The sequence below is a fragment of the Cetorhinus maximus genome, chromosome 17 (assembly GCF_964194155.1).
Source record: "Cetorhinus maximus chromosome 17, sCetMax3.hap1.1, whole genome shotgun sequence".
Classification (NCBI taxonomy): domain Eukaryota; kingdom Metazoa; phylum Chordata; class Chondrichthyes; order Lamniformes; family Cetorhinidae; genus Cetorhinus; species Cetorhinus maximus.
The window spans coordinates 31,715,193-31,787,281 of NC_135895.1; positions in this window are offsets into that span (position 1 = coordinate 31,715,193).

Here is a 72,089-nt window from a genome sequence, read left to right on the forward strand (position 1 = left end):
TCCCATTTTAGCCTATACTTCTGCAACTTTCATGGCATCATCTTTAATCCTGATTCTCTATATTTCCACCCCAGTCTCCCTATCTTCATCTATTGTTTCTCACCACTTCCACTTCCACTTCCCTCTGACACTTTCTAGTCAAACTTTGGATTCAAAGGATCTATATACCATGTACTTATGCTCTGATATCCCTGTCTACAGTTGCTCCCTGGAATTACCTAACCCTTAATAGCTTAGGTGAAAACATCACTCACAAGTTCACACAACATGAGAACACAAGAATTAGGAGCAGGAGTAGGCCATTCAGCTCTTCAAACCTGATCCACCATTCGATAAGATCATGTTTGATCTGATTATGGCCTCAACTACACTTTCCTGCCTATCGTCCATAACCCCTGACTTCCTTGTCAATCAAAAATCTATCTAGCTCCGCCTTGGATGTATTCAATTTTCAGCAGACGAGAATTCCACAGACTAAAGACCCTCCAAGAAAAAAAAAATCACCTTCTTTCAGTTTTAAATAGGAGGCTCCTAATTTTTAAACTGTGTCCCCTGGTTCTAGACCCCCCCCACAAGGGGAAACACCCTCTCAGCATCCACCATGTCAAGTCCCCTCAGGATGTTTTATGTTTCAATAAGACCACCTCTCATTTTTCGAAATTCCGATGGGTATGGATCCAATCTGCTCATCCTTTCCTCATGAGATGACCCTTCCATCTCAAGAATCATTTGATAATCTTCTCTGAACTGCTTCTAATGCAATTATTTGCTTTCTTAAATAAGGAGACCAAAACCGCACACAGTATTCCAGACGTGATCTTACCAATGCCCTGTACAATTGCAGCATAACTTCCCCACTTTTATATTCCATTCCCTTTGCAATAAACACTAACATTCCATTTTCCTTCCTAATCACTTGCTGCACTTGCATACCAACTTTTGGTGATTCACGTACCAAGACACCCAACTCCCTCTGTACCCCACAATCCTGCATTCTCCATTCAAATAATTTGTTGCTTTTCTATTCTCCTTGCCAAAGTGGACAAGTTCACATTTTCGCACATTATACTCCATCTGCCAAATTTTTGCCCACTCACTTAACCTACCTAGATCGTTCTGTGGACTTTCTGTCCTCTTGACAACTTCATTTCCTACCGATCTTTGTGCCATTAGCAAATTGAGCTATCATACCTTCAGCTCCTTCATTAAGTCGTTGACCTAAATTGTAAATAGTTGAGGCGCCAGCATTCATCCCTTGTCCTTAATTTTGCCAAATTCATCTGCTGTTCTGTTGCTCCTCAAACTTGATTTTAAAATTTTCACCTTTTTGTCAAATAATATCATGTCTCCCCCCCATCCTAATGAAATTGAGCTGCTAGCATCCCCTATGTCAGAGACTCCCTGTTCTATTACTAACACTGCAGTCAGTGTTCCTCTGAACTTGTTTCTCTTCCGTCTGCTGTGAAAAAGAGAAGGGAGTTCCTTGCGTGTCCCAGGCATGCAGCAATGCTCCTGCAGCCGAGAGTACCGGGAAAACCAGATTCATGGGCATTTGTCTCTTTTTCTGGCGCAATCCAGAATGAATGCTATGATCACCTACATAACAATTACCGTACTCTGCTTCAGGGTCTGTGCTAACACAGTTCCCTCCTACTGCCGGCCTTAATAACCCCTATGTCACCAACATTCAAAATGTTAAATAAATTTATTCCCAAAATTGACAACAAAGAATATTAAAGGTAATGACGCTTCTTTTTGCCTCTTTAAATTTGTAAGAGGCCCTGATGTTAAGGTTTCTTGTTTAATTACAGACTTGATGTAAAACAGACTGCGCAATTAACCCTAACATTAAGCAAGTCTGGTTTTGGAACTTACAACTTGTGCTTGGGGGATATATTGTAAATACTTGAATATTGACATCAAAGGGGAATGCTCTTAGCTTTGGGCAAGGTGTATAAAACTGTTATTGAAAACAACATTTCCCTGTTGTTAGGATTATATATCCTGTTATGCACAGATTTAATATTTGGCAGCTTGTGCTCCACACCCTTCACATTCTTCTTGTTTGACAAGGAAATCAAATCCCTGCACACTTTGTGAAATGTTGGAAGTATCCCTTTTGACCTCCTTAGTTGGAGCTGGATTATAAACCTATGAACAGACAGTGCATGCTTTTTGCCCGTGGGGACCTAGGAGGCACTGTGGTAAAACACAACCTTTAGAACAACGTGATGGCATATTGAAATGAAGTCCAATGTACTGTACCAAACGATAGTAAGGTGGGCTTGAGCCAATGTCTTCATGTACTGCAGGCCTCAGGAATCTAATTTAGGAAGCTAAATTAGGAAAATTAGCTTTGTTCTTTGGACACTGAAGTAATTTATGGAAACTTTCAAAATAACGAAGGGAATTGATAATATTTGCTATTGGCAATTTTTTCACCTTGATAATAAGTTTGAAAACCAGTGGGTGTAATTGTGAAACCACAAAATTACGAATAAGTTGGGAATAGGGAATAATTGATGCACAAATGTCAATGTTAGCCCTGCCTGTCTGATGGGAACGGTATAAGGTCAGTTAAAATGGAGACCAGGTTACAGGCACAGAGGTCATGCCCCTCCCTCAACATCTTGAATTTGAGAGGTAGGATATCGCTCACTGCAAGGTGGGGGCGGGGGGAGGGGGTGGTGGGGCGGGCGGCGGAGATGTCATGAATATTGAAATGGCGGGGGCTGATGATATAATTTGGATCTTGACACTAATTCAGTTTGGAGCTGTGTAAATGTTCAGGCCACCAGCGAAAACTGGCATCAAGCAGCACAGAACAGAGAGGTCCAGGTAGGTATCACTTTTTTACATTTCTGAGAGGTTCCTTGTGGCACAGAAGGAATAGGTGTGCCCAACCTGGCCCGGCAAGAAAACTTTGGGACTCCCCTTTCCTAGGCTTCCCGCACCAAACCCCCACCCCCACACCTCACACCCTACACCAGGGACCTGATTCCTGCCCCAGGTTAAAATCTTGCCTATAACGTAACAATATCTAGTAAGTGACTGTGGAAGGCCATTTGTGCAAATAGTATAATCAGTTCAAGTGACAAGCAGCTGGGGGAGATATTCAATTTGGAGCCACAGAAACAGATGAAATTGAAAATCGGGAGAGCACCTCAACCGCCCAATTGACTCCCAAGGCTGACCTAAAGTATTCAGGTGAGCCTGTAAGCTGTTGAGTATTCTGCCCTCTAAAACAGAAATAAGGCTACATTTCCTGACAAAAAGGGGTCCTTCAACAACAAATACCACTTATGTTTGTAAAACGACTTTAACATAACATGACAAGAAAATGTCTCAAGGACATCGCTGCAGGGTTTCCTCAGGGTAGTGCCCTAGGCTCAACCATGTTCGGTTGCTTCATCAACGACCTTCCCTCCATTATAAGATCAGAAGTGGGGATGTTCGCTGATGATTTCATAGTGTTCAGCACCATTCATAATTCCTCAGATACTGAAGCAGCCCATGTACATATGCAGCAAGACCTTGACAATATCCAGGCTTGGGCTGATAAGTGGCAAATAACATTCATGCCACACAAATGCCAGGCAATGAGCATCTCCAACAAGAGACAATCTACCCATCTCCCCATAACATTCAATGGTATTGCTGAAACCTCCACTATCAACATCCTGGGGGTTACCATTGACCAGAAACTGAACTGGACTAGCCATATAAATACTATGGCTACAAGAGCAGGTCAGAGGCTAGGAATAGCGTGGAGAGTAACTCACCTTCTGACTCCCCAAAGTCTGTCCACTATCTACAAGGTACAAGTCAGGGGTGTGATGGCATACTCCCCACTTGCCTGGGTGAGTACAGCTCCAACAACGCTCAAGATGCTTGACATCATCCAGGATAAAGCAGCCCACTTGAGCAGCACCCCATCCATCACCTCCAACATTCACTCCCTCCATGTCGACGCACAGTGGCAGCAGCATGTACCATCTACAAGATGTAATGCAGCACTCACTACGACTCCTTCAGCCGCATCTTTCAAACCTGTGACCTCTACTATCTAGAAGGTCAAAGGCAGCAGATGCCTGGAAACACCATCAAGTCCCAATCAAAGCCACACACCATCCTGACTTGGAACTATATTCATTCCTTCACTGTTGCTCAGCCAAAATCCTGGAACTCCCTTCCTAACAGCACTGTGGGTATTCCTACACCAGTTGAACTGCAGCGGTTCAATAAGGTGGCTCACCATCACCTTTCCAAGGGCAATTAGGGATGGGCAACAAATGCTAGTCTAACTAGTAATGCCCACATCCCAGGAAAGAATTTAAGAAAATAGTGCTTCACAGGGGTACTCTAAACAAAATTAGACACCACACACATAAGGCGATATTGGGGCACATGCCCAAAAGCTAGATAAAAGAGGTACATTTTAAGGAGTGTATTAAAGGAAGAAAGAGAGGTAGAGAGTTTAGGGAGGGACTTCCAGAGTTTAGGGCCATAGCAGCTGAAGGCACGGCCACCAATGGTGGAGAAATAAAAACCGGGAACGCCAAAGAGGTCAGAATTAGATGAGCCCAGATATCCAGATATCTCAGAGGGTTTGTGGGGCAGGAGGAGGGTGACAGAGATAAGGAGGGAGGGGCAAGGCCATGTAAAGGTTTGAAAACAAGGATGAGAATTTTAAAATGGAGGTGTTGCTTGACCAGGAGCCTATGTAGGACAGCAAGCACAGGGCTGATGGAGGAATGGGACTTGGTGCAAGGTAAGACACGGGCAACAGAGTTTTGGATGACCTCAAGTTTACGAAATATGAGAGACCAGCCAGGAGTGCATCAGAATAGTTAAGTCTAGAGGTAACAAACGCATGAATGCTGGTTTCAGCAGCAGGTGGGCGGAGACCAGGACAAAGTCGGGTGATGTTACTGAGGTAGAAATGGATGGATCAAATAGATGGAACCCGTACTGTGCAGTCTCTGCCTCGTTGTACAGGTCTTAAGTGGCCTAGCCTGCATTTCATGTCCACAGCTCATCACTGCTATACAAATGTGACCTGAAATGTGGCCTAATTTGCAACAGGCCCCAAGCTGGCACACATTTGCCCCTGATACAGTCACCCCACTGACCTGTCAGCCATTTCAGACACAAGTCCAATTTCTATCCCACTGCATTTCTGCAGAAAAGGTGGCTTGAGAGATGTGGTGATAGGTAAGATGGAATTCAACCATAAAATGGTAGACTTGTTGGGTCAAATGGGCTTTCCTTTTAAAATTTCTTCTGTTCCAATGAAAGTCATGTAGTTCCCACGTATAAATGCATATTCTGCAGCGCTGACAAATAATTAACAGCTGTTCGCGTTTCCAAATTAGCAATTTTTGTCTCTTGGAGCCCAGGAGAAGTGGTGGCTGTTTGAGACCAAGCATTTCAGCTCCAGGACATCACTGCAGGAGTTCCTCAGGTAGATCCATCTTCAGCTACTTTACCATTGATCTTCCTGCCATCATAAGGACAGAAGTGGGGACGTTCGCTGATGATTGCAAAGAGTTCAATTCCATGATCAACTCCTCAGATAATGAAGCAGTCCATGCTCAGATGGAGTAAGACCTGGACAACATTCATGTTTGAGCTGATAAGTGACAAGCAACATTTGCGCTACACAAGTGCCAGGCAATGATCATCTCCAACAGGATAATATAACAATGTCCCCTTGACATTCAGTGGCATTACCATCACTGAATTCCCCAGCATTAACATCATGAGGGTCACCATTGTCTAGAAACTTTCCTGGATCAGCCACATAAATACTGTGGCTACAAAAGCAGGTCAGAGGCTGGGAATTCTGTCGTGAGTAACTCATATCCTGACTCCCCAAACCCTGTTCACCACCTACAAGGCACAAATCAGGAATGTGATGGAATACTCCCCATTTGCCTGATTGAGAACAGCTCCAACAACATTATTCTACAGATTGCCTTTTCTTAGTCCAGTCCCACTTAGCTTTCTAACCTAAAATATTCAAATTGTGGGGGGCCAACTCAACAGGAACCTTTCCAATAAATTCCTTTTTTCAAAAAGGGAGGGAGACAAAAAGCAGGAAGCTACAGGCCAGTTTGCTTAACATCTGCCATAGGGAATATGTTAGAAGCTATTATTAAAGATGTGATAGCAGGGCACTTGGAAAAAAATCAGGGTAATCATGCAGAATCAACATAGTTTTGTGAAAGGGAAATCATGTTTGTCCAATTTATTGGAGTTCTTATCATTTGCTGTGGATAAATGGGAACTGGTGGATATACTGAATTTAGATTTCCAGAAGGCATTTGATAATAACAACATCAAAGGCTATTGTGAAAAATAAAAGTTCATGGCGTAGGCGCTAAAATATTGGCATGGATATAAGATTGGCTAGCTAACAAGATACAGAGGGTAGGCATAAATGGGTCTTTTTCTGGTTGGCAAGGTATAATGAATGGTGTACCACAGGGATCAGTGCTGGGACCTCAACCTTTTACAATTTATAAAATTACTTGAATGAAGGGACTGAAGGAATGGTTGCTAAATTTGCTGATGACACAAAGATAGGTAGGATAGTAAGATGAGAAGAGGATGCAAGGAGGCTACAAAGGGATCTAGATAGGTTAAGTGAGTGGGCAAAGAAATGGCAAATGGAGTATAATGTGGGTAAGTGTGAAATTATCCATTTTGGCAGGAAAAATAAAAAAACATACTATCTAAACCTTGAGAGATTGCAGAGCTCTGAGTTGCAAAGGGATCTAGGGGGTCCTAGTGCATGAATCGCAAAAGCCTAGTATGCAGGTGCAGCAAGTAATTAGGAAAGGTGATAGAATGTTATCATTTATTGCAAGGGGAGTTGAATACAAAAGTAAGGAGGTTTTACATCATTTCTACACGGCATTGGTGAGACCACATTCTCGCCCCTTATGTTCTCAGCGAACACATCATCCAATCGTGGCCAAATGACTAGATGGGATGTGACCTCAGTATCTGTCACTTTTCCCTTGATCACCATCAGCACTGCCTCCTCAAGAGGAGCTATCTCATGCAGTAATGCTTCCCTCCTCCAGTCATGTTCTGTTGTCTGCTATCTAATTCTGGAAGAGAGAGAGTGGTAATTGTGAATGAGTGTATTGGCAGGTGAGTGTGATGCCACATGCGATTGAAGATCTATGAGATATGTCTGAGGTGTGAGTACTGCCTGTGACGGATGCAATAATGTGGATTGGGTGAATGTCAGCATTAGTTAGATGGTAGATGAAGTGTGTTGATGTTATCATGCTGCTGGTGGTGGTGGTGCAGTTATTGAGAAGCGTGTTTGTGAGATGGAATTTTAGCTTGACCGCATGTGTCAAATCATTACATTTCTTGCAGCACTGGAGCCATGTCCTGGGGGCAGAGTTCCTGGATGTCACTTCCTTGTCAACCTCCTCCCACATCTGCTGCATTATTTGCCTTTGAGGCCTCCTTCCCACTGTGGATGCAGGATATCCCTCTTCTTCTGTTCCTCCTCCACCAGGACCTCCTGTGCCATGTCCGAGAACCAACTCTCCCCCATGATATGTGCCATTGTCTTTCAGACAGCGCATGGCACATCACCAGTGGAAGTATATGCACAGAGGCTGCATATAGCGCTCCACAAAAGTTGTTCCTGATTAGCACTGAGTGCTAAACATGCAGGTGTCCATTTTAGCGCCTCCAGACACATTTAAATCATGGCAATCGCCAGTTATCCCCAAAACTCTGCACAAAAGCCAGACTTTTAAACAAACGTATCTTATTAGCACAACACTTAGTGCACATTTTCACCCTTTCCCCGAAATAATTCCCCATGGCTTTAATGCCTTTTCTATTTAGGGCGCCCAAATGTGCACACAGTACTTTAAAAGTGGTTGAACCAGCACAAAAATGAAACCCCCTTTACCTCCTTTGTGCATTCTAAAATGATTCACATATTCAGTAATAGTAACTGTGAGCCAGTTATCACTGTAAATTCAATGTGAATGTGGCAACTGACCTTTCTACTGTTGTAAACTCAGTAAAATATCTCTTGCAACACTTTGGATGTCAATGTTACAATTTTAATCATTTCCTCAATGCCTCTGCATAAAAACTCTGGCCAGGATTTTCCCGTTGGCAATTTGGGCGTGGGGCCCACTCGCCGTCGGGAAAATGACGCAGAATGATGTCGGGAGGAACCCCCGATTATCATCCCGGTCCCTTTAAATTTTCAGGGAGGCGGGCGGACAGCGAAATCAGCTGTCCGCCCGCCGACCTGTCAATGGCCAATTAAGGCCATTGACAGGCTAATTAAGATTGTTAAAGACCTGCCCATCCAAGCTTAAGGCTGGCGGGCAGGCCAGGAGCCCCAGCGGGCTCCTGATTATACATGAAACTTCATCCACTGGCAGGATGAGGTTTCATGTTTGTTTTTAAAAAGTTTCATAAAGTTTATGTGTTTCTTATTAATATGTCCCATTTTGTGTGACATTGTCACATGAGGGGGACATGTTAATAATTTTAATATTTTTCTATTTTTGGAGTTTTTTTATCTGTCAGTAATCTCCCTGAGACAGCACTTGTTATCAGGGAGCTGTGCGCTCATTCGTGCGCATGCACAAAAGAGCGCACTTTCACAGATGTGAAATCCCTCCCCCCCCCACACAGGAAGCGCATAGTGCTTTCTGTTGGGCAGGCCACTGAGAAGGCCTTAATTGGCCCGCCCACTCAAAATGGCGGTGGGCCCCGTTTCGGCGGCGGAGTTCGGCTGCCCGCCTGCCGCCGAGCAGGTGGGGCCCGCCCACCCACCAAGGGCAAAATTCTGCCCTCTGTTTCTAGCATGGCTAAATATCATTCTCAATTCCAATGCCAATTGAAGAATATTCTTGGGCATGGCACAGGAGGTCTTGCGCAGATAACTGAAATAAAATCTGGCTCAAAAGTAGTGATTGATCATTTGAATTCACAGTTGAATGGTAAGAATGGGCAGTGGGGTAAAGTGCATTCTTTTAAACCATGCCGGTTTTTATTTTAACACTTGGCTGGAGCTTGCAATACTGTTAGGGTAAAAAGTTTCGATCTATGGACCTTTTCGTTTCTTATCGTCCAGTTACACATTCCCCACTGAGTGTAACTTCAGTGTCAACTGAGCAATATCGCTGCAGCATCCTGAATGCCTGTGGTAGATTTTCATTGCTTGTCCATTTTATCATGAAGTGTTATGACTCCACTTGTATTGCAGCTGCTAGGAAAGGGTTAAGTGGATAGAATATATTTTGAAATATATTTTAATGCTCCTGGAGTCAGAGAGTCTATAGGGGTGGAGTTTGCAATTAGCGAGTAATTCCCATATACTAAAATCTGCTTTATCTGCTTGTAATTCTTATATGCTTCATTCGGCGGGTGTGAGCTATAAGCCACAGAAGTGCAATGTTTGAGCATCATCACACCTCACTCAATGTGCGATACATCAGATTTTAGTGTTATCCTTTTCCTTTGGTTCGAAATGTTATAACATTGGTTCTTGAGGCTCTGTGATCAATTGCTTCGTTTCCTCAAAGGTTCGGTGTCCTAACTGAAAAATATACTTGAGAACTGTAGCTTGCATTTTAATTTCGTTTGAGCCTTCAATATTTCAAATACCACCTTAACTCCCACAAATCTTTCTTAGGATTTCCGTACTTGTGACATTCTTTAAAAAAATAAACCCAGGTCAGCATCCAAATGTACAGATAATGCCAAGTGCTTCCATTTTGTAAAAGAAAAATCAGCCTTGAGAGTTTTAATGCAGATATGTGTGGCATGACAAGAGCGCAATCAGAACTCAGCTTCGTCCACAGACTTTAAAATTGCTTACCGACATGTTTGAGCCGTTTTCTTTTGTCTGCCTGTCTTCACTTTATGTTAGGTACATAATACCAGTTCAATTAGACATTGGGTGTAATGACTTGCCCTTGTGTTGCATTTTAGCGTACTGTGTTATGACAATGTTGTAGGCTAGAATATCTTTGTGGAGGAATGATGGGTTTTCATGTGTGAGGTAATTCATGTTGAAATGAATCAAAGTATGTATCCATTAACAGTAAATATGTGTTTTGACGTTGGTGATTATGCAAGACAACTGTAGTAATTGTAGTCAAACATTAAAGGCCCAAACATGTCAGTAAGCATATTTCAAAGTCTGTGGACAAAGCTGAGTTCTGATTGCGCTCTTGTCATGCCACACATATCTGCACTAAAACTCTCAAGGCTGATTTTTCTTTTACAAAATGGAAGCACTTGGCATTATCTGTACATTTGGATGCTGACCTGGGACTTTTTTTTAAAGGTCATAAGTTCACCTCGGAACTGTCAACAAGCAGGCCCCTTCTGAGAAATCACCTGACCTACATGGTACTTGAGGAACATCTGGTTGTTTGTTCGAACTGCAATTGCTTTAATTGATGGGGAAAAAAACTAAAGTAAAGATGTGGAAAAAAAAACTGACGTAAAGCAAAGGCTTCAGCAAAGTAACTTGCTGGAAATCACATGACAGAGGGAGGTTAAAAAAAAGCTTAAGTTGTGAACTTGCTGGTTTTGAAGATAGTCTTGTTGGGGAACAAGCTGAGGAAAGAAAGCTTCCCTAACTGGTTCTCTCTCTCTCTCTCTCTACCTTGCCTAAAGTTGTGTGTGACTAACAACCTGTAGCCAGAGAACCCTCAACTGAGTGTAACTAGTACATTTGGACGTGCAAAGCTGAGACCAGCTGGTGAGATGCCCATCAGGACCAGTCTTCACATGAGGGAACTTCAGGGCGACAGCATCGAGACCCTGCAAACTTTATCCTTTATTTTATAATGCCCATTCTCTAAAGCCCATCTCTGTAGAGGGAAACTTATCTGTTTGTCCTTTGTTTATCTGTGTGTGTGTGTGCTGGGGGAATTCTTTAGGAAGAGATAAATAGTTATACTTCCCGATTACAATTGTATGTTAACCAGTACTTGCAACTTGTTAAAAATAAATTTTGTTTCATAATAAACAATCGTTCTGAGTTTATTGAAAGAAGCCTGGTTGAAGACTCTTTTACTCTGGGCACCAGTAGGGGAAATATACAATTGGCTATTTTGGTGAGAAAACCAAACTTTTAAATTAATGGTACGGCCTGTGGAGTGGTGGGGCTGGATCATATGCACACTCCTCCTATCCCGGTCGTAGCAACAACTGTTGACACTTTAGAGCAATCAACATCTTAGTATTCACATTGAGATGTAGCATACATTGTCTGACGGTAGTAAACTGTCCATTTGACATCTCCCCAAAAGGTTGTGACGCAGGTGAATTTCTCTTGAAATATGACTCTATAGAGCTACTGAGCACCTTAACAGGCATATCACAGAATAGCTGTGGGCATTGAACAAGGTAGAGAAAGTAAAGTCAAAACAGAACTTTCAGATATACCACAGCAGCATGACAAAAGAGTAAATGTTCAGGGTAGGATATATTCAGGAAGGATTTTTTTACACAGATAGCTAGAATGGATTGACAGTGGTTATGGCCAGAAAACCTGACCTTATTTAAAAAAAAATCAACTCAGTGCTGCAATGGGAAGATAGCAGAGCTGTAATCCTGGAAAGGTAAGATCAATAGGGCAGAAGGGCCTTCTTCATCTGAACTCAACTTGTGATCAAAGCAAATGGACAACAGTGACATTCTAGACTTGATCAGATTTGATATTAAATACGCTTTGTGTTCAGATTCTAGAGGCTGCATCAGATTCAGTTCTGTAGTCAGTAAGGGGATAGCACCTGTTATATGCATTGCTAATTTTCAGTCAGTCAGTGATGTATGCTTGACTAAGGATTTTAGTTTGATGCCACTGGACATAAGGACGCAGGAATAATTATGGTTTGCAAAACTCAGAACCTTACTTTAAGGCATCTGGCTGCATTGCCTAATTTCAGCAAAATATTACCTTTAGCATTGCCACCTTTTGCAGTTCCTAACAGAAGTTCCAGCCTGTGCCATCACATAGGGAGATTTCATAAGCTAGGAGTTACAACTATTCAATGAAGTAACAATTGAAAATATGAAAACTATTACCAGTTCCCAATATGGCCTCATTATGATGGATCTTCAAGAAACAGATTGTCAAAAAAGTTACATAAAATGAAGTTGGAGCAAACAAGTCAAGAAAACTGAGTCAGTTGCTACGCTACTAGGCTGCATATTCTGGGATGGGGGGGGTGGGGGGTGCAGACTCAAAACACAGTGTCCGACATTAGATGTGATTCCGCGATTGGACAACATTTGCTAAATAATCCTCAATGTGCTAAAAATTACACTGAAAACCAATTTAAGATTGTCAGTTGGGCTTGCAGTGTGGTGCATTGCACGTACTGGAAGCTACATATATTCATACACAAGGCCCTGTTCTTTGCAGGCAGAAAGAACAATTGCATACATTGCGTCTGTTTCAACTAAACAAAATAAGTGACAACCATTCGCTGACTCGTTCCTCAAGGCAATGCCTTGACCAATCAGGGTCAAGTTGCCTGGTTTAAATTTCAAACAATGCTTGGCAGTTAACTATCAGTTACCATCACTGGTGCATTCTCCATGACAATACCACTTACCAACCAATCAGCAATCTCTTCACATCTGGTATAAGTTGTTGTTTTCCCCTTATATTGGTATTCTTGCGAGTGTGCAAGACGGGAAGCTTAGACATGTCTCTTTTTTCAGCAATACTCAACGGACTCTGCAAACATTCTGTGTTAGCACAATGAGACCAAGAATATGCTTTGGTGGCAGCAAGTGAAAGAACAAGTATGGAAAAGTATCTGCCATTACCGGAAAACTTCAAGCGCATTGCAGGTCTCAACCAAGCAGAATTGTGGCTGAACCGATGCCGGAGATTTACCAGATGTAGCACCATATTGGGCCTCATGGTGAAGCAGAGCCGGGAGGTAGGTCAGTACGTTATACATGATTGGTGGCTGTGCAGGCAATATCCTAGTCAGGCAAGGGATCGATGAAGAAGAAGCCACAATGAAGTAGTAAAAGCATTTGATGCCTTCATCAATCTGTGAAAGAATACCATTGTCAACAGGGCTAAATTTAACAAGTATACACAAAGACAAGGGGCAAGGATTGACACATTTATCAATGATCTGTTTAGACTTGCAGAGAACTGTGAATATGGCAGGTTAAAAAATGAACTAATCAGGGGCAGAATTGTTGTCAGAGTCTTGGATGAAGCATTATCTGGTCACTTGTGGTCAGTGGATGATTTAACCGGAAGAAAGACAATTCAATTGAGCAGACAAGCTGAGGTCATGAAGCAAAATTAACCGGTGATTCAGTGTGACAGGGGGAACCGCATCCAAAATATGACTAACTCAGTGGTGTATGTTAAATTTAAAAGCAGCGAGGTGGCCATAAAAAAGCAGGGGAGGCAGGAAGAGCATCCATCAACTGTCCCAGCTAACTGTAATTGGTATGGTGGGAAAAAACACAGGCATGAAAATTGTGCTGCCAAAGAGACCAAGTGCCATTTTTGCAGAAGGGAGGGACACTTCCAGGCTGTGTGTTGAGGAAAGAAGCTGAAAAGATGTTGGATCCTGTACCCTGGTTTGTTGGGACTAAAGGATCCAGGTTGCATGCTTGGTTCGAGAAGACTGAGTTGGAACGATAGACAGAGAAGATCAGTAGACTGTTCTTAGGATAAACACATTCTGTTTATTTACAAAAGGCATTCAGCAGCTACTCTTGTGTGCTTACAACTCAAAACTCTGTCTTTACACTTCAGACTCTAACTCAAGACTACTGACTACGGAGTTAGCCTGCACTACTTTGCTATCAAATACCAAGATCATGTGATTTTCTATTACAACATTCGTATTAAAGGTACATTACACGTCAGATTACTACAAAAGAATAAACAAAAAGAAAAGCCTTTGAAAAGTAGCAAGGTCCGTGAAATAGAAGATATCAATAATATTGAGATGCCTTTCATTGGAGAGATCCAGGAACCAAGCAGAAACTACTGGAGTACTGATATCCTAGTAAAGGGAAATAGGACACACCTTAAGTTAGACACAGGAGCTTTCTTTCTGATGCTGAACCTGTGGTTGGAGAAAATGTTCTCTTCAGCCATCATGCAAAAAACTACATGGGCCAGGAGGTATGGAACTCAAGGTCATAGGACAACTGAATTCAACCCTTCACTATAGAGAGGGAAAAATCACAGAAACCAGAATTGTTCCTTCTTAAGCAGGAAAGCGGGTATTAACTTATATCTGATTTGCAAAGTGGAGGAACTGGAAAGCCAAGAAGATTCACCTAAAAACTTCAGAGTTGAATTTCCACAGCTCTTAACAGGACTAGGGAAACTGAAGACAGCAGAGCACATCACGCTACATCCTGAAACAAAGCCAATGTGTCTGTTTTCACCCAGCAAAGTTCCCCATCCACTCTTGTCAGAGGTAAAGAAAGAAATTAACTCTATGTCGATAGGGGATATTTCACCTGTGGCTGAGCCAACAAGTTGGTTCTCAGGGATAGTCCCAGTGCCAAAACCCAACAGACCTATCAGAATCTGCATAGATCTTACACAGCTGAGCAAAGCAGTTGAATGAGAAGTTCATCCTATGCCGTCCATTGGTCAGAACTGAGCAAAATTGGGAAAGAGTTCAATCTTTGCTAGATGCAAATATTGTTTTTTGGCAAATACCCCTCGATGAAGATTTTAAGTTTCTCACATCCTTCATTACACCGTTTGAGAGGTTTTATTTCAGCAGATCACTCTCTGGCATCACATCAGTGCCAGAAATCTTCTAGAGGACAATGTCAAGTATCCTAGGAGGACTTGATGGAGTCATATGTCACATGGATGATGTACTGATCCATGAATCAGACAGAACATGACATTAGAGTGCGAGCTGTGCTGCAATGTCTACAGGAAGCAGAACTTATACTCAACAACAAATGTGAATTCTCACAGCTGACTGTCACGTTCCTCGGGCATATTCTGGATGAATCTGGTGTCAGAGTTGACTCACAGAAGACAAGAGCAATCAAGTAGTTTCCAGCTCTTCGTAATGTGACTGAGCTCCAGAGATTCATGGGTATGGTAAACCAAGTTGGAAAGCTCTTGCCCAACGTAGCTGTCATCAATGAACCACTACGTCAGCTTTTATGACAAGACGACACAATGTGCTGGGAGGAACCACAACAAAGGTCTTTTGAGAAAATCAAAGAGATGCTGATATCACCTGATATTTCAGCTTACAATGGCCCAGAATACCCATTAGCATTGCTGCAAATGCATCTTCTACAGGATTCGGAGCTGTACCCTTTCAGATACAGATGGATGGAAAGCGTAGACCAGTTTACTACACATCCTGTTCACTGACAGAGACTGAACAGAGATATGCAGTGATGGAGAAAGAAGCATTGACTGCTACACAGGCTTGTGAAAAATTTGCATACTATGTTCTTGGTCTCCAATTCAAGATAGAGACAAACCACAAACCCTTATGACACTCTTAAATTCTAAGAAATTAGCAAAAGTGTGTCCACAAGAACAACGATTCAGACTGAGGATGATGAGATTTGATGCAAAGACAGAATATGTTCCAGGAAAACAGCAGAATACAGCGGATGCTTTATCACATATCCCAGTGGCAAGACCTGAACAAGTTGATGTAGCCCTTGTTGAAGAGGCGGAAACCTTTGCTTCAACAACAGCCACATCTCTACCAGCAATAACTCAGTGACGGAATGAAATCAGAGATGCACAAAAATCTGATGAAGAATGTGCTCAGGGAAAACTGCATCAAAGGATGGCCAGCATACATGTCATACAATCCAGTTCTCAGACAGTACTATGAACAGAGAGGATATTGCAGTGCAGTTGATGATTTACTCATCAATGACAAGAGAGTGGTCATTCTGAGATTCGACAGACGACAACAATTGCACCAAGAACATTTGGGCAAAATATTGAGCCAGAGCAAGATATTCTGTTTGGTGGCCAGATCTCTCAAAATCATTGGAAGAGAAGATATCAAGGGGAGGCGATGGCATTGTGGTATTGTTGCTGGACTAGTAATCCAGAGACCCAGAGTAAATCCAGGGACACAGGTTCAAATCCTGCCATGGCAGATGATGGAATTTGAATTCAATAAAAATCTGGAATTAGAATTCTAATGATGGCCATGTGAAATCATTGTCAATTGTTGTAAAAACCCACCTGGTCCACTAATGGAAGGAAATCTACTGTCCTTAACTGGTCTGGCCTACATGTGACTCCAGACCCTTAAATAGCCTAGCAAGCCACTCATATCAAACCAATGCTAAGCCTCAAATAAGGAATGAAACTGGGCATCAACCTAGGCACCAGAAATGACAATGCCAACAGCCCTGCAATGTTCCAGTGAAGCTCAACACAAACTGGAGAAACAGCACCTTATCTTCCAACTAGGCACTCTACAGCCTTCCGGACTTAACATTGAGCTCAACAGCTTCAGATCATGAACTCCATCCCCACTCCTTTTTCCCATAATTTATATTTTTTAAATATATTTTTCTTCTCCTATTTTTAAATCTATCGTTTTATCTCCACCTTTTAGCCCATTTCGATCCTTTCCTCCCACCCAACCCTCACTAGGGCCATCTGCCACTTGTTTGTCCTGCTTTCTACCCTTAATGTCACCATTAGCACATTCCTTAGCTAATATCACCACCGTCAACCTTTGTCCTTTTGTCTATGACATCTTTGGCAATCTCTTCTTTGCCTCCACCTATCACTGGCCCTCTATCCAGCTCTACCTGTCCCACCCCCGGCTTATATTTCACCACATTTCTATATTTCTTTAGTTCTGAAGAAGAGTCAAAAGGACTCGAAACGTTAACTGTGTTCCTCTCTGCAGACGCTGTCAGACTTGCCGAGTTTTTCCAGCTATTTTTGTTTTTGTTTTATGCCAACAGCCCTGTTGACCCTGCAAAGTCCTCTTATTAACATCTGGGGATTAGTGCCAAAATTGGGAGAGCTGTCTCACAGGCTAGTCAAGCAACAGCCTGACATAGTCATCCTCACGGAATCATATCTTACAATAATCTATGAGACAACACCAGCACCGTCCCTGGGTATGTCCTGTCCCACTGGCAGGACAGACCCAGCAGAAGTGGCGGCACAGCAGTTTACAGTTGGGATGGAGTTGCCCTGGGAGCCCTCAGTAGCAATTCTGAAGTCTCATGTCATCAGGTCAACATGGGCAAGGAAACTTCCTGCTGATTACCACGTACTGCCCTCCCTCAGCCATTGAATCAGTGCTCTTGCATGTTGAACACCACTTGGAAGAAGCACTGAGGGTGGCAAAGGCGCAGAATGTACTCTGGGTGGGGGACTTCAAGGTGGCTCGGTAGCACCACTACTGACCAACCTGGCCGAGTCCGAAAGGACATAGCTGTTAGACTGGGTCTGTGGCATACTTGGTCTCATCCTCACCAACCTGCCTGGCACAGATGCATCTGTCCATGACAGTATCGGTAGGAGTGACAACCGCACAGTCATGTGGAGACGAAGCCCCATTGTGTTTTGTGGCACTACCACCATGCTAAATGGGATAGATTTCAAACAGATATAGCAATTCATACTGGGCATTCATGAGGCACTGTGGGCCATCAACAGCAGCAGAATTGCACTCAAACACAATCTGTAACCTCATGGCCAGGCATATCCCCCACTCTACCATTACTATCAAGCCAGGGGATCAACCCTGGTCCAATGAAGAGTGCAGGAGTGCATGCCAGGAGCAGCACCAGGCATACCTAAAAATGAAGTGTCAACCTGGTGAAGCTATAACAGAGGGTTACTTGTGTGCCAAACAGCATAAGCAGCAAGTGCTAGGCAGAGCTAAGTGATCCCACAACCAACAGATCAGATCTAAGCTCTGCAGTCCTGCCACATCCAGTCGTGAATGGTGGTGGACAATTAAACAACTCACTGGGAGAGGAGGTTCCAGAAATATCCCCATCCTCAATAATGGGGGAGCCCAGCACATCAGTGTAAAAGATAAGGCTGAAGCATTTGCTACAATCTTCAGCCTGATGTGCCGAGCGGATGATCCATCTTGGTCTCCTCCAGATGCCAGTCTTCAGCCAATTCGACCCACTCTATGTGATATCAAGAAACAGCTGAAGGCACTGGATACTGTAAAGGCTATAGGCCCTGACAATATTCCTGCAATAGTACTGAAGACTTGTGCTCCAGAACTTGCCACACCCTTAGCCAAGCTGTTCCAGTATAGCCACAACACTGGCATCTACCCGGCAATGTGGACAATTGCTCAGGTAGGTCCTGCACACCAAAAGCAGGACAAATCCAACCAGGCCAATTACTGCCCCTTCAGTCTACCACTGATCATCAGTAAAGTAATGGAAGGGGTCATCAACAGTGCTATCAAGCGACACTTGCTTAGCAATAACTTGCCCACTGACACCCAGTTTGGGTTCCACCAGGGCCACTCAGCTCCTGACCTCATTACAGCCTTGGTTCAAACATAGACAAAAGAGCTGAACTCCCGAGGTGAAGTGAGAGTGACTGCCCTTGACATCAAGGCTGCATTTGACCGAGTGTGGCATCGAGGAGCCCAAGAAAAACTGGAGTTAATGGGAATCAGGGGGAAATCTCCCCACTGGTTGGAGTCATACCTAGCACAAAGGAAGATGGTTGTGGTTGTTGGAGGTCGGTCATCTCAGCTCCAGGACATCACCGCAGGAGTTCCTCAGGGTAGTGTCCTCAGCCCAACCATCATTAGTTGCTTCATCAATGACCTTGCTTCCATCATAGGGTCAGAAGTGGGGATGTTCACTGATGATTGCACAATGTTCAGCACCATTTGCGACTCCTCAGATACTGAAGCAGTCCATTTCCAACTGCAGCAAGGCCTGGACAATATCCAAGCTTGGACTGACAAGTGGCAAGTAACAGAAATGGCTATTTGTACATGTGGGTGGACTGACCTTTGAAGGTGACTACATCAACAGGTATTATTGGGCATCTAGGAGAGAACAGCCACGACCAAGAGTCTTTTGGTGTGTATGTGGAGTGGCTCAATATGTTTTTCACTGCTAATAATATCCTCAAAGATTCTGATAAACTGACTGTTAATCAGGCAATGGGGAATAGGAAAAGGTTGATCTTTTTGACTGAAGCAGGACCAGGAATGTATGAAGCACTGAAGAATTTGCTCACCCTGGTAAAGCCAAAAGACAGGCCACTGTCATATGTTTTGTATAAGGTTGAGAGACACTACAATCCCAAACTATTGGAGATTGCAGAAAGCTATTGTTTGGAACAAGGGCCGGGATTTTCCGGCCCCATCGTGGGTGGGACCCACGGCGCCCCATTCAGAAGCCCATTGACTTGCAGCAGGACTGGAAGATCACGGTGGTGGGTGAGTGCGGAAGATCCTGCCGAAGGACTCTGTTGCCCAGTGAGGACATTAGAGAGTTTATCGTGGCTTTGATAAAACTATCCATTCATTGTATTTTTGGAAAATTTCAAGAGAGAGAATTGCAGGACAGGTTTCTGTGTAGTTTAAAAAGCGAAGGCATTCATATTAAGTTGCTGACATTGCCAAAGTTAACTTTCAACACAGCTTGCCAAATGGCTTTGTCCATGGACAAGCGGAATGTGACTTGAGAGAAATCAGAATTAACAACGTCTGTTGAAGTATAAACTGCAGGTGAGTAAGCTGAAAGCCCCAACAATAGCCGTTAGTAGTAGCAGTGGCACTACAAGGTCATGTTCCCATTGCTCAGGCTAACACTGGGCACAGGGTTGTCAGTTTGTGAAGGCAGAATGCTACAGCTGCAAGAAGGAGGGTCATCTTGACACAGGCATGCTGAAAGAATGTAAATGCTGGCTGTTGGAAATGGCAGTCACTGCAAATGATTGTCGAGCAGCACCAGGTTGATGAGAGGTCAGTTGAGATCCATACAATCTGTACCACACGATCAGGATTTCCAATGGAACTTCATGGGGCATCGTAGTCCAAGTAGTGTTAGATAGAGCTCCGATAAACATGGAGTTGGACACGGTCATCAGTTAGCGTGATTTCTGAATCAGTGTACCGTTTTAAGTTGAGTCAGCATCAGCTAGAGAAATCATGCATAGAATTACGAAGTTATGGAGGAGAGAAAATCCCCGTAATGGGAAATGTGTCAGTTCCAGTAACATATAAGGATCAATGTGCAAAATGGCCCATTGTTAGTGAAGGGTGAAAAACAAGCCTTGTTAGGAAGAAACTGGTTAATGGTACTTAAGTTAAACTGGAACGAGCTTTTTTACGTTGAAGCAAAATTCACAACACAAGAGAAGGAATTGCAAAGCGCCTTCGGGTGTTTAGTGAAATCAGAAAACTGATTCAAGGAATAGAAGACCAATGTACGGGCTCAGAGGAACACAACACCTCAAAGAGAAAGTGGAGCAAGTACTGAAAAGACTTAAGACTGAGAACACTATCTCTAAAGTAGAACAGTGTAATTGGGCTACTCTCATAGTGGTAGTACCAAAGTCAGATGACAGCGTAAGAATATGTGGTACTTATAAGATAACTGTAAATCAGGCACTGGAATGTAATCAACCCGATACTTTGCCAAACATGAAGGATCTGTTCACAATGTTGCCAGGAGACCCAATTTTTTCAAAATCAGATCTGACAAATGTCTATCTACAACTTGAGTTAGACGATGAGTCTAAGTCATATTTGCCTATTAATACACACATGGGTATATTTCAGTTTCATAAGTTGCCACTTGGTGTTTCTTCAGCTCCCAGAATTTTCCAAGGGGTGGTGGACCAAATTGTGCAAGGAATTCTGGGAGTAATGTGCTATTTGGATAACCTACTTATTTCAGCTCCAGGCCCATGATAACAGGCTGATAAAGGTGCTCCAACGTTTGGAAAAGCATGGAGTTCGGGCGAAGGCACACAAACGTGAAATATTTCAAAACTCTGTGGAGCAGTTGGATCACAGGATAGACAAAGATGGGTTACATCCTACCAAGAGTAAGGTTCAAGCAATAAGAAATATGCCACATCCACAGAATATCGCCGAGCTCACATGTTTTTGGGCTTGGTGAATTATTACGGTAAATCCATACCAAATCTAGCAACCTTACTGCATCCATTGAATGAGCTCTTGAGGAAGGTTGTTTCTTGGAATTGGATAAGGGAGTGTGAAAAAGCATTCCAGTTGTGCAAAGTCAATTGTTAGATGGTACAATGCTTGTACATTACAATGTGTCCAAAAAGATGAAGCTCGCAAATGATGCCTTTCCAAACGGCATAGGTGCTGTGATCATGTGTTGCATCATAGTGACAAAAGTCTTACTGCATTTTCCTCACATGCCCTCAGTGCTAGTGAGCGAACTTATGCGCAAATAGAACGTGAAACATTGTCTTTGATTTCTGCAGAGAAGAGTTCATAAATATTTGTACGTTCATAGCTTCATGATTGAAACTGCTCATAAGCCAGCGATGGCTATTTTGAATCCAAAGTCTCCAGTACCCAATTTCGCTGCAGCCCCAATGCAGAGATGGGTTTTGATTTGGTCTGCTTCAGTACGACATTGAGTACAGGCGATTAGGAGATCATTGTAATGCTGATGTCCAGACCCAGATTGCCATCCCCATCAGAGGTAGAGACGCACAGGGAAGATATATTTTTCTGTTCGCAAATAGATGAGTTGCCAGTCACAGCTGATGGCATTGGTAGAACAACTCATAGGGACCTTGTTTTGGCAAGGGTGTACGACTATATCGCAAATGGATGCCAACACAGATACTGGATTTAGAAATCAGGCCATTTTTTATGCATAGGAATGAGTTGTCAGTTGATAAACATTGTGTTATGTGGGGAGTCAGAATGGTAATTCCTGAAAGATACCGATCGCAGTTACTATTTGATTTACATGATCAACACTTAGGGATGAGCTTGACAAAGAGTCTAGTGAGAAGCTATCGTTGGTAGCCAGAGTTTGATAAAGACACAGAAGACACAGTGAAACAATGTAGAGTAGGTCAAGCTGTAGAAAAGAAGCCATCGTCGGTAACTTTGTAACCATGGAAATGGACAGCTGGTTGCGCCCAATCCGAACGAGCGTAAAATGATGCACGATGATGTCAGGCGAGCATCCCGATGTCATCGCGCACTCACGCGATATTTCAGTCGGTGGGCATGTGCGGGAGTCAGAGCCGCTCCTGCCAATAATTAAGAGGCCCTTAAGAACCCAATTGATGCTGATTAAACGTTGCCCATGTGATTTTGCGCTCATCACACGGGCAAAACGGGCAGGCACGCAGCCCAAATTTGCAAAACCTCATCCATGGGCAGGTTAAAAAGGGTCAGCAGCATTGCCAGTGTGAGTAGTGAGGCGTTTTGGAGATAGTTTGCTGCTGGTGGCTTATTGGTACCTGGCAGCTTCATCTCGGTTTGAGGCTTCATTCTTAGCATTTCCAGGCTTCACTTCAGGTGTCATTGGTGCCTCCAAGGTCCCCGGAGGATTCAGACCGTGTGGACTCTTCCAGGTATCAGACAGCCTTCCCTTACCCTGGTAATGGGGATTGCGCTCTCCACTGGTGGCACCTCCTCTGAGAAGGAAGAGAGGGGCAGAAGGGAGAGGAGGCCAGGTGTCCCAGTGCAGCTTCCAGGGAAGGGACATGTGGGAGGACAGGCGCAGGCACAAGGGGCACAGGGCCAGCAGGAAGTCCAAGGCAGAAGGGGCCGCAGAAGACACCACTATCCTGCTGCCAGGGTTTACAGGCGGCGATGCAGCTACCTCAATATGTCTGAGGTGCAATGCCAAAGGAGGCTCCACTTCTCAAGGGAGACAGTGACTTCCATTTGTCAGATGATTGGGCCTGAGGTCACCTCCAACTGTGTGGGTGGGCACCCCATGCCAGTGGCTCTGAAGATCACAGTGGCCCTCAGCTTCTATACCAGTGGCTCATTCCAGGGGTCAGTGGGGGATCTGTGTGGAGTCTCCCAATCAGCTGTCCACAGCTGCATCAAGCTGGTGACAGAAGCTCTGTTCAGGCGGGTATTGGCATTTCCGTACAGATGAGGCCAGCCAGGCTGAGTGAGCCAGAGGCTTTGCAGCGATTGCTGGGTTCCCCCGTGTGCAGGGTGCCATTGACTGCACACATGTGGCCATGAAGGTGCCTGCGGATGAGCCGGGTGCCTTCATCAACAGGAAGGGATTCCACTCCATAAACATGCAGATAGTGTGTGACCACAGGACGCAGATTCTGCAAGTCTATGCAAGGTACCCTGGCAGCTCCCATGGCGCTTACATCCTCAGAGTCTGTTCAGTGCTCCAGCCTGACTGGATGGCTGGCTTCTGGGTGACAAGGGCTATCCTTGAAAAGGTGGCTCATGACGCCTCTCCACCATCCCAAGAACAGAGACAGAGCAGTGGTACAACAGGAGCCACGCTTCCACAAGGGCGGTGGTAGAGAGAACCATATGTCTGATCAAGATGCGCTTTTGATGTCTGGACTGTTCAGGGGCAGTACTACAATCCCTCCCAGAGGGGGTGTTGCTGATAGTGATTGCATGCTGTGCTCTCCACAATCTGGCACTAGCAAGCGGGTACCCACTGGAGGAGAAGGATCTTGATGCAGCTCCACAGGCCACAGAGGATGAACCCAACAGTGAGACAGAAGAGGAGCATGGTGAGGAGAATGCTGAGGGCATGGAGGCAGACCTCGGTAACCTCCAGGGAGGCAGGGACACCAGGGACGCCTTGATCCTACGGTACTTCAGCTAGGCTGCCAAATAAGCACTACCACCTCATGCCAGGGCTGCTGCCACCATCCTGGATGTCAGAAATGACCCTTTCCTTTGCCCCCAAGATACACTCAGTGCCTGTGCAATAAAGTTTCGAGCCACTCACATCCAGCATTACATACTGGCCTACCCTGCACCTACAAAACAAATGAGATATACTCAGGCCAATGAGACAAAAGCAAATGTAATATAGTGTTGGCACTCACAGATTATGAACAGAACAATATCAGGTGTTGATGGTCACACTATTAAAAAAAGGAAAAAAAAATGGGAGAGCTAAAGATCATCCATGACCAGTCCCTCTTGTGTTTATGGTGCTTTTAGCTCATGTTTACAGGTGCTCTGTCTTGGTGCTCCCCCTTCACTGGCACCGGCATTGGAGGCAACCTGCTGACTCTGGTGTCCTGATGGCCTTGATGACCTTGGCAGGCATCCTCTGGCAGTGGAGCCTGTGCTGGCCCCGCCTGGGAAGAAGCGGCCAGTGCCACAGCTGGAATCTCCCCAGTTGCTGCAGCCTCATCAGATGCCACAGTCACTGGCAGAGGGACAGAGGAGCTGCTGCCATCAACCAGAGTGCCCTGAGAGGAGCCCACAGATACAACAAGCAGCTTATGTGCCAATGTTAGGTTACTCTGGACCTCCCTGCTCACCATTGGTGGATGGGCAGCTAGATGAGATACTGGGTGCCCAATCCATCTCATACAATGGCACTGGCCACCTGAGCTCATTGCCTGAGTAAGGGCTTGCAGGTTCGAGCCCAACCCCAGGGGCACCTGATTCAGTTCCTGGTGCAGCCTCTCCATGAGAGTCGCCACTCTCTCAGTGGAGGGGGCAGTGCGCTTGGCCATGAGGGTCAATGCAGTGCTCACGCTCCACATGGACTCCTCCACAACAAAGACCATGGCACATATACCCTCATGGATCTCCGCCAGATCCTCCCGCTGGACATCCAGCATCTGCTGCCTAATGGACAACTCCAGAGCCTCATCACCTTCCTTCAACTCAGCATCGTCCTGGTCTGCAGCAATCCTCTGACTGACAGCGCCTTGGGCACTCTCTGCCTCCGCCTGCCCCTCTAGCGAATGTGAAGAGCCTTCGCTGCTGTGCCCTGACATTCTAGCTGAGGATCTAATGCGCACTGAGGTGCTGGTATCTGTGCTGGTGCCTGCTTCAGAAAGCGGGTATGACACAGGCGCTTCTGGAGCCTGGTGGTCCTCTGGTGTCAGAGGTAGCTCCTGGAGGTCCTGAGATTGGCTGCTTGGTGGCAGACCTAAGGGAGAATAAAGACATGTCATTAGTTAAAGTCATCACACTGTCACTGTGCGTGCCAGGCAACCTGGTGAGACAATGGAGACCTCCATCATGGTGCCATCGTCTTTCAATGATCAATGGGGAATCCAGTTTTGAGGCTCCCATCAATGATGAGACTACACAAGAATGTTTGCACCATCCAAAACTCTCATCTCTGTGCACTGCACTCTTACAGCCTCTCCGCGGCCGGTTGACCAAGCCGCATGGTGCCTCTGCAGCTCCAAGGCCCCCTGCTCGTACCTGAAGAGGATGTGGAGGCGTGGGGGTCCTTGGCCAGTCCGCGATCTCTCAATATTGTTGTGGGATGTCTTCCACTGAAAGGTCAGAGGAGCATTTATTAGTCCACTCTCTACCTGCAGCGCCATTGCAGCCTGGCCAGTCCCACCTGAGGAACACCTTGCAGGGCACATCCGAGTTGTGGCCCTCGAGCCGCAAGGCACCCAGTCCAAGCAGCCTGGGCTCACCCCCTTGGCCAGCTCCGGCATCATTGACAGTTGGCACTCAGATTCTAGCATCCCTGAGCTCCACAGGGTGGGGGGACGGTCAGCGCTTAACACTTCAACACACTGACCAATGCCAACATGATTCTCAGCCTTCCTGAGTGCAGCAGGTTATTAAACCTCTTGTGGACAGCACCCAGATGTGCTGCACCACGTTGTGGCTGCTCACCCAGGCTTCCACCTCCTCCCATGCCCTCTTTGTGAGCTGGGGTAGCCTCCTCCTCCCACCTCTGGGGACAAGGGTGTCCCTCCTGGCAGCCACCTCCTCCAGGAGGGTGGGCGAGGCACTCATCCGAAAAACGGGGAGGGCCGAGTACCCAGCCGACCTACCCTCCCACCTGGCATCTACACCTGTGTTTGCAGCCATGCCCTTGCAGCAACTCTGACACAGGTAGCCTCCCTGGGGCTGCTTGCGCCGTTTTTGAACTGGCCGCCGGGTCGCCAATGGTCGCCGACAGGGCTGCGCTCGCCCCTTCTTGAACATTCTGCAGCCAGCGTTCATGCTGGGTGGGCTTTAATTGGCCCGCCAGCATGAAATCATGGTCGCGGCCTGATCACAGGTGGCTCCCGCTTGCCCCTGCCAAGCCTGCCCGATGAGGGCAAAATTCTGCCCCGGAGTGTGGCAGAGACTGCACATAGACTTTGCAGAATTTGAAGGGCAATGACTACTCATTGTTATAGATAGCCTTCAAAGTGAATTGAGGGGTTTCTGACGAATCGAACAACAACCAGCTAGAACCAAGATATCTTGCATAGTTTGTTTGCTGCAGAGGAAATTGTGATCAACAATGGACCTCAGTTTTGTTCAGCAGAATTTGTAAAATTCATGAGAATGAATGAGGTAAAACACACCAGAGTTGCACCGTATCATCCTGCTTCAAATGGAGCAACAGAGGACGGAGTACAAATTTGTGCATGCTCTTGTTAAGAAAATGCTAGAAACAAATTGGAAGAAATGTCAGATGCCATTGAATCACAAACTGGTGAATCTTCATTTATTGACTGTAACACAGCTCACCCTTCTACTGGCTGAATTGTTTCTTAGAAGACAATCTAGAACGAGGTTTTCATTGCTGAAGCCACATTTAGCATATTCGGCAGAAGACAAACAAGCCAGGCAGAAAGAGAGTCATGATACGGATCGAGTATGACAAAGAAATCTGAAGTTGAACCAGAAGGTGAAGGTGAAAGGACATCATTACAAGTGGTTGAAGTGGCTACCAAGAGGAGTAGTGAAAATATGTGGTCCTCACACATATTTGGTCGGGATGTTTGGTAGTGAAAGGTTAGGTTTGTACATATAGATCACGTTTTACCTTCAGAGGTTCATGAAGAAGAAGGAAACTGGGAAGAATCAAATGAGATGAATTGGATAATAGGGATACAATTAGAGTACCAATAGTTGCTCCAACGCAAGTGGTGTCTGAACCTAGTTTAGATCTGAGTCAGAGTCAGACAGAAATATATGATGAAGTGGAAAATTCAATTGAAGGTCAAGGTCAAAATCAATCTTGGTTGGAGCAAACTTCTCCTCAGGCTCAAATGGGTCAAGGTCCTTTTCCAAGTTCTGAAAATTTGTGTCAAGAAAGGAGGTATCCCCTTAGGAATAGGAAATGAGTGATTAAGTTAGATTTGTAAATAAATGAAAAAACAAGAAATGTATATCAGTTGTATGGAATTTTAACTTTGTGTAAGTTTTTCATTAGGAGGCAGGAATGTAGTAGCTCTCTCTTGTGACCATTTGTGTATGGATGTATATAAGTAAGCCAGAGTAAACCAGTTTCAGTTGGGTATTAGATCTCCATTCGTAAGCAGGAGTGTTTTTGTCCTGCAAATATATCACAATATCTTTATGCCAACTTCAACCATTTTCAGTGATATCTATATACCAGCCTAAGCCGTAACCACTGCCAGTGACATCTATATACCAGCCTCAACTCTCTTGTGTTATGTTGCAGTATTTCCAGGAATAAATAACAAATATTGTTTGGCTTTCCTCTGCCCTGATTTTTCTGAACAGTGAATCATGTAGTCAAATAATTCATAGCAATGAACATAATTCTTCTAGCGTTCATGTTGTATTTATTTTGTTGTTAACCAGTTACGCAACTCCTGTTTATTTCATCAGTCATTTGATATCATCATACCCCAACGCCAAGCCATCTGCATTGAGAGTTGGTGCTAGTGAAGAAGCCAAGCTATATATAAAATAACATGATAACGTTTGCAGGATGTGTTGTTTAGAAAAAGGGTTCGATGACAGTAACAAATCTTTGAAGTTTGTTATAGTGACTTTTGATTGCAGTCAACATTCTCAATGAGATTGCTGCTTTGGAACTACGCCATCATTCCTTGCATAAACTAGCTGGACTATTTGATTAGATTACAGCCTTTTTCAGGTATCCATTAAGTTAACTACTTTTCTTAATTAGATTACAGCCTGGTAATCACTCCCAGGGAGCCATTAATCTCTTGCATAAACCAACTAACCCCCCTCACTCAAATTGTACCTCACTCCCAGGATCCTTCACCCACGCCATCTAAACTCTTTGTTTCTATTTAAGTCTTGTAGTTACCCCAGGGATTTCCATCCTCTTTATAAACCAAATAAACCTCAATTAGAAAGCAGCTTTGTAACTACTCTCAGGAATCAATTATTCTCTGCATTTAACCATCTAAGCCTTTCTTGATTAGGCTTATTTTTTAATCAGTTCTTAAACTGATTAATTACACATAATTAGATAGTGACCTGGATTTTGCGCTAACATTAACAGTGAGACTATCAGCATCATTATTGGGGATAAATTTGATAGTAATTTCCAGCATCCGCATAAGTGCAATAAACATGGAAATTAGGAAGTTGCTGTCTGAGTTGTCCTGCTCCTCAAGAAGCTTCTCACTGAGATACTAGCCATTCAAACAAGTGAAGGGATGAAGTTACTGTACTCACTCACTTATCATCGTCGTTGGCTGTCCTTCGATTCAAGGATGACATCTACTCAGGGTCATTTCTCCTGAATGTTTGTGGGGCTGGCTTCAAGGAGGACACTAGTGTTTGTTCAACGATTCTCCTTAAGGCTTGTCCATTCAAGTGTAAATGAATTTTTAACGTCATGATAAGCCTTAATTATTACTGAATAACCTCTCTAGTACCAAAAATTTACTCTTACAAGAGTGGAGTCACATTTTTTCAGATTTTAATTACTGTTGGAGATATTTTAAAATTTAAAAATAATATGTATATATATTAACTTTTTCTTTCTATCTCTTTTTTGTATCTCTCTTAATCGTATCTTTCTCTTCCTCTACTTATTTAACTTCCTGTAAATGAATCAGCTGCGATAGTTCTCTGATTACTGTAAGCTGCTATACAAAAGCTCACAAAAAAGTTTATGGGCAGCTGTAAGCATGATGAATGGCAAACATTGTTTAATCATTGCTGATCATAAAATCTGGGCCTATCGTTTGACCCATTGATTCCTATTAGAAGCAAGTTTAATTTTCTAAAAAACTTGCTTACGTCAGGAGTTTTCCTTTCCACTGTTACTGACTGATCCAAGATCCAATTCATTGCTTCTCAACCACAAACTTCAAATAAACAAAATGTAACGCAGTAACTCTCTAAAAGACACGGCAAATCGACTACATAGTTCATTGGAGACCTCCACTCCATGCATGCCGAGTTTTACAATCTGATATTGAAATGAAACTTAAATACGCAACATCAGCTTTCTCTAGCAGATGGTTTGGTTTGGTGGTAACAAGTGAGAGCCAAGTCCTTTTCTTGACATTGTGCATCTGTTACAACCATGTGAGGAGGGGAAAAATGACTCCCCTATTCTACCACCCCCGGCCTGACTGTAAAAAGGGGCAGAATTTAATGCCTCACGGGCGGGTGCGTGCCCAGCCCGACCGGGTGTAAAATATCGCGAGAAGACGTCAGGCGAGTGTCCCGTTGTCGTCCCACATGCGCGCAATCTTCAGGTCGACGGGCGCACACGGGTGTCAGCCGTGCCCGCATCAATTAAAAGGCCGCTTAAGGCCATTAAAAACACAATTGACCCCGATTATATGTTTCCCATGCGATTTTGCGCTCGTCACACAGGCAAAACGGGCAGCCCACATTTTGCAAAACCTGATCAGAGGGTGGGACAAAAAGGGTCACCAGCATCGCCACTGCGAGTAGTAAGGAGTTTAGGGAACTTGGCAGCTTCATCTCTGTTCTGAGCTTCAATCTTAGCATTTCTAGGCTTCATTTCAGGACTCATTAGTGTCTCCAAGGCCCCCAGAGGATTTTGACAATGTGGACCCTTCCAGGTATCATTCAGCCTTCTGTAAGCCTGGTAATGAGGGTTGTGGTCTCCTCTGGAGGCACCTCCTCCTCTGAGGAAGAGAGGGGCAGAAGGGAGAGGAGACCAGGTGTCCCAATGCAGCTTCCAAGGGAGGAGAGGTGCAGGAATAAGGGGTACAGGCCCAGCAGATAGTCCAAGGCGGAAGGGGCCGCAGAAGATGACACTATCCTGCTGCCAGGGTTTACAGGCTGCGATGCAGCTACCTCAATATGTCCGAGGTGCAATGCCGATGGAGGCTTTGCCTCTCCAGGGAGACTGTGACCTCCATTTGTCATATGATTGGGCCTGAGATCATCTCCAACTGTGTGGATGGAAACCCCATGCCTATGGCTCTGAAGGTCACAGTGACCCTCAACATTTATGCCTCCGGATCTTTCCATGGGTCAGTGGGGGATCTTTGTGAAGTGTCCCAATCAGCTGTCCACAGTTGTGTCAAGCTGGTGACTGAAGCTCTGTTCAGATGGGTAATGACAATTATTCATTTCCGTATGGATGAGGCCAGCCAGGCTGAGCGAGCCAGAGGCTTTTGCAGTGATTGCTGGGTACCCCTGCATCCAGGGTGCAATCGACATCAAGGCGCCAGCGGGTTAGCCGGGTTCCTTCATCAACAGGAAAGGATTCCACTTGATGAAGGTCCAGATAGTGTGTGACCACAGGATTCAGATTCTGTAAGTCTGTGCAATGTACCCTGGCAGCTCACATGACGCTTATATCCTGAGACACTCCCAGGTGCCGAGGCTCTTCAGTGCTCCAGCCCGACTGGATGGGTGGCTGCTGGGTGACAAGGGCTATTATTGAAAAGGTGGCTCATGACGCCTCTCCGCCACCCAAAAACAGAGGCAGAACAGCGTTATAATAGGAGTCATGCTTCCACAAGGGCAGTGATAGAGAGGACCATAGGTCTTCTGAAGATGTGCTTCCAATGCCTGGACCATTCAGCAGGAGCACTACAATAGCCCCCAGAGTGGGCGTCACTGATAGTGGTTGCATGTTACGCTCTCCACAATCTGGCACTGGCAAAAGGGGACACACTGGAGGAAGAGGATCTTGAAGCAGCACCACAGACCACAGAGGATGAATCCAGTAGTGAATCAGTAGAGCATGGTGAAGAGGATGCTGAGGGCATGGAGGCAGACCTCTGTATCCTCCAGGGAGGCAGGGACACCAGGGACACCTTGATCCAATGCTCCTTCAGCTAGGCTGTCAAAGATCTGCTTCCACTTCATGCCAGGGCTGCTGCCTCCATCTCGAATGTCAAAAATGACCCTTTCATTTGAACCCAAAGTCCACCTGGTGCCTGTGCAATAAAGTTTAGAGCCACTCACATCCAACATTAGACACTGGCGTACCCTGCACCAAAAAAAAAGGTGAAGCATACTCAGGCCATCACGACAAAAACAAAACTTACGTAATTTTCACAATCAAAACAAATTAACAGTACCACCTCTGGTGTTCATTTCCACACCAGTTAACATAAACAAAACATTACAGAACAGAAGATCACCCATGACCAGTACCCATTGTGCTCATGGTGTCTTACGAGTGCTGTTTTGGTGCCCCCCTCCTCCTCCTCGCTGGCAGCAGCATTGGAGACAGCCTGCTGACTCTGGTGTCTTGTTGGCCTTGATGACCTTAGCGGTCATCCTCTGGCCAGTGGAGCCTGTGCCAGTCCCACCTGGGAGGGAGCAGCCAGTGCTATGGCTGGCATCTCCACAGTCATTGCAGCCTCATCAGATGCCACGGTCACTGGCAGAGGGACAGAGGAGCTGCTGCCATCATCCAGAGTGCCCTGAGAGGAGCCCACAGAGATGACAAGCAGCTCATGCGCCTATGTGAGGTCACTCTGGACGTCCCTACTCGCCATTGATGGGCAGGCACCTAGCTAGGATACTGGGTGCCTCATCCATCTCCCACACTGGCACTGACCACCTGAAGTAATTGCCTGTGTGAGGGCTTGCAGGTACGAGTGCAACCGAGGAACCCCTGATTCTTTCCCTGGAGCTGCCTCTCCATGAGAGTCGCCACTCTTTTATTGGAGGAGGCAGTGCGCTCGGCCATGAGGGGCAACACAGCGATTATGCTCCGCATGGACTCTTCCACAACAGAGACCATAGCATGCATACCCTCATGGATCTCTAACAGATCCTCCCACACATCTCTCTGGACATCCAGCTTCTGCTGCCTAATGGACGACTCCAGAGGCTCATCATCTGCCTTCGACTTAGCATTGTCCTGAGTCCTCTGACTGCTGGCGCAGTGGGCACTCTCTGCCTCCACTTTCCCCTCAAATGAGTGTGAAGTGCCCTCACCGTTGTGCTCTGACATTCTAGCTGAAGATCTAATGCCCACTGAGGTGCTGGTGCCTGCTTCAGAGAGCGGGTGTGATGCAGGTTGAACTGAAGCCCGGCGGTCCTCTGGCGTCAGGGACGGCTCTCCTGGGTGCTGCGAATGAGTGCGTGCTGGCGAATCTAAGGGAGAACAATGACATGTAATTACTTTAAGTCATCAACCTGTCACTGTACATGCCAGGCACCCTGGTGAGACAATGGAGATCTGCATCGTGGTGCCATTGCCTTTCAATGATCAATGGGGACTCCAGTTTTGAGGCTCCCATCAATGAAGAGACTACACAAGAATGCTTGTGCCATCTGAAACTCTCACTTCTGTGCACTTTACTCTTACCTTCACCTGACACCCCAGCCTCTCCGTGGCCGGTTGACCGAGGCGCATGGCGCCTCTCCAGTTCCAAGGCATCCTGCTCAAATCTTCTCAGGATTAGGAGGTTTGGAGGGCGTCTGGCTGTCCATGACCTCTCAATGCTTTTATGGCTCATCTTCTGAAAGGGCAGAGGAGCATTGATTAGTCCCCTCCCCACCAGCAGCGCCATTGCAGCCTGGCCAACCCTACCTGAGGAACACCTGGCAGGACACATCGGAATCGTGGCCCTTGAGCCGCAAAGCACTCAGTCCAAGCAGCCAGTGCTCACCCCCTTGGCCAGCTCCGACGTCATTGACAGTTGGCACTCAGACTCTAACACCCTTGAGCTCCACGGGGCGACAGCCAGCCCTTAACACTTCGCCACACTGACCCATGCCAACAAGGTACTCACCCTTCCTGAGTGTATCAGGTCGTTGAACTTTTTGCAGTACTGCGATCATGTGTGCCGCACAACGTAGTGGCTGCTGACCCCGGCTGCCACCTCAGCCCAAGCTTTTTTTGTCAGATGCAGTGGCCTCCTCCTTCCATCTCCGAAGACAAGAGTGTCCATCCTGGCAGCCACCTCCTCCAATAGCACTGCCTGGCACTTATCCGAAAACCAGGGGCCCGAGTGCCCACCTGACCTGCCCTCCTGCCTGGCGTCTCCAGCCACAGTCGAGGCCGTAGCTTCAGTCTCCAGCACCACAGAAGATATGTTCTTCCCTGGCAGCCTTCATGGAGCTGCCCGGGCTGTTTTTAAACCGCCCGCTGGGTCGCCATTGGACCCGGCGCCTGACAGGCCCCCACCCCCGCCCGGCCCTTCCCAAACATTGGGAAGACACGTTTCACGCTGGGTGGGCCTTAATTGACTAGCCAGCGTGAAATTGCGGTCGTGGGCCGATCACGGGCAGAGGCCTGTTCCCTGACCGCTCCTGGGCCTGCCAATTGCGTGTGCCCGCCAAGGGTAAAATTCAGGCTAAGGTTTTTTTGTGAATTAAGAGAGGATGTGCTTTGCCTATACTGCAAGAGTCCCACTATTCATGCTTTCAGACTGTAAAGTATTAGTCAGACTGGTTTTCTTAGGTTGAACAAAGAGCAAGGTAGGTTTAATGAATCTATTTATCATATTAAAAAAAGACTAGGTAAATCGCGACCACCATTCATACCAAGAGTCCACTGACTTTTGGCGGGACCAGGAGATCCCATTGGCGGACGGGGCTGGAAAATCCCAGCCTGTGATTCTTAGGAAGAAACTATGGTTTAAAACACATTGGCCTGAATTTTCCTGTCGGCAATTTGGGGGTGGGACCTGCTCGCCGAGGGGAAAATGACGCGGGATGACGCCGGGAGGAACCCCTGATGTCATCCCGGTCCCTTTAAATTTTTAGGAAGGCGGCCGGATAGCAAAATCAGCTGTCTGCCCGCCGACCTGTCAATGGCCAATTGAGGCCATTGACAGAGTAATTAAGATACTTAAAGACCTGCCCGTCCAACCTTAAGGCTGGCGGGCAGGCCAAGAGCCCCAGCAGGCTTCTGATAATACATGAAACCTCATCCACTGGCAGAATGAGGTTTCATGTCCGTTTTTAAAAACTTTAATACATTTTATGTGATATTTATTAACATGACCTCATTGTCACATGAGGGGGACATGTTAATAATTTTTAAATGTTTCTATTTTTAAAGTTTTTTGGACTGTCAGTAAACTCCCTGAGAGAGCACTTTGTCTCAGGGAGCAGTGCGCTCTTTTGTGCTCATGCGTGAAAGAGCGCACTTTGACAGGTGGGGAATCCCTCCACCCCCCCGCACAGGAAGTGCATAGTGCTTCCTGTCGGGCAGCCCGTTGGGCGGGCCTTAATTGGCTCACCCACTCAAAATGGCGGCGGGCCCCATTTCAGTGGCGGGGGTCAGCTGTCTGCCCACCGCCGAGCTGGTGGGGCCCGCCCGCCCACCAAGGGCAAAATTCTGCCCATTGAGAATAGTGGGTCTGGAGCAGAACTTGCTCTTACTGGGATGCTTTTTGTGGAGTGTTTTCATCTCCCATATCACATTTTTTTAATCCTTTGAATGGATGCAGGCATTGAGTTAAGTTCCAGAAACCTGACATTCCATTTGTGAAGGTTGGGTTCTTGTAAGATTGCCATTTGTGACAATGTTTTGAACAAAATTCTATTTTGCTTCCAAAGAGAAACATTGTGCCAAAACTCCATATTACTTGGAAATTCTTAAAACAACACATTAGGTGGAGACTTTAAACTCCATATCAAATAACCATCATAATTTGTTAATTCTCATCGTACATGCCTGGACTTAGCTTCAAGGCATCGCATTGTGGCAAATTTGTTTGATTGATCTATCTCTGAATTATATCAAATAATTGTAGTAATCAGATAAGATGATTTCTAAGTGAATGACTTGAAATTTTAATTTTTGAGCAGTTAAACTTGTTCTAGCTTCAAGCTGAATTGTGTTGCTTCCATAAAAATTCAGTAATAAAGTTATTTCTTGGAGCATGGGACATATATTTGATTAAATCCATTGGTAGCACCTGAATTTTTGAAAACTCTATGGTAAAGCATCTTTTTTACATTATACACTCGTCTCTGGGCTTGGGTGATACAGTGGAATAGCACACTGTGCTGAAGTTTGTAGTTAATAGTGAAGAATTGATGCTTGCCGCTGACCTCAAAGAAAGTTACCCACAATTTCTGAGGCATGGACTTTCCCCTTCCCAACAGCAGTTTAAGTCTGGGACCAAGTCAAGAGAATTTCCAGGCTTTCAGTATCAGTGAAGTAATTAAGCAGGATAAACAACCAATCACATTGAAGCATTCTCACAGGCAGCAAACCAAGAAGTAAAATGCACTGATTTTTTCATTTTTAATTTGAATTTGACAGTGTGTGAAATGAAATAGAAATTGGAATATTATAAAAAACACTTTATAAAAACATTTTTAAAAATATGTGGAAATGTCATTATCATAATGACACAGTTTGACATTCCACAAATATAAGACCAGATTTTCAAAACCAATGAGCCTTTTCAGCAGTAATATGAGCTTAGTATGCTGTTAAAAACCTATTCAACAGGGTATAACTTTTTCAAGGGAACAATTTTCCCTCCATCGGGGGGGATGTTCAGGACTGGGCGCGTGCAGGCGCACTTCTGATCGCCGCATTTTACATGGGTGGGCCAATTAAGGCCCGCCCAGCGTGACATCTGCCAGGAAGCGCTATGCCCTCCCTGTGCGGGCGGGTGGGGGGAATCCCTCAGCCGAGAGTGTGCTCTTTCATGCACGCGTGCGAAAGAGCACACTTACCTCCCTGAGGCTAAGTGCTGCCTCAGGGAGATTGGTGCCAAATTTAAAAATGGTCAAGCAGCAGAAACAAAATATCCCTGACATGTCCCCTCATGTGACAGTGTCACATGAGTTGGGACATGTCCATCACTTTTAATCAAACCTTTATTAAATGTTTAAAAACCCTCATGAAACCTCATCCCGCCCGTGGATGAGGTTTCATGCTTTTACTGAAGCCCGCCAGGGCTCCCGGCCTGCCCGCCAATCTTAAAGTTGGAAGGGCAGGTCCATTAATTAAGTCAATTTCTTTTTAAGTGGCCTCAATTGGCCGTTGACAGATCAGCGGGTGCACAGCTGATTCGGCTATGCCCCTGCCGACCTAAAAATTGAAATGACGCGGGGTGATGTCAGAAGTTCTGCCCGATGTCATCCTGCGTCATTTTACGTGTCAGTGAGTGGGCCCCCCCACCCCCCCCACCCCCGCTCGCCGACCTAAATATCCTGGCCCTAGTGTTTTTACAGTGAGACAAACAGTGTAAAAGTGCAAATTTTCATCGATTCACTGGCTGCTTAGGGATTACACTGTATGGAGATTTCAACAGTGTGTCCTCTGGAGAAGGATAGAATCACTGACAGCAAACTTTTGGATTTCCATGTTATTCTAGATTCATGAAGTTGCTGTCAGTTTCACTGGAGTAATAACAACAAAAGCTGACAGTTTCAATGTCATTATCATTGTAAAATCTGGGTCACTGTGTTTGGGCCTTTGGTATGTAGATTTGACTGATAAGATTCCTTTCTGAGCAATTTATCACACAAATAAGCTAATTGGCTTCATTAATATACAAAAAAGAACAGGTAACGGCCAAACTAATCCCTTTTTAAAATTTGTTCTTGTGTTGTGAGAGATGTCAGTGAGGCATGTTTATCAGTGGTCAAGCATGGGAAAACATTTCTCATTGCTAATATACCTTTCCTTGAGAAAGAAAATAATAAGATTCACCGGACTCATTCATTATTGCACAGTTATTTGTTAAATTGCTTGGGTTGCCATGGAATCTTTTTGTTTGTTAAGAAATATGGGTAAATGATGCAATCTAAAGTCTTAATCCAATGTCCATATTGCAGTTCTGGTCACAGAAGTGAATATTGCTGAAAAGAGAGACATGTTGCCAGAGCTTTCATCTTACACTCATCAGGACAAACACAAGCATGCTGAATTTCAAATGCTCATGGCAATTTAAACTACAGGAGAAAAGCTTGCTGATTGATTGGCAAGTTGACTCTAATTGGCTGAGCCATTGCCATGGAGAAAGCAACAAAGAATTAAATGCTCCTGAAGCTCCAGGGTAATTAAAGAATGGAGCAAGGCTCTTGTTTGCCAAGAACGGGCCCCTGCATATGAATGCATGTCATTTCTAGCAAATGTAAATGAACTATGTTACAAACTCGACTGATTATCTTAAGTTGGTTGTTACTGTAGCTATTAGCGCACTCAGGATTGTTCAGCAAGTGCTGCCCAATTGTGGAATGACATTCAACACGATTTATTTTGGGTTTTGCAAGCACGATCTGAGTGCGCCAATTGTTATACTAATAATTAATCGAAGATAATCAGTTGAGCTCATAGTTACATACATTCATTTATAGGGACCCGTTCTCTGCAAATAAAAGGAATATGTGCAAACCTGGAGCCTTTTTTGAGTTACCCAGGAGCTTGAGGAGCTTATGGTTCCCTGTTGCTTTCTCCATGGCAACGCTTCGACCAATGAGTCGACTTACCAATGAATCAGCATCCTTTTCTCCTGTAATTAATTCATAATAATTTTTAACATTGACTGCTGAATCATAATGAAAAGTTCCTTCACTAATGAGGGTAATTTGTTACTTTTACTGATGTTTGTTTAATTCTGATTGAGGTGACATTATTGAAATGAGCTCTGTTGAGTTTGAGAAACACAGGGAAGGGCTGGATAGTTTAACAGGGAAACTTAAATTTAATGAGGCAAGAATCTCTTCTGCTGGCTTTGAAGATCTTAATCGAAATCGGCTACTGCATTCTCACCCCAGTGCCTAGTGGGTAGAATTCCATACCACAGGAATATGAGAATTCAAGAATAATTGGGCCGAATCTGGCAGTCTGGTATAGTAAAGTCATAGGAATGACTTTTGCAGGAAATGGAAATGTCACTTTGGTAGATATGCATCTGCTGAGATTCCCTTCTGAGGTTATGATTAAGGCATTTTGTAGGCCCAGAATAGTGAGGGGTTCCCTTTTTCGGAAAGTCAGCAGATGCACAGGATCTGATGCATTGGAGAAAGTTTCTGTATTTTTATTGGAGATTTATTAAAGATGTTTGCATGTCTGCACACCAGAAAAATGGGGCTGAACTTAATGGAGCCCCCTGGAATGGGCATGATGACAGGAGTGGGGGAAGTCCTATCTGATTGCTAGTGGCAGGAAAATTGTCCTGAATTTAGTTGGGGAAGGGCGTGAAAGGCCCAACACAGGATTTGTTTTGCTTTCATGGGATGTGGACGGAGCTGGCCAGGCCAAAATTTGTTGCCCATTCCTAATTGCCCTTGAACTGAGTGGCTTGCTAGGCCATTTCAGAGGGCAGTTATGAGTCAACCATGTGTAGGCCAGACCAGGTAAGGGTGGCAGATTTCATACTCTAAAGGACATTACTGAACCAGATGGGTTTTTACAAACAATTGATGATGTCATGGTTGTCATTACTGAGACTAGCTTCATATTCCAGATATATTAATTGAATTGAAATTCAACCAGCTGCCATGGTGGGATTTGAACACATGCCCCCAGAGCATTTTTCCTCTGCTTTATGGACAGGACATACCTGGACAACTTTCCACATCATTGTGTAGATGCCAGTGTTGCAGCTATACTGGAACAGCTTGGCTAGAGGTGTGGCCAGTTCTGGAGCGCAATTCTTCAGTATTATTAGCGGAATGTTGTCAGGGCCCATAGCCTTTTCAGTATCCATGGAAGGACTTAGAAAGTTCCAGAGCTTTAGAGGTGAGGTGGAAGAACTTTGTGTTATCAGTCGTGGAGTGGAAGGACCGGGATCACAGAAGGTCAGAGATGGCAGACTGAAAACCGCAAGAGGCTGTGTCAGGCTGGACAAGCTTGCAGAGGTAAGGTAGGATATGGTCATGGAGGGATTTGAATAGGAACACAAAGGTTTAAGTTTAATACATCAGTGGGACAAGGAGCCGGTGTATCTAAGTGAGGAAGGATCAAGTGGTGAATGAATTTAGTGCAGGACAGGATATCAGTGGCTGGGTTTTATTGAGTGAAAGATGAAGAATGCAAATGAATACAAAGTTATCAATGTTGAGGTATAGACATATTTTCCACTTAATGTAGCCAACGTCTATGAAAATACTGACTGGCTGTGTGTAACATCACAGCTGTGACTGATTTAGCTTTCTTTCTAAACCGTTTAAATAATATTTTTAACTATGACCTTAGAAGGGTATTTAATTTATTTACAAGTACATAACCTTCTGAGTAAATTGTTCCATTACTGTTGAATTATGTCTAGGATTTTAATGTAGAGTCATCTGTTAAAAATGGACATAGATTAAAACAATCCATACACATTGAACTTAGGGATACATATTTACAAACAGGCTCATTGCGTCCCCCAGGTATATTTGAGTTCAGGCTCCAAAATTAAATATGTACAATTTTAACCCACTGTGCCATCAGAGAAGTTCTCTTCTTTCTCAACTGTATGTAACTTAGACTCACTGCACCATCCGAACCCTTAGTCAGATGAATTACTCTAAATCAGTTTATCTAAGAATACGCTAATTCAATCACTGCTTACAAATACAATAACAATAAAATAATGATCAACACCTTGTGGCTGCCTGTTTTTCAGGCGAGATAGGAAGATGACATTTGAAAACTGCCTGTCTGGTTGGTTAACAGCGCATTGTAGATACTCGTTCCCTACTTCTGAGACTTACAGTAAGCAAGTAAAATGAGCTGACTATAAGTTCAGTGGTTTAGTCATCAAAATAACATATGACTAACTCTGTCTGGGCAGTTGAAATTCATGGAACATGGGAGGAAAGTGAAAACTTTTTTCACTTATTTTGTGGTTACGTGAGTCATGCAGGATAATGCCAGAAACAAAGCAAAGTAAAAAAAAATGTAGAAAATGAGGTTACACCCTGTAAAAGGCTTTCTTCTTCTTAACCCTTTGGATCTAGAAAGAATTTATCTGTCCATATGAAATGAATGTTATAAGCAGTGACCACTGCAAGCAAAATATTTGAATGTTGTCTTTCCAACCATCAGAAACACTAGGCTGAGTTTTCATTTCCGGGTCCTGATCCCACCATCCGAATGAGGGGCAGAACTTTACGTTCCCATTCCGGCGGGGATGGGGCTGTAAAATGCGGCAAACCATTATAATCCCCTTTGACTTCAGCGGGAACGTAAAATCCCTCTGCCTTAAAATTCTACCCAAGGAGTGGGACGGGCTCCACAAATCTCGGTGGCGGGACCGAGAGAGTAATCTTGGAGGAGGCGACCAGGACACCTCGTGGAACCCTGTCCAATTAAGGAGGACAAGCAGGCTCTTCGAGGCCGGGGAGGGGCCAATCTAGCGCTGAAAGATCGGCAGTCCCACCGTCAGAGGTGGGTGCTTCCCAGGTAGGTGGGAGCGGGAGATCAAAATGCTGCCTCAAGGTGGAGGCACCTTCCGGAGACCTTTCAATTTTTCAACATTAAAAGCGGCCACAGCTTCCAGGCCTTCATTGCCGAGGGAAGTTAAAGGAGGCATTGCTGCCCCACCACCCCTGCACCCCCCATCCCCCCAACTTCCCCCAACTCCCCCATCACAACCGCAGGCCTGATGCCAGGAAGCCACCTCCATCCATTGGCTGGGATTTGGCCTGCCTGTTATCTGGAAAATTCCAGATGATGCAAAAGAGTCCACTTCTAGGCCCTGTAATTGGCCAAACTGGTTGCTCGCTGCTCGTGGCCCAATCTCCCCACTGAAGCAGTCTCCTATAAAAGGTGTTGAAGGTGGGAACATGCCAGCAGACTACCATGCCAGCCAGTGGCACTGGTACGTCTGCCCCTGAGCCCACCTCGACTGCTCAATGAAAATCCATTCTGCACACCTCAAAGACCTACCTACTCTCAACAGTACAGACATGGAGACAGTAAGAGGTTGTGGCATTGGTCTAACCATCTCTTTAGACTTGAAATGGTGTAAAATAGCCAATTCACTAAAATTAGGTTTTCAAGAGGGGTTAAGATTGATTAATGATGCATTGGCTCCCTTATCTAAACAGGGCTGGGAAGAGAGTGCCAGGGAAAAATTTTCGGAACATGAAACATGGAAGTATGGATTTCCTAGAAATCCTGCAGAAGTTAATTGCTGGGAATCTTTTAAATTGTTCCAAGAGGTTTCCTATTGATGGCCAACTTGATTGAGAGACCTGCCAAATGGGAAAGCAGCTGGGTAGCGGATGCCAGGAAAGGCTGAAATTGTGGGGATAGGGGTATGGCTGGACATTAGTGGGGGGTAGGAATTGGACATCATGGGGTGGTTGGACATTGCTGGAGATCAGAGATTGTAGGGGCAGCCTGGCTGATCAGGAGGGGAGTGGTGGTGGGATACATCAGACATCTAGGGAGGGAGGTAGGGGTCAAATGATCAAGGTGGGGAGGAGGGGTTCGATTGGATGAATGTCAGCTTTTTGGGTCTGGGGGAAACATTCCTGCTCCTCCTGTCCACAAGCAGTGCAATAAAAGTTCTTATCTCATGGGTTCAGCCTTGTTCTCTCCTCCTTTTACCTATTGGCATTCCTGAGGCCTCGAAAACTTGGCCTCCATGAACTAAAAATTAGAATGCAGCTAAAATGGAGGCATGCAGCCTCCTTAAAAGATTTTAGTGACCAACATGACTTCTGAAAGTGAATTGGTCTCCTTCCCCAGATCCCCCAACCCACCTTCCTTAAAACACAAAGTGGGAGGGTTGGCGTCGAGTTTGAGAAATTAAACATTTTTACATTCTCACCTGCCCCCAACCCGCCATTGGGTGTTAAAATTATACCTGTTGAGCTTCTTAAAAGTGAGTAGAGGATGCAGCAATTGCCTGTCTCCTTAGGCCCATATGCACAAACAGGGTAACATTTGCCTGGTCACGTGCTCGGGCTTGATGGGGATATAAAATGACCCATTTGTTAGGACTCTGTATGGAAGTGTAAGACTGGCCTGTTTGAATCCTTAAAACTGGACCTATCATATAGCAACAGCAGAACATCAGGCTTTGCAATATTAATTGAATGATAGCCATAGTTTGTAAGTTTATGGAAACTTAGGCCAGAATTTTACAGGCCCCAAGGGATGGGTTAGCAGGCAGTGGTGGCTGTAAAAGTGGGTGCCAAAACCATAGGTGCCATTCCTGGCACTTACCTATCCGACTGCCACCTCCACCGCCATTTTACCAGCGGCAGGGGAGGCATTGGGATGCCTGCCTGCCCATTGGGTGATGACACTGTTAAGTGGCAAGGATCTCCTCCCACCGCTGCTGATATTTTACCCATGGTGGGAGAGGCCCATGCCAAGTACACAGCCCGTGAGGTTTCATTGCTTGGGCCGGTGGCTAGTCAAGTGTGGGGTGGGTTGGGGTACCTCCTCCATGGGGCCCCTACTCACATCAGAAACCACCCTCAAAGTTTTTCCATCTCTTGTTTCTCTTCCCCACACTGTCCAGCCCAGTTCACCGCCCCCTTCGCCCCCTTGCCAGCACCTGCCAGCCTGGCAGTGAGCCCCCAGGCTCACCTTAAAGTCTGGGTTCCATCATTGAATGCCTTCTTCAGGACTGGTTGCAGTCCCAGCAGCTGCCACTGCTTCTGGTGGGACAAGAGAGGTGCTGGCCAATCTCTCAGAGGTGGAATATCCTCTGCAGGTGGAGGTGGAAGGCTTGTGGCTAGCTCGCTCCAAACCTTTCTGTTGGGGGAGGCGGGTGGGCAGTCCACCCTTCTCCACTGTAATATCCAGCCTCTAATTCCAATCTTCAAGATGGAGTACTGCAGGACTACATTAGCTATATATCGTAATGGAACTTTGACTATTGGTTTTGTTTAAAAAGATGTAATCCATGGGTAATAAGCTGATCATACTCAGGGAGCTTACAGTGTCATCAGATTTGAATGATACTAACCACATCTTGCATCAGCAGATTGTGCGCAGACTGTGGTTGACTGTATACTCATATTGCCCACTAATTGATGCATATTATAGCTAGAAAATAAGAAAGCAAGCACGCAAAGTTTTGACCAGTGATGATTGTTTTATTCAAAGTTAAATGTTGCACAGAAGTAAAGTCTGCATTTGTAAGCATAGTTATTACATGGAGAACAGAGGACTACCCTTGACAATAATTCCAGTCTCAATTAATGGAGCCATAAGAACAGTTTCTGAAAGAAGCTGCATTCCTGGCTTTGTGCTGTTCAGTGTTCATGGTGAGAGCTTCATTCATTTTTATTCAGTGCTGTGCTTGCTCTTTGGATTTGAAGTATGCAGTGCAATGCTCAGGATAATTTGAAGTTCAGTAATGATGATTGGTGCTGCGTTATAAAATGGCTGGTTGACCTTTTACTGGTTGAGAGAGGAATCTTGAGGGCAACTTACTTGAATGGGCAGGTGATCATCTCGTTCCTGCATGGATAGGTGATGGATTCTGTGGGGAGCAGGGGGTTGGGCGCGTGGGTAGTGGGGCAGAATTTACATGGGCAAGTGGCAGGTCGGAGTTAACATTTGTGTGCTCTTTGTGGTCTCGCAAACAGCTAATAAACTGAAATAAAAGAGATAAACAGCTTTAGGACAAAAGTGTCTGAAAGGACACAGCTGCTAGGTTGGGTCTGCAGTGGGGGCAGCTCCCACAACACTCAAGAAGCTTGACACCGTTCAAGACAAAGCAATCCATTCGATTGGCCAAGATGGATCATCCACTCGGCACACCTGGCTGAAGATTGTAGCAAATGCTTCAGCCTTATCTTTTGCACTGATGTGCTGGGCTCCTCCATTATTGAGGGTGGGGATATCTGTGGACCCTCCTCCTCTGGGTGAGTTGTTCAATTGTCCAACACCATTCACAACTGGATGTGGCAGGACTGCAGAGCTTAAATCTGATCCATTGATTGTTGGATTGCTTAGCTCTGTCTATCACTTGCTGCTTATGCTGATTGGCACTCAAGTAGTCCTGTGTTATAGCTTCACCAGGTTGACACTTCATTTTTAGGTATACCTGGTGTTGCTCCTGGCATGCCCGACTACACTCTTCATTGAACCAGGGTTGACCCCTTGCCTTGATGGTAATGGTAGAGTGGGGGATATGCCAGGCCATGAGGTTACAGATTGTGTTCAAGTACAATTCTTCTGCTGCTGATGGCTCATAGCACCTCATGGATGCCGAGTCTTGAGTTGCTAGATCTGTTCAAAATCTATCCCATTTAGCACGGTGGTAGTGCCACACAACACGATGGAGGGTGTGCTCTTTGTGAAGGCAGGACTTGGTCTCCACATTGACTGTGCGGTGGTCATTCCTCCCGATACTGTCATGGACAGATGCATCTGTGGCAGGCAGGTTGGTGAGGATGAGGTCAAGTATGTTTTTCCCTCTTGTTGGCTCCCTCACCACCTGCCGCAGACCCAGTCTAGCAGCTTTGGAATTTAGGACTCAGCCAGCTCGGTCAGTAGTGGTTTTACCAAGCCACTCTTGGTGATGGACATTGAAGTTCCCCACCAGAGTACATTCTGCACCCTTGACACCCTCAATGCTTCCTCCAAGTAGTTTTCAACATGGAGGAGCACTGATTCATCAGCTAAGGGAGGGCAGTACATGGTAATCAGCAGGAGGTTTCCTTGACCATGTTTGACCTGATGCCATGAGGTTTCATGGGGTCTGGAGTTGATGTTGAGGACTCCCAGGGCAACTCCCTCCCGACTATATACCACTGTGCTGCCACCTCTGCTGGGCCTGTCCTATCGGTGGGACAGGACATACCCAGGGATGGTGATGGTAGTGTCTGGGACATTATCTGTGAGGTATGATTCCGTGAGTATGACTATGTCAGGCTGTGGCTTGACTAGTCTGTGATACAGCTCTCCCAATTTTGGCACTGGCTCCCAGGTGATAGTAAGGAGGACTTTGCAGGGTCAACAGATTGCCGTTGTCGTTTCTGGTGCCTAGGTCGATGCCAGGTGGTCTATCCATGTAACAGCACATGGACTGCAGCAGTTCAAGAAGGCAGCTCACCACCACCTTCTCAAGGGCAGTTAGGGGTGGGCAATAAATGCTGGCCCAGCCAGTGACGCCCACATACCTTGAATGAATTAAAAAAATACAAGTGGGTGCATGTGCTGGGTATGGGTGCGCAGTAGATATATTAATGCACTAGTAATCTGCAAACCTGGACTAACATACCCGAGCATGGGAGTTCAGGTTCCAGCATGGTAGTTTGAGAATTTGAATTCAGTTGAGAAATCTGTGTATTAAAAAGTTGGTGTCATAGAGTCATTACTACACAGCAGGAGGCCATTTAGCATAAAAAGTGATCAGGAAGCTGTCAGACTGTTGTTAAAAACCCAACTAGATTGCTAATATCCTTCATGAGAGGAAATCTGATATTTTTAGCCTGCGATTTCAGTACCAAAACAATGTGGTTGGGAGTAATTTTGACTTCAGACAATAGTGTATAACCTGTGAAATTGGCTTGGTGACCCATTAAACACCTCCCATGATTTTCATTTCCAATAAAGCCAAAAATCACGAGAAGTTTTTAATGGGTGATCGAGTCTATATTGCAGGTTTTATACTATTGTCTGAAGTCAAAATTTTCCCCGCTGACTCTTAACAGCCCTATGAAACAGCTTAACAAGTCACTTGGTTGTAAGAAGGCAGTTTGCCACCCCCTTTTCAGGCAAATAGGAATGGGCAACAAATGCTGTTCTTGCTAGTGGCGCTTTCATTTCGAGAATTTCTTGTTAAATTGCAGTTAGTGTGCTATGATCTAAATTTAAATTTTAGAATTGGCCTATTGCCTGAAGTGGGCAGACACTTCTAGTGGGCCCCTATTTAAGTTGTTGACAGCCTGCGTGTTGGTGTTGTTGGAGTAGTAGTAGTGACCAGGTGCCATTTTCATGTTGTTCTCATCTGCTTATGCCGGGCAGAGGCACTTACACCCCACTAAACCTGAACCACACACTTGTCGTTGTCACAAAATGAAAACCCTCCACTTCCTAATATGGCGTTCATTGTTGCTCCTCTTTTTTGTTGCTTCTTTACCCTGAAACCCAATCAATGTTCTTGTGATTGTTTTGCGAGCTCAGGAATCAGCGTCTATAGTATAAAGCACAGGTGGACCCCAAGCTGAGCAGCAGTAGCTGGAAGGGGCTGGAAGTGGCACCGAGAGTAAACTGGGGGAAGAAGAGTCCCTCCATGATATGGAGTAAATGAATGGAAAAGAAGAGTTTCTCCACGAATTAGGGAACATGGAGTGTGGAGACCAAGGGCTGGATTTTGTTGTTAAGGCGGGGATCCCGATGACAGATCAGAAAGCGTGGGGTGATCTCACCACAGACGTTTGGGGGCTAGAAGGTCAGCGATGGGTGGGGGCTAAGGAGAGATTGACAAAGATGTCATGGACACAAGACAAAGGGAATGTTAATGGTTGTGGTAAGGGCTAAAGAAGGTGCTGATAGTGGCATAAAGGTAAGAAAGCAGAATGTGTGAATAGAAAAACAAGGGTCTACACTGAAAGAACAACATGGAACAAGTGACAAATGGCCCTTTTGGGGCGGGGGAGGGAGCAGTGGTCGGGGAAAAAGGAAAGAAATAGGGATAAAAAAGAAAATAAAACGATGAATAAATGAATAAAAATAAAAATAAGTAAATAAAAAATAAAAAGTGATAAATAATACATTTTTTAAAAAGGATTAAAAAGGGGTGAAGATAGAAGAGAGAGTTCATGGTTTAAAGTTGTTGAACTCAATGTTAAGTCCGGAAGGCTGTAAAGTGCCTTATCGGAAGATGAGGTGCTGTTCCTTCAGTTTGCTTTGGGCTTCGCTGGAACATTGCAGCAGACCAAGGATGGACATGTGGGCATGAGAGCAGGATGGTGTGTTGAAATGGCAAGTGACAGGAAGGCCTGGGTCATGCTTGCGGATGGACCGAATGTGTTCCATAAAGCGGTTACCCAGTCTGCTTTAGGTCTCCCCAATGTAGAAGAGACTGCATTGGGAGCAGCGAATGCAGTAGATCAAATTGAAGGAGGTGCACTCCTTCAGCTGGAAGGAGTGTTTGGGCTCTTGGATGGTGAAGAGGGAGGAGGTAAAAGGGCAGGTGTTGCACCTTCTGTGATCGTGTGGGAAGGGGATGAGATGTTGGGAGTGATGGAGGGGTGGACCAGGGTTTCCCGGAGGGAACGGTCCCTACGGAATGCTGAAGGGGGGGGTGAGGGGGAGATGTGTTTGGAGGTGGCATCATGCTGGAGTTGGAAGAAATGGCGGAGGATGATCCTTTGAATGCGGAGGCTGGTGGGGTGAAAAGTAAGTTCAAGGGGGACCCTATCATGGTTCTGGGAGGGAGGGGAAGGTGTGAGGGCGGATGCGCGGGAGATGGGCCGGACACCGTTGAGGATCCTGTCAACCACCGTGGGTGGGAAACCTCGGTTAAGGAAGAAGGAAGACATGTCAGAGGAACTGTTTTGGAAAGTGGCATCATCAGAACAGATGCAACGGAGGTGAAGGAACTGAGAGAATGGGATGGAGTCCTTATAGGAAGCGGGGTGTAAGGAGCTGTACTCGAGGTAGCTGTGGGAGTCTGTGGGCTTGTAATGAATATTGGTGGACAGCCTATCACCAGAAATGAAGTCAGAGAGGTCAAGGAAGGGAAGTGAAGTGTTGGAGATTGACCATGTGAAGGTGATGGGAGGGGTAGAAATTGGAAGCAAAATTGACAATTTTTTCCAGGTCCAGATGAGAGCATGAAGCAGCACCAATACAGACATTGATGTACCGAAAAAAGATTTGTGGGAGGGGGCCTGAGTAGGACTGGAACAAGGAATGTTCCACATACCACATAAAGAGACAGGCATAACTGGGTCCCATGCGGATACCCATAGCCACACCTTTTATTTGGAGGAAGTGAGACAAGTTTAAGGAGAAATTGTTCAGTGAGAGAACAAGTTCAGTCTGACGGAGGAGAGTAGTGGTGGATGGGGATTGTTCGGTTCTCTGTTCAAGGTCTTCAGACCATCCTGGCAGCGGATGGAAGTGTAGAGGGATTGGACATCCATAGTGAAGAGGAGGTGGTTAGGGCCAGGGAACTGGAAATTGTTGATATGACGTAGGGCATCAGGGCAATTGTGGATGTAGGTGGGATGAGACTGGGCAAGGGGAGAGAGAATGGAGTCAAGATAGGAAGAAATGTTCTGTGGGGCAGGAACAGGCTGACATGATCGGTCTGCTGGGACAGTCCCGTTTGGATTTTGGGGAGGAGGTAGAAGCAGGGCTGTCTGGGGTTGGGAGACCATGAGGTTGGAAGCTGTGGAGGGAAGATGTCCAGAGGAGATGAGGTCAGTAACAGCCCTGGAAACAATGGCTTGATGTTCAGTGGTGGGGTCATGGTCCAGGGGGAGGTAGGAAGAAGTGTCTGAGAATTGGTGCTCAGCCTCTGCGAGGTAGAAGTCAGTGCGCCAGACAACAACAGCACCACCCTTGGCAGGTTCGATAACAAATTCAGGGTTGGACCTGAGAGAACGGAGTGCAGCAAGTTCAGAAGGAGACAGGTTAGAGTGGGTGAGGGGAGCAGAGAAATTGAGACAGCTGATGTCACGCCGACTGTTCTCAATGAAAAAAATCAAGAGGAGGTAAGAGGCCAGAGGGAGGGGTCCACATAGAGGGAGAATACTGTAGATGGGTGAAAGGATCCTGCCCAAAGAAGTGAGCACAGAGATGAAGGTGGCGGAAGAAGAGTTCAACTTCGTGCCGAGTCTGAAATTCATTGAGGTGAGGGCGTAAGGGTATGAAACTGGGTCCTTTGCTGAGTACAGAATGTTTGGCATCAGAGGGGGGAAGGTCAGAAGGTACGGTGAATACATGGCAAGGGCTGGGATTAGAAGACGGGAGGGGGTCAGAGGGACAGGAAGGGGTGGAGGGTCCTGGATGGGCTTTAGTATCAATAAGTTGTTGGAGTTTGCGTTCCTTAGCACCTGAAAGGAAGAGGAAAAAGTTTATTGTTAAGGCGTCGGATGAGATGAAGAATAAAATGAAACTGGGGACAAGGACAGATTTAAGTTAGGGTGAGTCAGTGCTGCTGCGGGGAGAGGTCAAATGTATTCATATGGTAGCACATGGCACTGAGTGTGGATCTCAGGATGTGACGAGAACAGCAGTCCGAGGAATGTTGTATGTCCCGTAATCCTGGGTGGATTTGAAACATGAGGGATGGAACTTCAGTTGGAATCCATGTGGGCTAAATCGGAGACGGGGACAGTCGCTGGGGAAGGAAATATGGCTGTGAAAGCGACTAATTAGCTGTGGTTGGGCAGCTGTCCTTTTAAAGGATGGCTAACCACCCCTGGGAGCTGCCAGCCAAATGGAAGGCTTCCAGCTCAGCAGCACCATCAGGAACGGTGGCCACTGCTGGGACTGTGCCTGGAAGATGAGGGCGCCATGGGAACAGGCTGTCCTCACAATCAGTGAATGGGGCCTGGGGTCAGGCAGGCCCTCAGCGAAGTGGGGGTGGGTGTTGGTGAGGGAAAGGGCGTGTTGCTGCTGAGGGGCTCCTCTGTGGGCCAAAGAGTGCCCAAGTAGAAGAGCCCCCCACCGAGCCTGCAAGGAGGTTGCCAGGTTTCACCAGGCAGTCTACATAAATGGTGCAGGGCCCACCCTTCGCTGGCAAAATGACAGCCAGTGCCAGGAAGATGCCCTTAATTGGCACTTAAGTGGCTCATTTGACCTTTGGGCAGGAAGACAGTCTTCCATCTTTGCTACCCTGGGTAAAATGCCATGACAGCAGGAACATGACAGCCACTCCGCCCCCTACACTCCCCAGCCCGTTTATGGGCCAGCCTATCTCTCGTGGGATGGCGAAATCCAGCCCTTAGAGTGAGGAACTTTGGAGGCGATGGAAGGTAGGAAAGCATACAGCTGAGAGCAGGTAGGAAAGCATTTGTTCCATTGTGAGAAGCACATCTTTATCATGCAAGTGAAATCCTGAATAAGCCAGTAACTAATTGAAATAAAACTGGTTTAATTCTTAGCTTCAATCATCTAGGGCGTGTAGAATTTGTGTTGTGTGCCTTTCACCCTTGAGGTTGTGATATTCAATGCTAGTGAAGATTGGGGTGTCAATGCTAAATACCACACAGGATAATTTTAAACCACATGTATTTTTGTGACTCCAGAGGCAGTGATACTGTCACTGGACTAGCAATCCAGATACCCAGGCTAATTTTCCGGGGGCACAGGTTCAAATCCCACTACGGCAGCTGGTGGAATTTAAATTCAATTAATAAAATCTGGAATTGTAAGCTAGTCCATGGTGACTATGAAGCTACAACATTTTTTGTTGCAAAAACTCACTTGGGGAAGGAAATCTGCCATTCTTACCCAGTCTGGCCTACATGTGACTGCAGATCCACAGCAATGTGGTTAACTCTTAACTGCCCTCTGAAGCAAGCCACTCACTTCAAGGGCAGTTAGGGATGGGCAACAAATGCTGGCCTTGCCAGTGATGCCCATGAAAGAAAAGCAAAAAAAAAAATGTTTTGGTCACCTTGCTCCATTGCATTTTCTTTGTACTTACTTTAAACTCAAAACAAAATATTGTCAACGTCCAGTGGTAGCAATTTTCAGCTGCCGCCCACCTCACCTGAAAAGCTGGCAGCCAGAAGTTGAAAACCTGAGTGACAGGGCACCATGGCCACCTGCTGGTTACCCAAGGCCCACCTGATATGATTTCGGGACAAGCTTGTAAAAGAGCACATGACACACTTGCCTGCAGCAGGCAGGTGTCGTGGAGTCAGTACTGCACAGCTGGAGGCCATTCAGCCCATCGAGTCCATGCCAGCTGCTTACATTTGCAGATCTTGGTCCACACCAGCGCTTGGACCCTGTTTGTAATTTTCAGGCAATTTCCTGGGCAAAAACAAAAAGTGGACGGTTTCTACCACTGATTCTTAACAACATGCTCGAGTGGAAAATCGTGATGTTGGCGTGTCAGTTGGCGCTGTTATTCCTGCCTCTGAGTCAGATGGCTATTGGTTCAAATCCCAGTTCAGGTACTTGAAACAGAACCTTAACTGACGCTTCAATGCAGTACTGAGGGAATGCTTCACTGTTGGAGGTACTGTTTCCGATGAGATGGTGAACTAAGGCACTAGATCTCTCCTCTCTTCTTGTTCATCTTTTGAGGTGAAGCTGACCATGTTCATCATCTGGTGTGTTTGGTAGAGTTCCAGTGGGTGCGCAGGTGACACAGAAGATCAGACAGCCCTATTCTGAAAAAGAACCAGTGTTCTCTCTGGTTAGCCTGGCCATTTCCATAATACAGACAAGATATGAACGCCAACGTGTTCCGGTCACTGGAGACTGCTTGTCAGTCGGGATCTTCCCAAAATCGTCTGCCTCAGATGCCAATTCAACCTTCACGTAAATCCTGGGTGGAGGAGGCAAATTGGGGTGGTGGGGGTGGTGGGGTGGGGGGGTCATGAACACAGTATTGCCATGTAGTTTTGCTCCCCTAAGTTAACAAACAAAAACTTATCTGTTGTTAGACGATGTTTAGCGAACCATAGAATCATAGTAAGTTTATAGCCCAGAAAGAAACCACTTGGCCCATCGTCTCTGTGCTGGCTGAAAAAACGAGCCACCCAGCCCAATCCCACTTTCCAGCATTTGGTCCGTATCCCTGCATTTATGGCACTTGAGGTGAGTATCTAGACACCTTTTAAACCAGGGAGGTTATGTTGGAACTATATAAAACATTAGTTAGGCCGCAACTTGAGCACAGTATGCAATTCTGGCCATCTTATTACAGAAATGATGTAATTGCAGTAGACAGGATTTATGCCTCTATTACCCTTTCAGGCTGAGTTCCAGACCCCCACAACCCTCTGGGTGATAGACATTTTCCTCATCTCCCCTCTAATCTTTCTACCCATCACTTTAAGTCTATGTCCCCTAGTCACTGACCTCCCCATCCACTCTATCCAGGCCCCTCACAATTTTGTATGTCTCAATCAAATCTACCCTCAGTCTCCTCTGTTCCAAGCAGAACAATCTCAGCCTATCCAATCTTTCCTCATAGCTTCAATTTTCCAGTCCTGGCAACATTCTCCTAAATATCCTCTGTACTCTCCCTAATGCAAGTACACCCTTTGTAACGAGGTGACCAGAACTGCACACAGCTGTGGCCTACTTGGATGCTCAGAAGGAAATTTTCTTTTGCTTACGACTACTGTGCGAGGTATGGCCCGATTTTGGTTCTTCAATTTCCCTTGTTCTTCCTCGCTTTTTATCTAATTTTTTCCACGGTTTTTCCATGCTTTTACTCTCATTGCCGGTTTGTTGGATCCAGTGCCCTTGGTCTGTTGGGGCTAAAGGATCCAGGTTGAACACTTGTTTTGGGGTGACCAAGTTGGTGCAGAGACAGAGAACATCTGGAGATTGTTGTTAGGATAAACACATGGTGTTTATTTACGAACTATACTCAGCTGCTACATTTGTGCTCACAACATAAAATTCTGTCTTCACTCAACAGTGACTAACTCATATAGAGGTAGCCCGTGGTACTCTGCTATTGGATATTAAGATCATGTGACCTTACATTACAATACTTGTCTTAAAGGTATATTACATATCAGTTTACTACAATTCCATTTGCCACTTTTCTGTCCACCTGACAAATCCATTGATAGCTCCTTGCAATCTACAGCAATCCTCCTCGCCATCAACCGCACAGCCAATTTTTGTGTCGTCTGCAAACTTTTTGATCATTCTCCCTACATTTACATCCAAAGCACTAATATATACAACAAAAAGCAGGTGGCCTAGTACTGAGCCCCGTGGAACCCCACTAGAAACAGCCTTCCAGTCACAAAAGCATCCATCAACACTTACCCTTTGTTTTCTGCCACTGAGGCAATTTTGTGCCCAGTTTGCTACATTCTCCTGGATCCCACGGGCTTTGTTTTTTTTAACAGTCTGTCATGTGGGACCTTGTCAAAAGCCTTACTAAAATCCATGTAGACCAAAACAATTGCACTACTGTCATCAATCCTCCCTGTTACTTCCTCTAAAAATTCAATTAAATTAGTCACACGACCTTCCCTTAACAAATCCACGCTGACTGTCCTATATAAATCCATGCCTTTCTAAGTGACAGTTTATCCTGTCCCTCAGAATTGATTCCAATAATTTGCCCACTATCAATGTCAAACTGACTGGCCTGTAATTATTTGGCCTATCCCTCACTTCAAAGGTACAACATAAGCAGACCTCCAATCCTCCGGCACCACACCTTTATCCAGTGAGGATTCGAAAATGGTGCCCTAGCCAACATTTATTCCTCAACCTTATATGTTTTAACTCATTACTGTTTGTGGGATATTACAGTGCACAAACTGATTGCCATGGTTCCTACATTATAACAATCACTGCACTTCAAAAGTATTTAATTGGCTGTAAAGCTCCTAAGAGTGTTTGAAAGGTGCTGTATAAAATCACCTTTCTTCCTTCATTACAGTCCTCACAGCTGAATACTATGATCTTATATATGTGGAAATAAAATTCCAATTTTCACTTTTAGGGCTACATGTTAGGTATAAAGAGCGAGTGTACCATTGTTCTTAGCATTTCAATACAGGATAGCTTGACTGATGGCTTAAACCGTCATAGTATTGTCTTCATTCTATATTTTAAGTGTATCATTTGCTTTTCTTTCCTATCAAATTGCAAGTAATTCTATTTATTTGGTGGGGCATTTCATCTATTAGGTAATCCTAATACATCTTAACCCTTTTATCCAGCTATTTCTCTCTGACTTCTTTTAACAGCCTGGAGTACATTCCATCTGGCTCTGGTGATTTATCCACTTTCAAGGGTGCTAATCCTCTTAAAACTTTCTTTCTCCCTATGTTTATCACATCCAATACTTCACACTCCTCCTCCTTAACTACAATGGCTGCATTGTCCCCCTCTTTTGTGAAGACAGGCGCAAAGTATTCATTAAGGACCATAGCCACATCCTCTGCCTCCACACATAATTTACCTTTTTGGTCTTCTATAAGCCCTACTCTTTCCTTAGTTATCCTCCTAATCTTAATGAATTGGTTAAACATCTTTGGGTTCTCCTTGACTTTGCTTGCCAACATTCTTTCAGATTAAGCTGGGAAACATTTGATAAAACTGAAGGCACTTGCTCAACCCAGTTGCTGTATTTGTTACTAGAGTCCGAAAACAAATGTTTGGTGCCTAATCAGCATATTGAAGGAGCCTTAGGCCTCTTCTGGCAGGTACCTTGGCACTCAAAAGTTATCAGCTGCCTGATCAGGTGTGAAAGGGATAATCTTCCACCAATTAATTCTAATGCAATTATCTGCTACGAAAGTTAGTTATATCAAGTACAAGGACAGATAACCATCGTCAGTATGCAACAAAAGTTAACTTGAATCTCTTTAGATTTAAAAAAATTTAAGTGAGGGCCCTGAGTTGCAACACTTATTTTACTGACTATATTGCATGGTAATGAAATATTTGCAATGAAGTGAGGATTTACCTGCTTGCAGTGTGGCAGAGGTCTGAGAATGTGGAATGTCAAGACTAGGCCCTGTGTATTTGTACCATCAATTATTGGAAGTGTGGCATACTACCCAAGTACATAGCCTGCTTTCCATGTGCTTAAAATAATAAAAAATGTTATTTGCACTACAAATGTGTCTTGGATGCCATCCAATTCAGGAGGGGGAAGAGCCATGGTGATTACAGAAGTGAAGTGTGTGACTGGAACTGTTCTGGGAACAGGAGGAGCTAACCCCACTATAGCAGCCCGTATACCTCCCTCAACTGTCGAGCACAAAAAAGGTAAGTTTGCACACTGCAGGTAACAGTTTTTCTACCAGGCCCTGGAGTAATTTCTTCAGACAAACACAAAAGAGATTTTTCAGGTCACTGGAGGCAATCTTTGAGATGATTGCAACAAGAAGAAAAGAATAAAATGTTTAATGATAGAGAGATGAGGCCATCCTACACTCTGAAATGAAACTTGGGGCCAACTTGCCTCCAGGGTTTCTTGAGACGTGGAAGAACATTTCAGCCTGTAGTTTCATTATGTTTATTATACATTATGATTTAATGTTTCTGAGAAAGCTGATACCCTCCAAACATTTAAAGATTTATTGCTGTATTTTGAGACTGCTTTTCCATTTTCAAAAATCATTTGTTTTTTTCCTTGTCAACGCTTAGTCGCTAAGGAGGCTTTTTGGCATGGCAAATTCTTTTTACAACATCCGTACTACTTGGCAAAATAGGTTGTTGCATTGGAATCCACTTTAGTTTCCATTTCTCAGAGGGAAAAGAGAAGGGGAAGCAGAGAGCTAACTTACAGGGCAGGCCAGACTAGAGAAAGGCTACAATGGCTGGTAATACTCTCAGGTCAGCATTTACAGGCAGGATAACAGCTACTTGGATTTGTTAGGAGAGATAGTCCAAATCACCAGTGACAGAAATGTGCCTTTGCTGCAAGGGACACCATAGAGCAGGCATTGCCAGTGGCACTAATGGTTAGTTCAATCAGCCAGATTCTCCTCCTTCTCCTTCCAGACACCCTACAATGCTCTATCACATTGGGATAATATTCACAAATTGTTCTCAGCTGACTTCCAATAATTGCTAAGTGTAAGAATGTGACTTTACACAAATGCATATTGAAATAACAGAGGTGCAGGTCCCAGTTTAATGCGCACATCCCTAATGATATTAATTCAACTTCATTGCAATTTCAACAACCCTTTCAAACAAGATCCCCCTAATGGTGTCATCAGCTTTTCTAAGTTAAATGAAAACATCTCCAAAATCAACATAAATAGTTTGGAAAAAAAAGTGTTAATGGTTTGTAGGTGTTTCATTTTCTAATTTAGTGCTGATAATAAGGTTATTTCAAATATAATGGATGTGAGTGAGAGTGGAGAAATTATGGAGACCGAGGGATAGTAAGAAAGTAATTTAAAGTATCAGCTTATTCTTAGTGGTAGCACTCTCACTGTTGAGTCAGGAGGATCACACTGTGAAGACTTGAACCAAAAATCTAGACTGAAACCTCAGTGCAGTGCTAAGGGAGTGGCACACTGTTGGATGTGCTATTTTTCAGATCAGACATTAAGTTGAGGCCCCATTTGCCATCACAGGTGGATATAAAGATCCCATGGCATTAATTCAAAGAAGGGCAGGATACCCTGGTGCCCTAGCCAACATTTATTCCTCAACCTTATATGTTTTAACTCATTGCTGTTTGTGGGATATTACAGTGCACAAACTGATTGCCATGGTTCCTACATTATAACAATCACTACACTTCAAAAGTATTTAATTGGCTGTAAAGCTCCTTAGGGTGTTTGAAAGGTGCTGTATAAAATCACCTTTCTTCCTTTAGTTACAGTCCTCACAGCTGAATACTATGATCTTATATATGTGGAAATAAAATTCCTATTTTCACTTTTAGGGCCACATGTTAGGTGTAAAGTGCGAGTGTACCATTGTTCTTAGCATTTCAATACAGGATAGCTTGACTGATGGCTTAAACCGTCATAGTATTGTCTTCATTCTATATTTTAAGTGTATCATTTGCTTTTCTTTCCTATCAAATTGCAAGTAATTCTATTTATTTGGTGGGGCATTCATCTATTAGGTAATCCTAATACACCTTAACCCTTTTATCCAGCACAACTTTTAATGTGTGTATAGGCATGCAGCTACAAGAGCCATTCAAGTTGCTTTACAGCTCCACTAATAGTTTCTAAGACTCACTCCTCCCAAGTATGCCAAACAAGCAGCTTCATCCCTTAGTTGCCATGGCCAAAAGTGCTCCCAGGCAAACTCAATAATTCGCAACCATGTTACATCTCACAAGTTTTGCTTTCCTCTTCTAACACAATGCAAGCTGGAATTTTAAGATATTAAAATGATAAAACAAAATACAAATAATCGCTGATCTGAGATATGACTAGAAAGAATGGTTTGTCGAAGTAGTTAGTCCTCTAGAAAGGCCAGCTTTGAGTCAATGAATAGGGAAACTTGAATAAAGTTTTAAAAATGCAGCAAAACTCATTCTCATACCACATTCTCATGTATGGACAGCTGAAACAATGAGAGTATTCTAATATATTTTCCCCTTCCTGATTTTAAACACCTCTATAAAATCTCCTCTTATCCTTTCCCGCTACAAGGAGTGCAGCCCCAGCTTCTCCAGCAATGGCCGAACGAATGTTTTATATAGGTTTAGCATAACTTTTGTTGCTGTTCATAAATCCCAGGACCCCATATGCTTTATTAACTGTTTTGCTAATCTGACCTGCCACCTTCAAAGGTTAGTGCACACCCTTCAGATCTTTCTGTTCTTGTGCCCCCTTTTAAATTGTTCCATGTAGCTTATATTGTCCTTCCTCATTCTTCCTTTTCTGCACTGAATTTCATTTGCCATGTGTCCGTCCATTCCGCCAGTCTGTCCATGTCCTCTTGCAGTCCATTGCTATCTTCCTCATTATTTACCACACTTCCAAGTTTCATTTTATGTGTGGTTTAAAAAGGCCACTGGAGCAGTGGCCCTGCCAGTCTGCCCCCTGGGCGGCTGTCACCTCACACTGACCGTGTTTCAGGGGGAAACACTGCAGGGGGCTTGCCCGCCAGCTGGAAAATTCCAGTCAGTGCAGGAAAGGGGCCTTACTAGGCCCCTTAGTTAGCTTTATTGGCTGCCCACCGCTTGTAGGCGAGCACCTGTTCTGCCCCCCAACCTGACTTTTTTCAAAATGGCCCCAGAACGGAACATGGCGGCGGCTGGAAATTCCAGACCCACACCTCCAATTCTACCCTCATTGGGACCCAAAAATCTGGCCTCTTATCACTCTAACTCTAACATTAACCTTATAGGAGAAGGTGCCTAAGCGTGTGTAACTTTAAGGATTAATTGGATTCTGAATGAACCTGGTAGCCATCTATAAGAAGCATGACAGTGAATCAAAGCTATTATCTATATGGAGGGAGAAAGAACATAAATTGCAATATTACCTTAATCAGACTGAGCTAATCTTGTGTGCCCTAATATCTATTATAGAAAGAGGCCTCATCAATTCCCCGACAGGAGTGTCAGAAAGGGAAAAAGGGTGGACAGATTAAAAAAGGTAATAGTCTTGATGTAAAATTCTGAAAAATCTTTGGTTAACACATTCACTTCGTCACTTGTAAAATATATCAATATATGTGTGCAGAAATGACTAGGGTAATGTAATAGTTAATGGACTAAAAAATCAGAGGTCGTGCGTGCAAATCCTACTTTGTTTAGTTAAGGACGAGCACCGGGAAAAAAACAACAGATATTTTCTGATATAAAAGAGCAACCTAGTTACGGGCAATAAACCTATTAACATTACCTGTTCTGGCCTACATGCAACTTTGGACCACACCATATGGTTGACTCTTAATGTTGTCTCAAATGGTCACGCCAGGCACAGTTAAAAAAAGGCAGCCACCACCATCTTCTTGGGACAATAAGCCCATTTCTGAGAGTTAATTGAAAAGAAATGTCCAATATTGTGTCTTGCCAGTCAACTATATCAAACTGGCAAACCTGTTCCAAGAAAAAAATAGTCCTGGTCATTGCTCTCATCACCTCTAAATTAGATTTTGTTTTTCAGCTTTTGGGCGGAATCGTCCCAGATTTGCGCTAAGTGGGGTAGTGGGTGGGAAAAAGGATGTTTTACCCGCCGGCCGCAATGGCGGCTTTTCACGCCGTATCAGCCCAGTCCAGCCTCATTAATCATGCATCCCAGGAAACACACCGTATCGATGGCAGGTGGGCTCCGATTCGCCTGCCACACCGTCACCTCGCCGCTTCATCACGCTTGGCGCCACATTTAAAGTGCAGCTGCACGCACACATCTCAATGCTTCCAGCCCAGGACTGCTGCACAGAAGACATGGCCCTGAAAGGCAAGAATACTGCAGCAACCCCCCCGCTTTAGTGACACATCCCTCGAGCACCTTTTGGATGCTGTGGAGGCCTGCCATGATGTCCTCAACCTCTGCTCTGGCCAAAGGAGGGGCAGCAACATTACCACTCTGGCTTGGTAGGTAATGGCAGTGGTGGTCAGTGCCAACGCTGAACAGAAGAGGTTGGCCATCCAAAATAGTTTGAGGATGAATGGTCTATGGCAACCATCTCATCACTCTAAACTCATAGGCCAGGATTTTCCCCTTGGCGATTTGGGGGCGGGGCCCACTCGCCGGGGGGAAAATGATGTGGGATGATGTCGGGAGGAATCCCTGACATCATCCCGGGCCATTTAAATTTTTAGGAAGGCGGGCGGACAGCAAAATCAGCTGTCTGCCCACCAACCTGTCAATGGCCAATTGAGGCCATTGACAGGCTAGTTAAGATAATTAAATACCTGCCCGTCCAACCTTAAGGCTGGCGGGCAGGCCAGGAGCCCCAGCGGGCTCCAGATCATTCACGAAACTTCATCCACTGGCGGGATGAAGTTTCATGTCCGTTTTTTAAAAACGTAATAAATTTTAAGTGTTTATTAGTAACATGTCCCATCTCATGTGACATTGTCACATGAGGGGGACATGTTAATAATTTTAATATTTTTCTATTTTTAGACTTTACTTACCTAACACTAATCTCGCTGAGACAGGACTTTGCCTCAGGGAGCAGTGTGCTCTTGCGTGCGCATGCGCGGAAGAGCACACTTTGACAGATGGGGAGTCCCTCCACCCCCCCCCTGCACAGGAAGTGCATAGCGCTTCCTGTTGGGCAGGCTGCTGGGTGGGCCTTAATTGGCCCGCCCACTCAAAATGGCGGCAGGCCCCGTTTCGGTGGCAGGGGTCGGCTGTCCACCCACCGCCAAGCAGGTGGGGCCCGCACGCCATCCGAGGGCAAAATTCTGCCCATACACTCAAGCCCCCATCGCACATTCACTAGAATCTCAGTCACTGCCAGCTCAAGGGACATTACCACTCACTCTCTCACACACACCCTCACATGTCCATCTGACCTCATCCCCTCTGGAGACTGCCTCCTCAGCCCTCCCCAATTTTGAGGCCACTTGCACACATCAGCTTGTGCCTGCACGCACACCCTGGGATACCCTCCTCCTCCAGTACAGCCCTCAACTTGCTGCTTCTTCCCTTGCCTGGGGCCACTTCTCCCCCTTCCCTAAGCAAGACCTAGCCTTGCAACCATTGAAAAGCCACCCTCGTCTTATGGCTGGTCTGGTTGGATAGAGACCTGCATGTGTGCCCCCCTAAAAGTGATGCGGCGCTGTCTGCGAAGCCCGACACTGATGATTGCGAGTGTTGCCCGAAGGAAGGAAGGCAAACAAACCTTGAAGACCCGGGAAAAGTGCAGCTCGCAAGATGCACGTCGCTTATGTATAGCTGTGAAACACGTCGGCGTGCAATGACACCGATGTGGGCGGACGATCCAGCATGTGAGGATGATTCCAACAAGCTGGATTATAATGATATGCAGATGCATTATAAGGACATTTCCGACATCCAAAGGCGAGAAATGTGGCCTGCCATTGACGGGCAGAGCGGACGATTGCAAACTGGTTTCATGACATCTCAAAACTGATTTTTGGCCTTCTCAGCATATTGTCTGCTCACACCACCAAACACTCCTGATGTCAGCAGGCATGGATAATTCCGCTCTTAATTTCAGTACTTTGTTTTTCTTTTGAAAGTACCCTCAGGAATTTCATTAGGAGTTAGAAGGCATTCCTCAGCTAATTGTTAGCCTTAGTTTTGAGGTGGCTGATCTTTGTTGTAAGTGTACATATATGGATATGAGGTGAGTGTGGGATTGAGTTTGGCTGTGATGTTCCACTCTCACCACCCCTTCCCTTACCCAACTGTACCCCTCCACCCCCAATAAATCCAGTCCATGATCTCCACATGCTCAACTCTCTGCCCATCAAGCTGACTTCTGGCTGGGAAAATCCTTCTGAGGAATTTTAAAACTGGTCCTATTGTTAAACTCGATAACTCTTACAGGGAAACTTTACTTCTCGGTTTCCAATCCGCAAACCATCCCTGTCTGGCTTAATTTGAGGACCATCAAAAATTATGCAATGCCAGTGCCTGAAGATGGCTCAAAAAGCTGCTCAACACCCTGTTATTCTTTGGAGTCAGCAGTGTGTTGAAATGGGAACTGCTGCATATGCACCTTTAGTGGAAGAAAGTCTAAGACTCAGCAACAGATGAATGTTAAGTGAGCTGTAGTAATTAAAGAGAGAATTGGCATTTTTTAACACTGATGGTATCTTCCTACATCCCAAAACACGTCACAGCCAGTTAATTACACTTCAATTGCATTGACTTTCGTTACGTAGGTGAACTATCCTTAACAATTAAACCAATTTTTGCTGCCAAAGAAACCTACTAGGAACATTTGGCTTGACACTGTCTTTAAAAAAGGAGTACATGTATTAACACATTTGTTACCTGTATCACCTTAAAATTGAGACATAAGTCCCACAATGCTTTAGCGCGACATTTCCATTCACAACCTCCTTGCCTTTTTGATCAAGACTACAGATTTTGTGTCAACTAATACTTCTGTGATGTGGACTAGTACCTTTCAGGAACTTGTTCCTGAATTTTCAAAGTTATTTCATTTTGGGGGAAAATTTGCAGAGCTATAGGGAAAGAACAGGGGAGTGAGTAGAGCTAATTGCATAACTTTCAAAGAACCAACTGAGGCACAATGGGCCAAATGGCTTTCTCCTGTGCTCCATCATTTCATGATTTGTCAAGGCTTAGCCAACAGAGAGAATGCTTTCATCCTTCTTAGTTTAGATTGGATTATGGTTTACCAGAGATAAGTATTCAAATTCACTTTGTTGCCTAGTCCCCAATTTTAATAAGAAAAAATATCCAGTGGTTGCTGATGAGGGGATTACCTATTTTCAAAGAACTCTTTTTGGAATAGGACTGCATGATAATGGTCAGGTCATTAACTGCTTGATCCATGGTTTAATTAAAGGCATTGTATTTCAATGTACTTCAGGCTTCCATCAAATGATCCAGGTCAACTGCATTTCAACCATAACCCCACAGACTTTGTGGCTTGTTTAGTAAGCTGTAGATCTGACAATGCTCCAGCTATTGCACAAGAGAAGAAAGACCAAACTAGCTGTAACTTTAGACCGCTGTAAATATTTTTCCAATTCTTGGGAGCGTATGTGCGATGAAACAGAACTGTGTAGGAGGAAGACACCAGTAAAGGTTTGAGAGTATTTTCAGTGTTTTTTTTTGGTGGGAGGCATATGGTTGCACTAACCAAAAAGTCACACTCACTTTGTGCATTCATGTAATTTTTATAACTGTAGTTAGTGTGCTGCTCACGTTGTCAAGAAAATATCTTTTTCACATAAGACAGTAGTAAGCAGTGATGACAATTTTTCACGCGAAGGCAAATTGCTCATTCAACACTGAGCAAATTATATTCATACCAGTTCCAAAAACTTACCCATAAGTATCCCTTTAGCACTATTATGAATTTCAACATGTATTCAACATGATGCGGAGAGCGGTAGAGACTTCAGTTTAAAAAGGGCGTGGAGAGCGGCAGGGACTTCAGTTTGAACAAAGGCATGGAGAGCGGCGGGGACTTCAGTTTGGAAAGGGCACGGAGAGTGGTGGGGACTTCAGTCTAAAAAGGGCGTGGAAAGCAGGAGAGACTTTAGTTTAAAAAGGGCGCAGTCTGAGAAAAAGAAAAGAAGCAACTGTGACATCACAGGAAGCTAGTAAGTTGATTGGCCAGTAAGTGCTCAGCCTAAGGGACAGTGTGTGAGAAATCAGTTTAGGACAGGCGAGTTCAGGTAGATCTATAAATAAAAAGAAAAAAACTTTAAAATAATAAACCAAAATTTGAAAACTTAAAACCAAACAATAAAGATAAAAAAGCAGTAGAAATAAAGTAATTTAAACAAAGATCTAAAACACATACCTCGTAGTTAAGAAGCATAAAACCTTTAGTTATCAGTGGTACTAGCATTCAATAAACACAGTAAATTGTAGCATACATAGGAAGAAAGTAATTAAAGTAAATTAACAGAAGTTAGAATGGCGGGGCAGGTGTTATGTTGCAGCTGTGAGATGTGGGAGCTTTTGGACGCCAAAGCGATCCATGACAAACACGTTTTCAGGAAGTGTAAGCAGCTTGAGGAATTCCAGATCAGGATTATGGATCTGGAAGCTGAAATGCAGACATTGCGCAACATAAGGGAGGGGTAGAAATACCTGGACACTTTGTTCCAGAAGACAGTCACACCTCTTAGAATAGGGTCATTTGTTTTGGTCAGCAGTGAGGGACAGAAGGATGTGACTATCAGTGAGGACGGTAATGGGACCGAGCAGACAGTGGTGGAGGAGCCTCAGACTTTGCAATTGTCAAACAGGTTTGAGGTGCTCACAGCCTGTGTGGATGAAAGTGAAGCCTGCAAGGTGGATGAGCTGGCTGGCCATGGCACTGTGGTACAGGAAGCCATTCAAGCAGGGGGAGCAAAAAGGAATGTAGTGATAGTAGGGGACAGTATAGTGAGGGGGATTGACACTGTTCTTTGCAGCAAAGAGCGAGAGTCCAGATGGCTAAGTTGCCTGCCCAGTGCCAGGGTTCGGGACAGCTGTTCAGGGCTGGAGAGGAACTTGCAGTGGGAGGGGCAGGATCCAGTTGTCGTGGTCCATGTAGGTACCAACACATAGGTAGAACTAGGAAAGAGGTTCTGCAAAGTCAGTATGAGGAACTAAGTACCAAATTAAGAAGCAGAACCTCAAAGGTAACAACCTTTGGATTATCACCCTGAGCCACGTGCAAATTGGCATAGGGCAAATAAGATTAAAGAGACAAATGCATGGCTCAAAGACTGGTGTGGGAGAAGTGGGTTCTGGTTTGTGGGGCACTGGCATCAGTACTGGGGAAAGTGGGGGCTGTACTGTTGGGATGGTTTACACCTGAACCATGCTGGGATGAGTGTCCTCACAAATCGCATAACTAGGGAAGTAGTAAGCTAAACAAGAGGACTGAGGGATCAAGCTTGGGTAGAGGTAGCAATTCAAGGTGTAGAGTCAAGGCAGGAGATCAAAATAGTAATGTGAGAAATGAAGGTCAGAGAATGGCAGGAAGGGACAGAGAGAAAAAGAATAACATCAACAGTCAAGACGAGGTGTTACAAAGGTAGCAAAATGATAAAACTGAAGGGCTCTCTATCCGAATGAGCATAGCATTCATAACCAAGTAAATGAATTGATGGTCCACATCGAAGTAAATAAATATGATCTGATAGCAATTATGGAGACATGGCTGCAGGATGACAAAGATTGGGTCTTTAATTTTGAAGGGTATATGACATTGAAGAAGAATAGGAAAGTAGGTAAAGATGAAGGGGTAGCACTGTTATCAAAGAGGGCATTGGTGCAATAGTTAGTGATGACCTTGGTTCAGGAGATCAGGATGTAGAATTGGTTTGGGCGGAGATGAGGAATAGTAGGGAAAAAAGTAAATAGTGGGAGTGTCTACAGGCCCCCTAACAGTAGCCACAGTGTAGGGCAAAGTATTCAAAAGAAAACATTGTGTGTTTGTGATAAAGGGATGGCAATAATCATGGATGATTTTAATCTACACATAAACAGGAAAAATCAGATTGGCAGTAGTAGCCCGGATGAGGAGTTCTTAGAATGCTTTTGAGATTGTTTCTTGGAACAGCATGTTCTGAAACCAGCCAGAGAGCAGGTTATATTAGAACAAAAACAAAAATACCTGGAAAAACTCAGCAGGTCTGACAGCATCTGCGGAGAGGGATACAGTTGACTTTTTATGATTTACATCAATGACTTAGATGAGGGGAATAAAGACATGGTAGCTAAATTTGCAGATGCACAAAGATAGCTAGGAAAGTATGTTGTGAAGGGGACATGAGTGGGTTGCCAACAATTATAAATAAGTTGAGTGAGTGGGGAAAGATCTGGCAAATGGAGTTTAATGTGGGAAAATGTGAAGCTGTTCACTTTAGCAGGAAGAACAAAAAAGCAGAGTATTACTTAAATGGAGAACGGCTCCATAATTCTGAAGGTACGGAGGGACCTAGGTGTTCTAGTACATGAGTCACAAAATTACTATGCAGGTACAGTAAGTAATTAAGAAGGCTAATGAAATGCTATCCCTTATTACGAGAGGGATTGAACATAAAAGTAAGGATGTTATGCTTCAGCTATATGGGGCAATGGTGAGACCACACCTCAAATACTGTGTGCCGTTTTGGTCTCCTTATTTAAGGAAGGATGTAAATACATTGGAGGCAGTTCAAAGGAGGTTTACTAGATTGATACCTGGAATGAGTGGGTTGTCTTATGAGGAAAGGTTGGACAGACTGGGCTTGTTTCCACTGGAGTTTAGAAGAGTGAGGGGTGATTTGATTGAAGTATTCAAGATCCTGAATGGCCTTGACAAGGATGTCAAAAGGATATTTCCTCTTATGGGTGAGCCCAGAACTAGGGGGCACTGTTTTTAAAATTAGGGGTTGCCCTTTTAGGACAGAGATGAGGAGAATTTTTTTCTCTCAGAGGGTTGTGCGACTTTGGAATTCTCTGCCTCAGAAGATGGTGGAGGCGGGGTCATTGAATATTGTTAAGGTAGAGGTAGATAGATTCTTGTTAGGCAAAGGAATCAAAGATTATTGGGGATAGATGGGAATGTGGAAATCAAAACACAAGAAGATCAGCCATGACCTTATTGAATGGTGGAGCAGACCCTTGGGGCCTACTCCTGTTCCTATTTCTTATGTTCTGCTTATGCTATGTAAGGTCCCAGCTCTTAGAGTTTGCTGTTGACAAACATTGCTTTTGAACCTGGTTACATTGTTCATAAATATTTTATTTTTTCATTATCACCATGAGCTGAAACAAACAAATTTATGGTAATTGGAAAGCCATGATGGAAACAAATAAAAAAGAGAAAAGTAAATTGAGGGAGAAATAAAATAAATCAGCTCCTTAAGCTGATCTTGTCCAATTTCTAAAATGTCATTAACCTGAATTACAATGAACGTAATTAATTGTTAATCGGATGGAACTGACTCATAGATAAACAGTTCAGACAAACTTTTCATTCTACATCCACTGTTCTCCCATCTGCCCTGATTTTAACCTCTTGAGTATTATCTGCCCTAATTTAGCTTCTTGAACATTCAGTTTCTCTATTAACCTTCAAGAATTTGATTTTCAAACATGTCTGTAGATACATATGGAAAGAATGTTAAGAAAAGGCCATTTGGCTGCATCAGCTGAGACCCTGTGCCAAGACTTGGGGGTGGGATAACAAAATGGCTGGGGTGCGCCACTTGTGCGTATAAGGATGTACCAGTGTTTGCCTTCCCCATGCAACTCCAAGATTAGAAGAGAAGCTTTAGTCCCCACAAAGGGGTGGCTGCTTATTTTCCTTAGGACGGAATGATCCCAGATTTGCACCAAGTTTTACCCGCTGCCGCAATGGCGGGTTTTCATGTTATATCATCCCAAACCTGCTGCATTACTTATGCATTCCCGGGAAACATGCCATTTCCATGGTGGGCGGGCTCTTGTTCGCCCGCCCTGCCATCACCTCGCTGCTTCATCACTCCAGGCACCACATTTAAAGTACAGCCGCGCTCAGTGCTTCCAGCCCAGGACTGCAGCAAAGAAGACATGGCCCCGAAAGGCAAGAAGACTGCAGCCCTCGAGTGCCTTTTGTATGCCGTGGAGGCCCGCTGTGATGTCCTCCACCTCCACGCTGGCTGCAGGAGGAGCAGCTGCATTACCACTCCGGCTTGGTAGGCGGTGGCAGCGGTGATCGGTGCCAATGTTGCAGAGAAGAGATTGCCCATCGAATGCAAATAGAGGATGAGTGATCTCATGCGTGCAGCCAGGGTATGGCAACCATCTCATCACTCTAAATTCTCACTCACAAACCCATCACACATTCACTAGCATCTCACTCACTGCCAGCTCAAGGGACATCGCCACCCATTCTCACACATACCCTCACATCTCCATCTGGTCTCATCTCCTCTGGAAACTGCCTCCTCAGCTCTCACCATCTTGAGACCACTTGCAAAGATCAACATGTGCCCCCACACACACTCTGGGACACTCTCCTTCCCCATTACAGCTCTCGTCCTGCAGCCTCTTCCCTTGCCTGAGGCCACTTCTCCCCCTTCTCCAAGCAAGATCTTGCCCTGCAGCTGTTGAGAAACCACCCACATATGGCTGATATGATAGGTAGAGACCTGCTATGTGCCGCTCTAAAAGTGATCTGGTACTGTCTGTGAAGCCTGGCGCTGATGACTGCGAGTGCTGACCAAAGTAAGGTAGGCAAACAAACCTTGAAGTCCTGAGCAAAGTGCAGCCCACCAAGTGCACGCCTTATATGTGCTCTTGTGAAACATGTCGGCATGTTTTCCCGCTGACATGGGAGGGACGGATGAGTCCGGCGGGCTGGCCTTATAATGATGTGCTGATGAATTACAAAGACTTTCCCGATGTGAACACGGTCCACCGGTGATGGGCTGAGCGGATGATCACAAACTGGTTTCACGACGTTGTGAAATCGATTTTTGGCCTTCTCACCATATTGTCTGCTCACGCCATCGAACACGCCCGACGCTGGCGGGCATGGAAAATCCCAGCCTTAGTTCCAAATGGAGGTAACAGGGGTTCTGCTGAAGATAAATAAGATATAATAATATGTCTTATCAAAGGTCATGCCTGCTCTCCGCTAGTGTGAATTCCCTGATATTTATACGAGTAAAATTTTTCTGGGGTTGGCAGGGAACTCTCCCTTGACATCGGAGGGTTGGTCAAGCCAAACTCTTTACAGGCGTGAGAGAGTCTGTTCATTTGCTGCTGCAGGTGTTCCTCACTGTAGAATGCTGGTTTGGTATTGTTAGCATGGAGCAACTCTCTGATCAGGGCTTTGCACACTTTTCTCTTGGATTTCAGGCGAGCAAGGCTGAACAGCTTTCTGTCAGTTCTAGAATGTAGGAAGACACCCTATGTAGATGACCAGAAAACATATGGCAGCAGCAAAGAGTGTCAGTGTGAAGAACACACCACATTGACCCCACTTGCGGATCTGACATTGTTCCGATGTTGCACCATCATAGCTAACCTTACCCATCATGTTGTCATGAAAAGAGGAAAGCACATTGACCAGCTTCGGCTGGTACCCAGTTTTCTCTAGCAACTTAAATAGATTGCCCTGGCTCACATGGTCAAATGCCTCGGTGAGATTGGTGAAAACACTATATATTGTGATCTCCTTTGCTCACGGCTCTTCCCTTGCAGCTGCCGGACTGAGAAGATCTGGACCCGGGAGAGGGGGTTGCAGACGGTGCCAAACACTAGGTTCCCAGCCTAGCGGGGAGGCTCGGCCTAGTTCCGCTTAAGTGGAGTTTCTTGTTGACCCAGCCTGAGCAGCCAGAGACAGAGCTTCAGGCCTGAAAGACTGACTTAAAAAAAAAATTGGAACCTTTGATAATTGGGGGTGATGGAGGGATGGGGCTAGGTTTGGGGTGTTGGAGGTGTGGGGGAAGGTTGTGGTTGTTGGAGGGGTGATGGGGAGTTGGGAGTGTTGGGGGGGTGAGGGGGAGGTTGGGGTCATTGGAGGGGTGGGGGAGAGGTTGTGGTTGTTGGAGGGCTGGGGGGCGGTTGAGGGTGTTGGAGGGGTAGCAGAGGTTATGGGCTGTTGAACGGGTGGGGGGCATTTTGGGGCTGTTGGAGGGGTGGCGAGGTTGGGGGCTGTTGGAGGGATGGTGAGATCGGGGGTTGTTGGAGGGGTGAGGTGGCAGGGATGGTGGGGGAGGTTGAGGATGCATGGCAGGGGTGGCATGGGGTGGGGATGTCACTTTTTTTTGCAGTTGGAGTTTCTTATTTTTTAATTAAATTTTTCTATTTAGGCTGTAAAGTCACGGCATATAGCACAATTTATATGACAGGTTCTGGGGAAAGGGGAAACAATCCAGTTCTTGAGTTAAGGCCACCCAGAATTTATGTACCTTGTATCATTCTTCTCTGAAAAATTCAGATGAGCAATTCAATCAAATATACATTTTTCCTAAGCTGCTGGTAAATGTCTGATTGACAAATCCTGGGGATAGTGTCATTAGCATAAAAGGAGCAGGTGCCATTTATGATATATTATGGGTTGGTGTGAGAGAAGTCAGAATGGTAAGGTTATATCAACTATAGAGTTGAATTGTTTTGTAAATGCAGTGATTTCTTTGTGACCACTTTCCTAACATCAGTTGATTGTTCCTAATATGTTCATATGTCATTCTGGATGGATGAGATGAGTTGGGTTAGATGGCCCTTATGATCCATAATTATCTTGTGAACAGAGGGTAGAATCATGGCTGGAGTTCTGTTTATTTTGTTGCTAATGAATGTTTACTGTGAACAGGCTTGTGGGGTGAGATTACCAAGACAGGAGTGCACAATGGGCACATAGTGAATCAGTAACCTGTTTTATTGAGCACATGATTCTCAAGAGTCTTTTCCATTGACTTTATTCTTGTCCTTTTGTCTACATATCTATTATCCCACTCTATCTTGGTGCTTTTATAAGATTTTTGAGGTATTGATATATCATGATAAAGCTGTGTTACATAGTAGATATCGAAAATATATTGTAGTGAGAAGCAGCAATCAACAGAGTCTTCAAATTGCTGAACACATACATTTATGAACCATTCAGTGTGTCACATAGAGACACCTGAAGTCTCCAATGCTTCTCACTGACAGTAAAGACCTTTGTTATTCAATCATTCCACTTTGTTGTTCAGGAGTCATTTTATCTTTCTACCCTATGAGATTACACCCCTTGTATGAAATAATCATATTGAATAACGTCATGCACCCAGGCAGGAGAAAGCCTTCTAATTCTTCCACAGAATGGAAAAGATCTTGTGTAGTTTATCTGGGTTGCAAGTATTGTATCTTTCCCCCAAATATGAATTTACTGTCACCCTGTTCATATCGTGCAATGTGCAGAACATGTTAATGAGGGCTGAGGCAGTCACCAAAACCAGTGTTATCATTAGTTCTAAATAACCATTTGGCATGATTTTCTCCAGGGCCAGGGAGAGAAACCATGGGCCTCAAGAACTAGGATATTTTCCTGCTAAAATAACAATATTGCATGATGCCAGTAAAGTAAAATTTGTACTCTCTGGTTTGTTTAATAGCTGTGGTGGGAATCACTTGAAGGATGCACACAAACTAACATTGCATTATATAATTGCCGCTCTTAATATTAATGACTCATGCTGCATTTATATTGGATGATATTTGTAACCAGATGCCAACAATGGGTATCATCATTTTACCTTTCTATGATTGGTAAATTGATTGGTGAATCTTGAAAGGGGGACAAGTATCATGCATGACTGAGGGGAAGAGTTAAGTGGGGGGTGTGGGGAATAAGAGGCCCAGAAAGAGGAGAAGCATCAGGGCCCATGGTTTCTCTCCCTGACCCTGGAGAAAATCATGCTAATTGTAGATCTTCCAGCTCAGAAACCACAATGGAATTTGGCATAGCTGTGTTCAGTCAGGATCTGTAGTTTGACAAAGGCAGCACGGGCAAATATTTTTACCACGATGCTTAGCAAGGATAGATGTTTTAAACAATTATACATGCTTCAGCATGTGATGTTTAATTTTCTTTTGCAATTGGCACTCTTGTACAGGGTCACAATCACGCATATCCTGGGGCACTGCCACCTCCCTCTAACAGAGACACTCATGCTGCAGGAATGCCGATTTCCAGTGTTTGATGATCTCAGGCAGTTGGCATCAGCACTTGGAGCTTTGCCCATGACAAGTGAGTCAATAGCTTTACTAAACTCCTCCACAATGGGCTCAATATCCAGCTCTGCCATGACAGGTAGGCTTTGCAGGTTGTCTAGAGATTCCTCGGTCACAGTGTTCTCCCTAGACTATACCTCATGGTAATGTTCCAGCCATCTCTCCAAATGTTTTTTGCAGTTTGTGATGACTGCTCCTCCCTTTGTTTTCAATGGAGCTGTTTTCTTTGCCGCTGGACCTGTTGCCTTTTTGATCCATTCGTATGTAACCCAGATGAATATTCTGGCAGGGTTGTAACCAGTAGTCACTGGTGCACTGCCTAGCAATCTGTTGAGCTTTACTTTGAGCAGCTGTTAGTGCTTTCAGAGTTTTCTTGCTCAGATCCCTCTTCTAATTAATGAGCGTGGACTGCTTGGCTTCAATGACAGGTTCCATCACAGTGATGTTATCCTTGGACCAGTCTGCATTTTTCTGCTCTTGCCTCCCATATGTTGAGAGCATTGTAGATGATTGATATGTTGGTATTGTAGATGGCGTTTCAAAGTGTTCCATTTCACTTCTCCGCTCCGTGTGGGAATGCCGGATAGCGCCCTTCAACTGAGTTGAGGAACGGTTGTTTTTTTACCTGGATTGCCTGTCTAGCTGACGTTAATAAAAGAATGGCATTTCTGCTTTGAATGATAAAGGTCCAAGGGTTGCATCCTCACCCTAGTGTACATCATGGAGTGATCTGTATCATAGTCAGTGCTGTGGTAGCTGTGTGTGTCGAGAATGATGTTCACAAAGTCAAGTCTGATAATGACCAGATCCAGCTGATGCCTATGCTCTGAACCTGGATGTCTCCAGGACAACTTGTGGCATGGGTTGATCTGAAAGAAGGTGTTAGTTACCCAAAGCTCATGGCAG